The sequence below is a fragment of the Phascolarctos cinereus genome, unplaced genomic scaffold, assembly GCF_003287225.1.
Source record: "Phascolarctos cinereus isolate Bilbo 61053 unplaced genomic scaffold, phaCin_HiC Scaffold_4;HRSCAF=312, whole genome shotgun sequence".
Lineage (NCBI taxonomy): Eukaryota > Metazoa > Chordata > Mammalia > Diprotodontia > Phascolarctidae > Phascolarctos > Phascolarctos cinereus.
In genome coordinates this window covers 668,949,593-669,014,441 of record NW_027555847.1, presented here as the reverse complement: position 1 = coordinate 669,014,441, position 64,849 = coordinate 668,949,593, and the positions used below count along the sequence as shown (strand labels likewise).

The 64,849-nt window shown below is 45.1% G+C and overlaps 3 protein-coding genes and 1 long non-coding RNA gene across 4 annotated transcripts; 2 read left to right on the top strand and 2 right to left on the bottom strand.

Moving 5' to 3' along the window:
• Positions 1-4,361: 4,361 nt before the first annotated feature.
• On the top strand, positions 4,362-15,317 carry HACL2 (2-hydroxyacyl-CoA lyase 2). The gene is made up of 15 exons (XM_020969275.2): positions 4,362-4,560; positions 5,727-5,928; positions 6,181-6,308; positions 6,440-6,578; positions 6,717-6,828; positions 9,386-9,485; positions 9,701-9,798; positions 10,206-10,342; positions 11,796-11,930; positions 13,439-13,553; positions 13,750-13,919; positions 14,063-14,133; positions 14,213-14,284; positions 14,535-14,640; positions 14,841-15,317. Exons 1-15 carry the CDS (start codon positions 4,444-4,446, stop codon positions 15,017-15,019), a joined length of 1,881 nt encoding a protein of 626 aa, XP_020824934.1. The 5' UTR covers positions 4,362-4,443; the 3' UTR covers positions 15,020-15,317.
• Positions 15,295-21,605, bottom strand: SYDE1 (synapse defective Rho GTPase activating protein 1). The gene is made up of 8 exons (XM_020969274.2): positions 21,410-21,605; positions 20,545-20,886; positions 19,576-20,214; positions 19,082-19,296; positions 18,792-18,918; positions 18,313-18,473; positions 17,302-17,539; positions 15,295-16,950 (listed from the first exon to the last, which is right to left on the bottom strand). Exons 1-8 carry the CDS (start codon positions 21,495-21,497, stop codon positions 16,526-16,528), a joined length of 2,235 nt encoding a protein of 744 aa, XP_020824933.1. The 5' UTR covers positions 21,498-21,605; the 3' UTR covers positions 15,295-16,525.
• LOC144457092 (uncharacterized) lies at positions 20,664-33,748 on the top strand. Its single transcript, XR_013486424.1, has 3 exons — positions 20,664-20,752; positions 33,031-33,085; positions 33,402-33,748. It is a non-coding gene; the product is annotated as an uncharacterized LOC144457092 (long non-coding RNA).
• Positions 33,749-42,306: 8,558 nt separating this feature from the next.
• On the bottom strand, positions 42,307-43,248 carry OR1I1 (olfactory receptor family 1 subfamily I member 1). The gene has a single exon (XM_020969278.2). The coding sequence runs from the start codon at positions 43,243-43,245 to the stop codon at positions 42,307-42,309; it is 939 nt and encodes a 312-aa protein (XP_020824937.1). The 5' UTR covers positions 43,246-43,248.
• Positions 43,249-64,849: the final 21,601 nt, after the last annotated feature.

Below are 64,849 nucleotides of genomic sequence, written 5' to 3'. Positions count from 1 at the left end.
AGGAGGGAGTATCTAGGTGGCGCAGTGGATAGAGCACCAGCACTGGAGTAAGGAGGACCTGAGTTCAAATCTGACCTGAGACACATAACACTCACTAGCTGTGGGATTCTGGGCAAGTCACTTAACCCCAATTGCCTTACCAAAAAAAAAAAAGAGAGAGAGAAAGAGAGAGAGAAAGGCAGTGTTGGGTGGGCATAGGCAGATGCTCCATTTTAGGAGGTGCCTAGGTTGGCCCTGGTTCTTGCATGCAGCTGATTACTACTGCCAAGGATAGTCAGGTCAAGTCAACAAGGATTTATTAAGTGCCCGCTACGGGCCAGGCATGTTGTAGCTGGTGCAGTAGCCAAGAAGATGAGGCACTGAAATGTTGAAAAGACCTCATTTGGTGAGAGTGCCCCTCAGTGACATTCTCCCTCCTTGGGACATTGAGTCTTCAAGGAAGCTGCTATGTTAACTGCTTCTTCTACGGCTAAACAGGAAGATCTGTTTGCTGCCCCTGAAGTCAGAAGTGTTTAGCACCGGTTGCTAGGTTTCCAATGAACTGTTCTTGCCACCCCTTCCACCATGCTCCTCCCCTGGGGTTTTCTGTCCATCATTTTTGCAGCTGATTATCCCACTGTTAGAGAAAATAAATTAGGGTGCTAATCTTGGTCTGTGCAGGTTATTCTCTTATGGAAGCACGGCTGGAAAAGAGGGGAGCCTATTCCCATTCTGACCCTACCGCCCTTGCCTGTCCTGAGATTTCTTCCCCCGGGGAGTGGCCCCAGGCCTGCCAATCTTCATTTCCCTCCTGGCTGTTGTCATTTTCTGGACTTCAGCACTGTGCCCTGTGCTAAGCACATTTCCTGGCACAGAATAAGCTTTTAATCAATGCTTATTATTTGTTGCCTTGTCTTGAGTTTAAGCTGAGTTTTGAAGGAAACCAGGAAAAATTAGAGGGGATAAGAGGAGGAATAGAAAGGGCATTCTAAGCATGGAGGACAGCCAATGCAAAGGTGCAGAGTCAGGAGATGGGTTGCTGTGCCTGAGAAACATCAGATAGGCCAGCGTAGCTGAATGATAGAGTGTCCAGAGAGAAGTAACGTATAAGAAGACGGGAAAGGTAGCAAGGGGTCAAGTTGTGAAGAGTTTTAAATGTCAAACAGAGGGCTTTGGAGGTAATAGGGAGCCACTGGAATCTAATGAGTAGTTGGGTGAGATGATCAAACCTGCACTTTAGGAAAACCATTTTGGCAGTGGTGTGGAGGACAGACTGGAATAGGGAGAAACTTGAGGCAGGAGAGACTGATTATAAGGCTATTGCAACAGTCCAAGCAAGAGGTGATGAGGGCCCGACCTTTGGGTGGCAGCTATGTGAGTGGAGAATTTCTATGCTAGAAATAATGTGAGTTGATGAACTGAATTTGGGGGATGAGAGTGAGGAGTGAAATGCGACACTAAGGTTGGCATGCTGGGTGAATGGGAGGGACAGTGGTGCCCTTGAATGTAATAGAGAATGTTCAGAAGAGCGGAGGATTTTTGCAGAAAGATAAAAGAGTTCTGTTTTGGACATACTGAATTTGAGATTCCTCCCGGACATCTAGTTCTTTATAAAATTTTATTTATTTTATTTTCTCAATTATATGTAACATTTTTTGTAAACATTTAAAAAAATTTTTGATTTCCAATTTCTTTCCCTCCCTTTCTCTCTCCTCATTGAGAAGATAAACAATTTGATATCGGTTATACATGTGCAGCCATGCAAAACATATTTCCTTATTAGCCACATTGCAGAAGAAAACACAGACCAAAAAAAAAATCAAGAAAAATAAAGAAGGTAAAAAAGAATATGCTTCAATCTGCATTCAGATTTCACCAGTTCTTTCTCTGGAAGTGGATAGCATTTTTCATCACAAGTCCTTTGGATCATTGTACTGGTGAGAATAACTAAGTCATCCATAGCTGATTATCATACAATATTGCTGTTACTGGGTACAATGTTCTCCCAGTTCTGCTCATTTCGGTTTGCATCAGTTTATATGAGTTTTTTTCAGGTTTTTCTGAGCCCATCCTGCTTGTCATTTCTTATGGCACAGTAGTATTCCATCAAGATCATATACCACAACTTCTTTAGCCATTCCCCAATTGATGGGCATCCCTTCGATTTCCAATTCTTTGCCACCACAAAAAGAGCTTTTATAAATGTTTTTTGCACACATTAGTCATTTTCCTTTTTCTTTGATCTCTTTGGGATACAGATACAATATCACTACTAATGGTATCGCTGGCTCAAAGGGTATGCTCAGTTTTATAGCCCTTTGGGCATAGTTTCAAATTGTTCTCCAGAATGGTTGGATCGGTCCACAAGTCTATCAACAATGCATTAATATCCCAATATTTCCACATCCCCTCCAACATTTATCATTTTACTATCCAATATTATCTAATCGATAGGTATGAGGTGATACCTCAGAGTTGTTTTAATTTGCATTTCTCTAATCAAGAGTAATTTAGAGCATTCATTCATATGACTATAGATAGCTTTAATTTCTTCTTCTGAAAACTGCCTGTTCACATTCTTTGTTGTTGTTATGCAGTCATTTCAGTCATGTCTGAATCTGACCCTTCATGACTCCATTTGGTGTTTTCTTGGCAAAGATACTGGAGCGGTTTGCCATTTCCTTCTCTAGCTCATCTTACAGCTGAGGAAACTGAGGTAAGCAGGGTTGAGTGACTTGCCCAGGGTCACACAGTTAGTGTCTGAGGCCACATTTGAACTCAGAAAGATGAGTCTTCCTCACTTTAGGCCTAGCACTCAATCCAGGGCACTACCTGGATTGCTTTCATATCCTTTGACCATTTCAGTTGGGGAATGATTCCTATAATAAATTTGACTCAGTTTTCTATAGATTTGAGAAATGAGGGCTTTATCAGAGAAACTGGCTGTAAAAAAAACCCCAAACAAACAAAAAACCTTCCCCAGTTTCCTGCTTTCCTTTAATCTTGGCAGCATTGGTTTTGTTTGGGCAAAACCTTAATTCAGTGTAATCAAAATTATTCATTTTATATCCTGCAATGCTCTCTATCTCTTGCTTGGTCATAAATTCTTCCCTTATCCATAAATCTGACAGGTAAAATTTTCCATGCTCCCCTAATTTGCTTATGATATCACCCTTTCAGGACCAGAGCCCAGGAAAGAGAGAGAATAAGGCTGGAAATTGAATTGAGAATCTTTCACATAGAGATAATTGAACCTGGAGCCAGGGCAGAACCTTGGCATGGAGAATGGGAAACCAATATGGTTCCCTACCAATTCTGACCTCCTGAAGAAAGGAGCAGAGCAGAGGATGAATAATCATAATAACGAGTATTTATATAACACTGTGAGGTTTGCAAAACACCTTACAAATGTCATCTCATTTTGTCCTCATGTGCTGTTATCATTCCCATTGAACAGATTAGGAAACAGAGGTTAAGTCGCTTGCCCAGGGTCACACTGCTAGGAAGTATCTGACGCTGGATTTGAACTCTGTTCTTCATGACTTCCAGTCCAGGGTTCACTCCTTTGTACCACCTAGCTGCCCCAAATGAATGTGAATGATATTTGCTTAGAGTTGTTGAAGGAAAGCAGGGGGTGGCCTTGGGAATGCGCAGTGGGGTGTAGGTGGGAAGAGAGATTTATGGGGTGGGGGCCCCGAAAAAAGTGTTTGGGGCAGGGCAGGTGAGGGAGGGGACGTAACTGGGGCTGTAAGTACTCAGGTGAAGCTTGTAACCTAGAGGCGAAGAACATGACGTCATGGGGCGTGGCCTCCAAGTTTTTGACTTAGGGGGGTTTCTGCGAGGTTATGGGGGCCATGATAGGGCAGAGCCTGTGAGGAGGTGGGGAGGGTTATGGGACCCCTTTTCCCCTCCTCCCTCTTCCCCTCTTTCGAAGAGATAGGAGCCATGATGCAGGCGGGGCCTGTGAAGAGCTGGGATTATGGAGCCTGTGAGAGGCAAAAGTTGTCTGTGAGCAGAGTTTCTGAACAACTGGTTTCTTTTTTCCTTCTCCTCCTCTTCCCTCCGAAGGCGGGAACCTGGAGTAAGGACCCGGATGTCCTCAATGTCCTTAATGTCCAGCGGAAGACTTAGAATTCAGGGGCCTTTTCCCTCCACTTGACTGGGAGCCGCCAGTCACGTGAAGATAAGGGCCCGCCAAACCGCAGAGCGACCTCTGCTCCTGCCGGGGAGACTGAGGAGAGCGGGAGGGGCGGAGGAGCCGAGGAGCCACCAATCCCTGGAGGCGAGGGGCGTGGCTCGGGCGCAGTGGGGAAGTGAGCCCACGCAGGATGGGGCGGGGCTTATCTCTAGTTTGCGAAGCCCCGCCCACTTGGGTGGGCCGGGGAGGCGATGGGGCGTGGTGCGGCCGGGGCATAGGCCGGGCCGGAGCCGAGCGGGGTCGGTGTCTGCAAGTTTAGCTTGGACATGGAGGCGAGCTGGGCCTCGGTCCCCTGCTGCGTCCTCTTGGTCTGCGGGACCCTGGCGGCCATCCTGCTCGGAGTCGCGCATCGCCTGGGCCTCTTCTACCAGCTCCTGCATCAGGTGCCCGGGGCAGGGGAGGGAGGCGGCACTGCCCCCGGGCCGGAATCGGGCTTAGCTAAGACTCGGGCCCTGTACCCAGGAGCTCCAGGGCATTCGGGGTGTGTGGGCGTGCGTGTAACACACAGAGATCACCGATACCCTACAGTGCAAGCTCAGAGAGGGCCAGACTGCTGTGTGCCTCCGGAGGGACTGCTGGGCATAGGGACCAGGGCAGGCTTCCTGGTGGAGGGCGTATTTAAAATCCTTCCTCCAGCTTCCACCTTCCTCTCCCCTCCCTCCTTCCCTCTCTCTCCTCCCTTCCCTCATTTCTCCCCCTTCCCCTATCCCCATTGCCTCATTTTCCCCGGTCTTCTTGCTCAGGCCCTTCCTTGAACTGCGCAGTTGTACCTTGCCTGCCTGGGATGGGAGTGGTGGGAGTGGTGGTGATGAAGAGGAAGAACTCCAGGTGCTAGAGATTGTGCTGGGCCTCTGCATCTAACCACACAAGCCACCCTTTGTTCCTTACCAGCTCCACTGACTTCTCCATGAGTTCTGAAGTTATCACCATGCTGTCTGATCTAAGGATCCCAAAATACTTTACACAGCTCACTGTTCTCTTGAACCTTTTATAGTAGGGAGGGGTGGGAATGAGAACAGAAGCTGAAGTCTAGCTGAAGTGGGCACGGAAGATAGGAGTCTCCCTGAGCTGAGGCGCCCTACTGAACGGGCTCTGCCCCAGGACTCTGAGGGCATTGACCAAGTTGTGAGATGCTTCAGGGTACAGTCATGAAATGAAGCCATCTAGTTCTCTAGGCCTTTCCTCTGACTGGGATATACTGCCTTCCGGCTGAGCAGGAGTCCAGGACATACTATAGCAACGGGGAGGAGGGAGAGATAGGTTAGGGAGATTCTGTGCTATGCTTTGGAATCCTCTGCAGTTCTCCTTTGGGACAAGACCCTACTCAGAGCCCTGACCCCTTTTGCTCAGTTGTAAATGGATCCTTGTAAAAGCCTTATAAACATCAGTGCTTGGTTCTTGCCCCAAGGTCTCCAATATTTCAAGTGAATGAGCGAGCACACCCACCAAGCTAGGGTACTGGATGAATTGTGCCAACACTCTACTGCCCTTCTGCCATGCCCTCCTTAGATTCTTCCTGCTCCCTTACTCCTTACCTCTCGTGTTCTAGGTCGACAAATCTAGTTCACGGCATGGTGGGGAGAGTGTGGCCGCAGTGCTGAGGGCCCATGGCGTGCGATTCATATTTACGTTGGTGGGTGGACACATTTCTCCACTGCTGGTGGCGGCTGAGAAGCTAGGCATCCGGGTGGTCGATACACGTCAGGAGGCCACGGCTGTCTTTGCCGCTGATGCTGTGGCCCGGCTCTCAGGTGGGACCTTGATCCCTAGGTCCCTACCCTAAGTAAGGGAGAGTGAAGGAGGATGGGTATTACTGTGGTTACTGAGGAGGACTCTGGGGAGATGTGGGTGTCCTTTTGAGTAGGTCTGTGCAATTGCTGCCATGGTGGGTATTGAGTGATTGGAGATGGATCTGTGGTGCTTATGCACATTAGAACCTCCGTGAATACTTGTTGAATAAGTGAATGTTGACTTTGCTGATAAAGAGGATTTGTCTGTGGCAGGGACTGTGGGTGTTGCTGCAGTGACAGCTGGGCCTGGCCTTACCAACACAGTGACTGCTGTGAAGAATGCCCAGATGGCCCAGTCACCTGTGCTGCTTTTGGGAGGGGCAGCCAGTACATTGCTGCAGGTGAGGTGGGGGCTGGCCTTCAAGCGTGGGTATTACTATGATAAACCAAGCCTAGTTTGCTCTAGGCTAGGTGGTAGCAGGAGGGGAAGGTGTGTAGTGGGACCTGTAGTGGCAATCTTTCCTTGTGTCAGGGCCGGGGGCCGCTTCAGGGCATCGACCAGATGTCTCTGTTCCTGCCACTCTGCAAGTTCTGTGCCTCTGTCCGCCGGGTCCGTGACATCATCCCCACTCTTCGGGCTGCGTTTGCTGCTGCCCAGTCTGGTACCCCAGGTAGGCAGGAGATGGGGTTGGGGATGGGGGTGGCCAATGAAAGAGGGGTTATGCTGAGGGGTGGGATGTGTCAGAGGGAGAATGGGGTCTTGAGGAGGATGGAACAGATGAGGTAGCCTCCTGTGCCCCCATTCCCAGGCCCTGTATTTGTGGAGCTCCCCATCGATGTGCTCTACCCTTACTTCTTGGTGCAGAAGGAGGTGATGCCCTCCAAAGCCCCCAAGAGCCTCATGGGAAGACTTGTCTCCTGGTGAGCACCCCCCTGCTTTTCCCTCCCCCTCTTGCTTCCTCCTTCATCCATCTTGTCCTTTTCCCCAGTCTTCCCTTTCAGTATATCAGCGGTCACTTATGAAGCCAGCTTTCCCCTGACCTATAGCAGAGAGAAGAGGAGGAGACTTGGAGACTTGGTGCTTGTCCTCACTGAGCTAGCTCATTGTTTCATTGGGGATCTAGACTCACATTGATGAAACAGTCAGAGAATCAGGGCATATGTGCTGTAGGTGTTCAGGAAATCAATTTAACAGACATTTATTAAGCTTCTACTGTGAGTAAGGTGGTTGGGATGTGCAGAGATAAAAGTACAAACTGGATCTTCCCTTGAGGACCTTTCATTCTGTTACTGAGTTGGCTGTGCTGTGTAGATAGACTGGTAGAGATGAGGAGGGAAGGGCCATGCAGACCCAGAGAACTACCTGCCCAAAGCCACGGTATCTTCTGTATTTGAGAAAGAGGGTGTGTAGAGGGGAGATAAGGTTAGAGCTTAAAGGTGGGACTGACTGTGATGAGACTTGATAGCCAGATGGGACAGTGGTTAAGTTGGATAAAGCAAATAATGGGGAGCCATTGTAAGTTTTTGAGCCACGTACAGTGCGTTGGAAAGGAGAGACTGGGGCAGGAGTCCTTAATCTTTTTTGTTCTTTTAGAGGCAGCTAGGTGGTACCATAGTGCACAGAGCACCAGGCAGGAGTCTGGAAGACCTGACTTCAAATCCACTGTCAGATAACTTTGTAGATCTGTGATCCTAGGCAAATCACTTAACTGCTGTTTGCCTCAGTTTCCTCCTCTGTAAAATGGAGATAATAATAGCACCTACCTTCCAGAGTGTTGTGAGGCTAAAATGAGACATTTGCAAAGTGCTTTGCAAATTTTAAAGAGATACATAAATCTTACTTATCTATCAATCCATTCATTTGTTTTCTCTATTCAACTGTTTATTTACTTAATCGATTACCTATTTATTTATTTGTTTGTGTTATGGACCCCTTTGGCATTCTGGTGAAGCCTTTTCAGAATAATGTTTTTAAATGTATAAAATATATATAATATATAAAATATATAATGTATAAAATAAAGTACATAGAATTATAAGGAAACTAATCATTTTGAAATACAGTTATAATACACACACACACACACACACACACACACACACACTCCAACAAGTTCACAGACCCTAGGTTAAGAACCCCTGGAGGGAAACTAGGTAGGAGGCCCTTGCAGTAATTCAGGTATGAGGTAGTGAGGATCTGGACTAGAGTGGTAGCATCAGAACAAAAAAGGACGAACATATGAGAGACAAAGAAGGTTGCTAGTACTTGGGGTCAGAGTGGACCCAGGAGGCAGAAGGTGGAAGAGGAGGAAGATCCAAAGTGTCTCTTGACATTCCTAGCCTGGGTGGAATGACTGACTCAGATGGGAAAAAGGGGTTGGTTTGAGGGTGAAGAGGGGTGCTCTAGATAGAACTGAGTTTAAGATGACGCTTGAGTATCCACCTGGAGATTTTTTAGGAGCAGTTACGAATACAAGAGAATGTCCTGGAGTTAGAAGTGCATCCTACATGTTTGTTGAATTGCATTGGTATACCAGGTAAGAGGCTGGGGCTCTGTGTAGATACGAAAGCCAGAGAATCATAGAATATTAGGTCGAGAAGGACTCGGAGGAAGGGGGCATCTCATGTGACCTCCTCATCAGTAGGTTGAGGCTCAGTTTTCTTAAGAGGCTGTGACTTTTCAAAGGTCACACTGAGTTAGTGGCAGAATCAGGACCGGTGTCCAAGTCACTTCTCAGTCTAGTGGGGATAGTTGAAATTATGTCAGTGAATGATCTCTTTGAAGGAGTGAGGAGAGAAAGGGAGAGCCCAGAAAAGATGCTTCGTTACTGTTGACCTTGGAGAAGAAAAAGAACTATTGAAGGAGACAAGATTAGAGGGAAATAGAAGACCTAGGAGTGCCAGGTGAGGACAGAGAGGGTGGACAGAAGTGTCAAATGATACCAAGAAGGCACGGAAGATGAGGGTGAGAAAAGACCATGGGAGATGGGGAGAAGGGTAGTATGATGCGAAGAGGATCATCCTCACAGAGCTGGAAGGCACCTGAGAAGCCTCCTAATCCGACTCCTAATTTTGTAGTTGAGGATACTGAGGCCTAAGGAACTTGAAATGACTTATCTCAGGTCACATGCATTGGTAAGTGGCAGAGAGGGCATTTCAACCCAGCCCCAGACTTAGGGTTAAAAATCCTGGCTTCGAGACCCAGTTCTGATTTTTACTAGCTCTGTGTGACCTTGGGCAAGTCATGTTATCTTGCTGAGCCTGTTTACTCATCTGTAAAATGAAGGGGTTGGCTAAATGACCCCCCCAAGACCCTTACAAGTTCTCATATTTCATTATTCTGTGTTAATTTGCTTTTTCCTGTGGCTTTCTCCCTTTCCTATCCCTTGTGCTTTCTCTGCCCTCTCTCTTTTTTTTCCTCCTTAGCTCCTGTTTCTCCAATTTAACCCAGTCTGATTTTCCCTGCCTTGTCCACTAGGTACCTGCAGAACCACTTGGCCAATCTGTTTGCAGGGGCCTGGGAGCCCCAGCCTGAGGGCCCCCTGCCCCTGGACATTCCTCAGGCCTCTTCCCAGCAAGTAAGCTGACCATGCTTCCCTGGGCCTGGGTTGTCCTCCTTTGAGGTTCCCTGGGCATCAGAGAGAGAGAGAGAGAGAGAGAGAGAGAGAGAGAGAGAGAGAGAGAGAATATGAGTAGGAGTATGAGTGTGTGTGTGCACGTGTGTGTGTGTTTGAGATCTATCAACAAGCAGAAGAACTTTCTCTTTTACACTGTCCTGGGAACCCCTTGACAGGTTCAGCGCTGTGTGGAGCTTGTGAGTCGAGCCAAGAAGCCCCTCTTGTTGCTGGGCAGCCAGGCCTTGCTGCCCCCAACCCCAGCGGAGAGACTCCGGTGAGGAGACCTTCTGTATTCCTCCTGGCCAGAGCTTCTGCTGAAGAGATCTTCCTTCTGACCACTGTCTGCCCCCTCCCCCTCTGCCCCAATCTCCCTGGCTTCTGGGGAGGAGACCTTGCTTGTGTGCCTCCTTTGAGGCATCCCCTGCATCTAATTCAGAGAAGCTCTGGCTGCCCTCTTCCTCCAGGGTGTTAGGGGAGAAGAATCTGCACTGTCTTCCCCCTGTGTGGCTCCCTTCTCTTCAGCTCCCCTCATCCTGACCTAAGGCAGACTTGGGCTTTTTCTGGCAGGGGTCAAGGTGGAGGTATTGTGGGGATTGAAGCTGGCAAGAGGAACTGACATTGATGAAATTGGTGACCAGGAGGAGTTACTCCAGGCTCCTCTGATTTTTCTTTTCTTATTAGAGCTGCAGTCGAGTCTCTGGGTATCCCTTGCTTCCTAGGAGGAATGGCAAGGGGACTTTTGGGCCGGGACAGTCCCCTTCACATCAGGCAAAACCGCCGTGATGCACTTAAGGAGGCTGATGTTGTCATCTTAGCAGGTAAATGGGATAATCTGTGGAGGCAAGAGTGGAGGTGGTGGTTGTCAACAGTTCATTTTAGCACGTCTCCTTAGGTGTAGGACCCTGACTGGCATTCCCCAGCACTTCCTGCTGGTTTCTTTGGGTCTTTGTAACCTCCTTCCCATACCTTCCTCCTTGAGAGAAATTTAGTCATGCCCCTACATTCCCATTCTTTTTCTCAAAATCATGTTTAAAAGGTGAACTTTGTTCACCTTTCCACAGAATTGAAGATGGAGTTTAGGTATGTGGTCACTAGGTGGCTGCTGTGTTAGAAGCCCATTGTAGGAGGTATGTGTTTAGCTAAGATGGGATGGAGGTGCCTTCCCCATCCTCTTTGATTAGACAAAATATATGTTTGGATTGGATTTATTAAAACAGTTAAGTTTGAAAACAAGCATAACCAGTTAAGCAGGTAATTATTTTAGAGACAGTTTCTTAAAGAAAAAAGAAAATGCCACCTAAATAATAATAGCTCTCATTTATTTAGTCCTTTAAGGTTTGCAAAACACTGTATGTACTTTCTTGTGTAATCCTTACACCAACCTTAATAGGGAGGCATTACAGATGTAATCACCATTTTACCTCCGTGGCCTAATAGTTACTGATCTTGAATTAGTCAAGAGAATGTTCTCACTAAGAAGCCCCCTACACCGATAAAATCACAGGTGTGGATCAAAATGAAAAATTATTCTCATTTTATAGGCTGAGGAAACTGAGGCCCAAAAAGCCAAACCAATAACATGGTATAGTGGATAGAGTGCTGGATTTGGAGTCGGGGATACTTGGATTCAAATCCTGCCTCTGATACTTATTAACTATGTGACTATGAGCAAGCAGCTTAACATCTCTGTGCCTCAATTTCTTTAGCTGTAAAATAGGATAATAATACCTGTAGACATTCTGTTTCCCATGCCTTGGGTTTTGGAATCAATCATGGAGAATAAGAATAACAACTTATATTTCTGTAGATAGATCAAGCATTTACCTTATGCCAGGGGATATAGATACAAGCAAACAAAATAGTCTCTGCTCTCAAAGAGCTTATATTCTACTAGGGCCTTTATCCTTCCATTCATTTATTCATCTAACAGATCTTTACTCTGGACTGTTACTTCAGCTGGTGCTGACTGGCTGCTTGTTCTAGGGAAAAGGCAGTGGTGCCCACAGCCTACCATGGGAACCCACTTTGGGTGCTGGGGCTGGTGGAGAGGCCCTGCCAGGTGACTCAATGCTGGTGATGGCAGAGATGAGTGAGGCAGGGTCTGGAGCTTGCAGTCCATTCAGTTATAAGAATGCTTTTGCAACAAACTGGAACTGTGAATTAAATGAAGTTGCACAGGTTTCATTATCCTCCCATGAGCACTGACCACCTTTCACCCCCTTTAAACACCCTGCTGTGTTCAAGTTTGTGATGCCCTCCCCAAACCCCCAGGTGCCGTGTGTGACTTCCGTCTATCTTATGGCCGTGTCTTAAGCCACAGCAGCAAAATTATTGCTGTCAATCGTGACCGAGAACAGTTGCTGCTCAACTCTGATCTCTTCTGGAAGCCTCAGGAGGCCGTGCAAGGTGAGCAGGGTAACAACGAGGATCTCATAGGATTCATTGATTTGTTTTTAGACTGTAGAGTTTAGATCTGGGTGGGATCTTAGAGATGATCTAGTCCAGTGCCCACATTTTACAGAGGAAGAAACAGAACCAGAGAGGAAAATTACTTTCTCAAGGTCAGAAGATAATAAACAGCAGAACTGGGATTTCTATGTAAGTTCTTACTTTTTAAATTCCAGTGCTTTATGCACTATACCACACTAGATCTCTAACAATCCTTTAATATGAATAATGGCAGAGCGATTGTGGTGCTGAGCTTAGAATCAGGAAGAGTTGAGTTCAGATCTCATTCTTCACGCTAGCTGTATGACCCCAAACTTCCCAGAACAAATCCCCTTAATAAAAGGATTTGTTCCTTAAAACTCAGACTTGGTCCAAAGGCCACATCCAAGAACCTTGAAGGCCACATGTGACCTGGAGGCCTCAGGTTCCCAACCCCTGCTCCAGACAAATCACTTAATCTCTAGGTCTCAGGCCACTCCTAAGGATTAAGCTACTAGGTTTTAGATGGATTGCCATTTGCCTTCTCTACATTGCTTGAGGGTACTCCCATGCCTGTGCTGATGAGCAATCATATTGGTAGGAGGTTTGTGTATGCTTCCACTGTTGTGGAACACTTTATATCCATTTTCTTATTTGATCTTGTCCACACTTCTGTGAAGTAAGTGGGACAGGTCATCCTTATTTTACAGATGAAGAAATGGAAGCTCAGAGAGAATGATAAATAATAAGGGCAGAGTTGGGACTTGAACTGAGGTCTAGGACTCTTTCTTTTATGACATGTGCTCTGCCTGGGCTTATTGTACCATGTCTGATTACCCCACTATGGTGTTCCTTGTCTCTTTTTTCTCACCAGGGGTGATAGTAGGAAGGGGATAGAAAGGGAATAGAGAATAAACATTTATATAGTATCTACTATGTACTAAGCACTGTACAAATATCTCATTTGGTCCTCAGAAGAATCCTGCAAGGTAGGGACACACAGCTAGTAGGTGTCTGAAAGCCAGATTTAAACTCAGGTCTTCCTAACTACTGACTAGGAGCAGCTAGGTGGTACAGTGGATAAAGTGCTGGGCCTGGAGTTAGGAAGACTCATCTTCCTGACTTCAAATCTGCCCTCAAACACTTTACTAGCTCTGTGACCCTGGGCAATTCACTTAACCCCATTTCCTCAGTTTTTTCATCTAAAGAATGAGCTAGAGAAGGAAATGACAAACATTCCAGTATCTTTTCCAAGAAAACCCCAAATGGGGTCATGAAGAGTTGAACATGACTGAAAACAACTGAACAGTTTCCTGACTCCAGGCCTAGCCTTCTGTCCACTGTGCCACATTACTGCCTCAAAAGGCTTTATCTGTCTGCCCTTCCTTTTGAGCCTTTTTCTTGCCTATTAGGTTCTTCCTGGCCTATTGGGGCAGAGAAGACCATCTTAGCATGTAACCCCAACCCCACCAATGTTTTCCTCCCAGGGGATGTAGGCTCCTTTCTGCTAAGGCTAGTGGAAGGACTTCGGGGCCAGACGTGGAACCAGGACTGGATTGAGCAGCTTCAAGAGGCTGACCGAAAGAAGGAACAGGCCAATCGGTGGGTGTTGCAGGGGGTTTGTCATTGGGCTTAGGAGGCTGGAGTGGTAGGGGGAATGGGCTAAAGTGTGTATGGGGGAGGAAATGGGGAGGGTTTTGCAAAGGCCAAGGAAGCTTCCTTTGGTCCTTGAAAATGGGTAGACTAGAGTGGTAGGAGAAGTGTTTCTTTCAGGTTGCTAACAGGCTGCCTATTCTAGAGAAAAGGCATCAGTGCCCACAACCCACCACTTGAACCCACTTTGGGTGTTGGACCTGGTTGAGAAGACCCTGCCAGATAACTCGGTGCTGGTGGCAGATGGTGGAGATTTCGTGGGCAGTGCTGCTTATCTGGTTCGGGCCCGAGGCCCTTTGAGCTGGCTTGATCCTGGTGAGTAGGGAGCAGCAACAACTGTGCCCTCTCCTCATGTTTCTTTTTGGGAGAGGGCCCTAGATCTAAAGAATCTTGGGGGGCCTGGAGTATTTGGACATGTTATCTTCTTTCCTCTTTTTCCTCTGCCTGTTTCTTCATAGGAGCCTTTGGGACTTTGGGAGTAGGAGGAGGATTTGCACTTGGCGCCAAGCTGTGCCGGCCAGATGCAGAGGTGAGTTATGCACTAAGGGTGAGGGGTGCCAGCCCACGGGTTACTGCTTTCCTATGTTACTTACTTCCCCTTTCCTTAGGTCTGGGTCCTCTTTGGAGATGGTGCCCTGGGCTACAGCATCATTGAGTTTGATACCTTTGTCAGACACAAGGTATGTGGGCACTATAGGGTGTTCTTGCTGTTCCCTGATAGCAAATATTGGACCTGTGGGAGAACTGCTTATCTAAGGGGAGGGAGAAATATTGGGAGAGATTTCTGCTTGTCCCTTACCCCAATTGTCTTTTTCCCTTTTTCCTTGGGGGGCCCCACCCCTTTCCTCTCTAGCTTCCATTTTCTTAGCTTGGGGCAAAGGGTAGGTTTGGGGGTTAGGATTCCTACCTCATGTTTTTTTTTTCTTTCAGATTCCTGTTATCGCTGTGGTGGGGAATGATGCATGTTGGACCCAGATCTCTAGGGAGCAGGTGCCCATTCTTGGCAGTAATGTGGCCTGTGGTCTAGTTTACACTGGTGAGGAAACTTTGGGGGAGGGTGGGAGCATGGTCTGTGCTGCAGTGGGGTGTGTAACCAGGGTGGGTTTTTTGTTTCCTCTTTCTCCACCTGCTACTTCTTTAAGTCCTAGAGGTAGATAAGTCACCTGCAGCTTTATTCCAAGACCTGGCTTTGTGCTAAAGCTATATCCTGATTGTCTTCTCATGTTGTTTCTGCAGATTATCATGTGGTGGCAGAAGGGCTGGGGTCTCAGGGCTTCCTGCTGTCAAGGGAGAATGAGGAGAAGGCTGCAGAGGTGCTGCAAACTGCTCAGAAGCGGTGTCGTGAGGGCCGGCCTGTCCTTATTAATGTTCTCATTGGAAAGTCGGACTTCCGGGATGGTTCCATCTCTGTGTAGGGAGACCTGTTAATCCATCATCTTGTGCCCTGACCTCCCTATGCCACTTGTTAGATGAAGTGGCCATCTTGCCCTTCCCCCTTCCTCAGAGGATACTGTTTCAGACAGTGTCAAGAGTGGGAAGGGAACAGGACACCTGAGAATGAGACCCATTCTTAGAGGTTTACCTTGGGTGGCAAGTTCAACCTTTTTCACTAGGCTGGGTTGAAGCATCCCTGGATGTGATAATGACCTCTTTTCCCATGAACCTTTGGTTCAATAAACATCCCATCTAGGCCTTTGGTGGCCCAAGGACTCAGCCTTGGTACCTGTGCATAATGATTTATTGTTCACACAGTGAGGACAGGGTTGAGGGAGGATAGTAGGTGATGGTGGAAAGGACCCTAACTTTCCCACCAATAATGGCTCCTCACAAGTGAGGGATTTGGAGTGGGGTGGGGTTCCACAGTGGTGCCTACTGGTTATGGCCTCAGAAAGTATATATCCACTGCTGACTCCTCATCCCCATGTTTTCCCTGACCTAGAGCCCCAGACATCTTTATAAACATATTTATACAACATTTTCTCTTATTCTCAACACACACATATGCACATACACATAAACACACACATTCTCACAGCTGGAGGCAATAAATAAGAGCCTGTTCGTACCAAAGTATACCAGCCTGGCTCTTGGGGGAAGGGGGAGAGAAGAATGGGCAGAGAGCCATCCTTCAGAAGGATGGAGGGGTAAGTGCTTAGTTTGGTGGGCCTGAGAGGGTTAGGACCTGTACTCTGCTACCCCTACTTGTTCTGAGGCAGTGATTGACTTTCCCTATCCTTCTTTGGGAGTCAAGGGGCATATACTGTTGGAGGTAGGGCAATAGTCAATACCAGTTGCCTTGTCCAGATAGCCCTGACCTGGGGTCAGCTCATGGACTCCTAAAATGACACTGCTGATTTCAGTGCTTAAGGGAGTAGGGGGTGGCAGAGCTGTGTCCAAAGCTAATACTGATTTGGCTGGCAGCAGCAAGGGAGGGTGTGTTGGGGTACCCCCCCTTAGGGAGGTGGGTGATCACAGCAAGATAATAAATCATAAGATTTTAGAGCTGGAAGATACCGTAGAGATCATCTAGTCCAACCCTCCTCATTTTTACAAATGAGGAGACTGAGGCCTGGAGAGCTGAAGTGACCTGCCCCAGCTGACATGGTAGCAAGTAGCTGAGCAGATTGGAGCACAGGTCTTTCTGAATGGGATTTTTGGCTCTTTCCACTCCAGTCTACTCTCTGGCACTTTCACCTGCAAAAGTGGCTGCAGTAGATTGACTCCTACAGAGGGCACCAATCTGGCCTCAGGAAAAGTGGTCCCTGGTTTCAGGGGGAAAGGTCCATGGCAAGAGTGCTACTTATCCCCGTCAAGGACATCTCCTTAGTAACAAGGAGATGGTCCTTGGCAACGGAAGGCTGGTCCCTAGCACAAGGAAATAGATGGTCCCCAGCAACGGGAGGCAGACTCCCAGCCAGGACTCAGAGGCACACGTTGATCTGCTTGGACAGCTCCCTCTCCAGGTCCAAGATCAGGGTGTCAAAGTCCTTGAGGTTGAGGCGGGTGTTGAAGGGAGCCTCGGGGTCATCATTCATGAGGGCAAAATCGCTCACGAAGTCACTGGTCCCCTCTCGCCCTCTGTCTTCATCCTCGTCATCGTCCTCGCTGCTACCCGCTACCTGGTCGTAGTCGGGGCCGGACAGGAAGTCCCGCCCATAAGACAGGAAGTCCCGCCCGCAGATGCTCCAGTCGCCAGCGTAGCGGTTGCTAGGGGGGCTCTCGGGCCCACCTCGGTCTCGGGGCCGTGTCACCACTTCGGGCTCCCCCAGCGGCAGTTCCAGCAGGGGCTGCCGCTTCGGGCGGAGGTAGGGGACGGTGTCTGGAGGATCTGGGGGGCGGCGGGGGTCTGGGGGAAGAGGGGAAGGGAATGACCTAGAGCTGGCTCTGAGCCTACATCTGACCCGGAGTCGGCCTTGGGAGCGTGCTACTAGCGCGTTCTCGGATTGCCTGGTTGATGGGTGGGCTCACTGAGTTTGGGCCTCTGATTGGCTGGATGGTAGGCATGGCTTTTGTGTGGCTCGGGCCCATCTTTGGCTAGGTAGAGGCGTAGCCTCGAAGGTGATTTGGCTTCTGATTGGCCGTAATACAGGCATGGTTACAGGGGATTGGCCTGCCGGATGGCTGATTGATGGACACGGCCTCTGGGGGATTGGGCTTCTGCTTGGGATGGGCGGGGCCTGCTGGAGGCGGAGCTTACCTGGCCAGGCCTGCAGCAGATAGTGCAACACCTCGATGTGACGTTTGAAATCCACGGCGCTGGCGAGGCTGGAGCCGGAGCCTGGGGCAGGGCAGCCGCCTCGGAGCCGGGTGGGCGCTTGGCGTGGGGGCAGCAGCACAGGCCCGAAGCAGACAGCTAGGTTCTGGGGGGTCATGCGGTTGTGGGCGTGGAAGGAGGAGACCAGGCGCAGGTGATCCAGGAGCAGAGTCAGCGTGGCCTGCGGGGGTGGGGCGCAGCTTAAATGAGCTGGCGGGAGCCGGGGGTGTGGTCGGGCTTAGAGTTGGGCCGCGCCCCTTGACTACCTTTCCCAGTTCCCTTGCTCCCTCTGACCCGTGGGCTCCTGCTCCTCTTCCAGTCCCTGACTCCTGTCCCCTACCCTCACTCTACTTTCTTCCTTGCCATTCTTCTCTCCCGGTATCTTGCCCTTTGAACTTCCCGCTTAGTCCACCTTTCTACCATTCCATCCTCCTGCCCTCTTCCCTACCCACCTTATCACCTCATCCTCCCTGTCCCCATTTCCTTATCATCCCTGTTTCTGACTCTAGCTCTAGTCCATACTGTCGTTCCCCACTCTTCTCCTTTCTTTGTCACTCTTCTTCCAGCTTTCTTCCACTAGCCTGTCCTTTGACTTCATCCACACCACCCCTTGCTCTCTTTATTTCCCTCTCCCCACCCCCAGCTTTCTTCCTGTTCCCTGTGCCCTAGGCAAGATATCAGTAATGTGTACTATTGTCCACTGGAGGCTTTGGGTTATCACTGTAACATATGTCAACACAAAATAAATGATCACAGGCCATGGCCTTTATATGTGCATTTGTGAAAAGAAATATTATAAAGGGTCTGTGCTGTGGCCCAAGTGGGTGACTGCCTTCCTGCTTTAGCCCACTTCATTTCCTGTTTCCCCTTCCCTCACCTTTTGTACCCATTACTTATCACCAATGTTCTCTTTCCCTTTTTTCCCATCCTTCTACCCCTCCCAAGTCCACTTACCCTCTCAACTTCAGGCAGACATTGGAGGAGTTCTCTGGTACCTTGTGGGTTGACCCTGCCTCCGCCAGGTGGCCCCTGCCTCATGGCCTCCAGGACCACTTGGTAAAGTGGTGGGGTGATGAGGGGTGTGGGTAGCTCTCTTAGGTAGTCCTTGAGGATCCCTACAGAGGTGAGCCCCAGCAGGTTAGGACTTCTTTGTCTCTTTCTGTGATTGTGCCTTATTCATACTCATGGCCCCGGAGTTGGAAGAGAGGTAGGATGTGGGGGAGGGGAATGTTGTAGTAGAAAAGTGAGATTCCCCAGAGGAACCCCAGTCAGAGAGAAAAGGGGAGGCTGGGCTAATAGAATGGTTGAGTGCTTTATGGAGGAGAAGGCAGAGGTCATGTTAGGGGGACTTTGATTTGGGAGTGGGATTAGAGGAGCCAAAGAGAGGGGTTGGTGGGGCAGAAAGAGACATGGGTTGAGGGGAAAGTTCATACCTGTGATAACATTGATGTCTGGATACAGTTCCTCTGAGAGACTGACTGCTGCACTGTCTCGCTCAAAGGCATCCCGAAGTTCCTTCTTTACAGCTGCTGAGCCACACAGACGGTATAGCCCCACCACCTGGGAAGGGAAGAGGAGCCTTTGATATGGCTACCTGGGACCTAGACCATCGAGTGGACAGCCCATGTCAACACAGAATCCAGGAGGGTAGGGTGAGGGGTGAGAAAATGGGGATGTGGTATAGAAGGGAGAGTGTGGCCAGGCCAGGGTTCCAGGGCCTCACCCGGAGCCCCCTTCTCTCGATCTGCCCAATGCACTTCTGGATGATGAGGGGCACGTGACCTGGAGCTTGTTCCCGCTCTACAAGCAGTGGCAGAGGTAACCCAAAGACTCTGGGTTCCTGGCTTCCTGGGGCTTCCTGCTGTTCCCAGAGTGTCAGCTTTGCATATAGCAGGCCTTGGGGTTCTAGCCTCACTGCTAGCTGCTGGGCCCGGCACCCTGGGAGCAAGATAGAACAGTATAATATAGGGACTCGTTACAGGCTCCGTAGCCTTTATGAACCAGTCCTGCTCCACATGATCAGTTCCTTGTATCCCTTGCCCATTCCCTGGCCACCCATTCTCCCCATTATCTTCAGTTCCCATTCCTTGCTGGTCTGAGCACTTACTTGTTCCCTCACCAGGGAGCCCCCAGGCTTGACTCCCTGATTCTGCTCTGAAGACCTTACTTGATCCACCCCAGGTTTGCTCCCTGATCTGTCCCCAAACTCCCATGCACCTCGGAAAAGAGAGGGCAGCAGCACGGTGCCATGAGCACAGGGCCGGTGGCGCTGAATACAGGGGTCCCAGACCAGGATTAGGGCCCGGAGCAGATGGGCAGCCTCCAGCTCTAGGTGGAAGGTGTGGTCAAGCCTCAGGAAATCAGTACCGCTCCCTCGAAGTGGTCCCGTTCTGGCTTTCGGGGCACCATCCACTTGCAGCAGGCAGCAGAGATTTGGTGAGGTGGGTCCTGGTGGCAGGCGCAGGCCCCCCAGCCCATATAGGTGCAGACTGAGGCGCCCCCAGAGGGCAGGGGGTGAGGCACGGGGTGGTGGGGCTGCTTCATAGGGCCGGAAGGCATCGGGAGATGGGTGAGGAGGCCTTTCAGGGGAGTCACCGTCGCTGAGGTAGCCGGCCTGGCCCCCCTGGGCTCCCACACTGCTGTCCAGGTGGTATCGACTTATGACTGAGCCAGCTGGGGCTGCCCGTTCCCGTTCGCCCTCACGGTCTCGCCCACCTCTGGGTCCTCTGAGGCTCAGTCGACGCCTTAGTTCAGGCAATTTTTTCATCTTCATTGAGAGGCGTCTTGCAGGGCCTGGAGATTTGGTTCGTGATGGTTTAGCTGGGGGATTGCTGGGGGCAGCCTCTGGGGCTGTTCCTGTGTAGAGGCAGAGGAGAAGTTAGGCTTCGAGAACAGAGACTAGACTTAGGGACCTAGGGCTGGAGAATGAATGGGGGTGGGGCAGAGACTGGCATGGGGAGAACTGGGGGAAGGGATCTGAGAATAGAGAGCAGGGGTCAGGAGTGTGGGCATGAGAATGAGCACTCTGGACGGACTGGGTTGGAAGAAAGGCTGGAGGGCAGGGCTGGGGTTAGAGTGATGGAAAGAGTAAGAGATACAGACTGAGGAGAAGAGTAGGTCGTGGGGCCTGGAAGCAGCTGAGTGGAGGGGCTTAGGAAGGAGATTAGGTTCCAATTGTTTCATTACCCCCAGGGGCTTCACTCTCCTGGCTGGCTTGAGTGACCTGGGGTGTGGTCCCCCCAGATGTCTGGCTTCCTGGCTCCTCTTCAGGGATAGGATTGTACCATATCTCTCCAACCAGTTCAGTGGGCCCCCCAGGTCCCAGCACTGTTTCTTCAGGAGCCTTGCTGCCTCCCAGCACCCAGCGCCGGCTGCTGGACTCCAGGCTCTGCAGGTAGGCCCCCCTGGCCGGGTTTCTTGATACTTCAGGGCTAGGAGGTTCCTCTTCCCCAGGCCCTGCCACCTCTGTCTTAGGGACTTCGGGTGCTGGCTCTGGGACACTGGGTTCTGGGATTGGGGCTGGGCGGCCTATGGGAACAGGGGGGAAGTGAGACTGTCCCCTTCCAGTTTGCCCAGAGGAGAGGAGGGGCGCAGTTCTGAAATCCCGGCTCTCCCCTTTCTCTCATGCCTGACATCAGTAGAGGTGTCCCTTCCCTGCCATCTCTACTTCCTCCCTTAGTATTCCCCCAGGGTTCTGCTCCCCACACCCTACTGACCCAACTAAAGGGTCCCCTCCTCACTGTTCTCACCACCCCTTAGCTCCCTGTCCTTGGTCTGCCCCAAGGAGCAGCAGCCTCTCTAGAACTCCCCTGGGACAGTCAGCTGTTCCAACTGCATAACGGTTTAGAGTCCTGCCCCATCCCATCCCACCTCCTGGTCCCCCCTCCATCCTTCCACCCCTTGCTCCCAGATCACCACCCCCATTCCATTCCCTGAGGCACCAACTCCTCCTTCCTCCAGGTCCCTCCAAGAGGGGCATCTGGTAGGACTGTGTATGGAAGAGATGTCAGTGGTAGGAGCTCTGGCCCTGGGAACTCCCCTTGGACCTCACCTCTATCCTTCACATCCGACTTTTTCCGGGGAAGTTTCTCCCGGCCCCGAAGGCGGGAGAAGGTTTTCCTGAGTAGCGGCTCGGCCATGCTGGGGGCTGGGGTTGGGGGCTGGGCCAGGGTCCTGCCAGGCCAGGCAGAGCCCCTTGCCCCTGGCCGCCCCCTCCCCTCTTCTCCTTGCCTGCCCACCCTGCTTGATTTCTCCCTCCCTCCCTCCCTCCCTCAGGCAGGAAACAAATTCCAGGAATGCTTTGGCCCAAACTTTTTTTTCTTCCCTTGGCCAGAGCAGGTGCTGCTGGGAGATGTAGTTCTTGCCTGGGGGAGGGGACAGATAGGATGGGAAGCTGGGGAGAGTGGATGGAGAGAGACTTTAGGGAGCTGGGGTTGTAAGGCGGTGGAACCCCAGAAGATGGGAATTGTGGGAGGTGTGGGACAGTGGCTGAAGCATTTTTGTCTTGGCAAACGATTGCGTTTTGGTTGGGCTTGGGTCAGGCTGCTAGATCTTGTGTGGAGGGTCCTGGATCTCCAGGGAAGTAAGGTATGTTGAGGGGAGGGATCTGGATGAATCAGTGGCAGTGGCATGGAGCGTGGTGATGTGATGAGGAGGATAGGCAAGACAAGATCTCCCCAAGAAGAAACTAGAGAGAAGGTGTTGGGGGAAAGCCTTAGTTTAGCAGATGCTCTGGCCATTGTGTTGAGAGCAGAGTGAGAGTGATCAGGTCTGTCCATCCCAGGTTCAGGGCAGGAAGTTTAGACAGGGGTTGGAACTCCTAGTCCCATCTAGATAAGAGTAGGGGTGTGCTGAAAAGTGTTTAACAACCAGCTCTCCTAAAAAAATATATGCAGGACACACTTTTAAGTTTCATTGACATTATTAACATTTTCTTGATCGCTTTCTTAAGTGTAGACAATCAACAAAACAATAAACCAAGCCCTTATTATGGCATATTATAGCATTTATTTGCCAGTTTCTGAGGTGTAAAAATGCTCACGCTGAAAATTAACTATGACTTTCTAGAGTAGTTTTGAGCTGACTTCTGCACACTCTTGGAGGACCACACAGGAATTGGAAATAGATTAAGTGAGGAAATTGAATTGGGATTGGTGTGGTGGAAGGTCGGGGATAGGAAATAAACAGGCAGATGGAGGGAGATCTGCAGTTCTAGGCCTGCTTTTGCCTCAAACTCATTAAATGTTAGATGTACGATTGGAAAGAACCTCAAAGGTCATCTAGTCCAATGCCCTTCACATTTTCCAGAAACTGAGGCCACAGTCACATCTGTAATAGGTGATAGAGCCAGAATCTGAGCTGGTTCTCTTGACTCCAAAGCCAGCATGATTTCCACTGAACCTCACTTCCTGCCCTCCTGTGTGTCCAAGGTGGTCCTTGACTCCTAGGCTTCCTGACTGCTAGGCTGGCCTCCAGTCCAATACTCTGTGCTGGTTTGGGTAGGCTACTCTTTGGGCCTGTTTTTTCATTTGGAAAATGCAGATTTAACCTCTGCTGTCCTTACCTTAAAAAGACACAGTTGAGGTAATGATTGAGAAGTAGCTTTGGGAAATTATAAATGCTACTCTTTGCCTGTCAGGTTATTGTTATTAAAGTCATGGAAATGAATGTGACACCAAAAGTGTTTCAGTCCAGCTTCTCTCTGAATCACAAACCTCAGAGTTCACCAACTCTGTTAGAAGGGTAGTATTGTACTAGGCCAAAGAACTTTGGATTTGGAGTCAGAGCCAGAGCTCCCATCCCAGCTCTGCTGCTCACCCCGTGTGCACCCTTGGGCAGGTGGTTAACTCTTTTGGGCCTCTGTCCTGTGTAAAACGAGGTGGTGGGATGAGATGGCCTCTGAGTGCCTTCTCAGCTCCAGCCTCCACTTGACTATCTCCAGTAAAGCAGAGCTTACTGTATCACACCAAGATGGCCTCTTCTATTTTGGGATGACTCCAATTGTTAAGGTATTTTTCATTACTTTAGATAATATCTGCCTGATGGAACCCTCTACCTGTTGCTCATAGTTCTGCCATCTTCACATCAAGCACAACAAATAGAATCTGCCTTCCTGGGTCGAATATTTGAATACAAATGCATATTCTGGGAGTAGTGCTTAGCAGCTGAGAAGGGGAAGCTATGGAGATTCTACCATTTAACCAGGATCTTTGGGGCCCGGTGCTGTGTTCAGCTACCTAAAAGGGATGTCCCCAGTGCCTTAGTCATGATGGTCTAAGGGAAGGGGGGAGGTTTGGGGGAGGGGGCTCAAAGCAGTCTCCACTTCTTCCCCCAGCACAATCCCAGGCCCAGTCTCCCTCCCCACCCTCACCCCAGGCACACCTGGGTACTCTCAAAGATGAGGTATTGAGTGTCCAGCCTGGCTCAGATTGTCTCCTTAGGGGCCCAGGCATCTAGCAAATTGAATAGGGAACAGTGACCTCCCAGGAGTATTCAGCTTATTTTAGGGGAGGAGTCAAAAGATGAGAGAGTTGCTCTTGACTTGGGTACTTAGACAATATTAGAGCCTAGTTTTAAAATCATTGACAAGGGAAACCCATTGGAAAAACTTACAGGTTAGTGAACAGATAACCAACAGGCAAGGGGAGTTGGGAGTCTGGGTCTTAAGGAGGCAAGATGGCAGTGGTAGAATATAGTGGTCATGAGCTTCCCCCAAACCTACCCATCATCCTGCCTGGCCTGGTTTTGCTGAGGGTACCCCGCTCATCCCTGATCCTCACTCTCCCCCATCCTTCATATCCGATCAGTTGGTAAGTCTGGACAGTTCCCTACCTCTACAGCTCCTCTTGCTTCATTGACGTTTTTCCCACTCACACAGCCACCAGCCTGATGCAGGCTCTCTTCATTTCTGCCCTAGACTCTTTACTAGCCTCTCTGCCATTCTTCCTCAAACCCATCTTCCACATACAGCTGCCTAGTTGATATTCCTAAAGTATAGGTCCTACCTGGCATTCCACTACTCAGAAAACTCCCATGGCTCCAAATTGCCTCTATGATAAAATAACAACTCCCTTACTTGGCATTTAAAGCCCTTCCTACTCTGGCACCAGTTTACTTTTCCTGGCTTATTTCTCATTGCTTCCCTCCCCAAACTCTTACATTCCAAGCAACCCAATCTGCATGATGTTATTTATATTCAGTATTCCATTTCTTATGCTTTTGCATGAGCATCTCCCATACCCAGAATACTCTCCTGGCTCCTGGATCTCACCTCTTAGACTCCTAGCTGCCTTCAAAGCTTTGTTTAAGTGCCACCTCCTACAGGAAACCTGTCCTGATCCCTCCAGCTGCTGATCCCCCTTCTATCACTTTGAATTTATATTGTATATATTTTGTATTTACACACACACACACACAGAGACGTTATTTTACCAGATAGAACATAAGTTCTATGGGGACACAAATAGTCGGTACTTAATAAATGCTTGTTGATTGGTTTTCAGGAACTTCTAGTGTCACTGGAGGAGCTTGGGGACAGTGGGGAGCACAGCGTGTGTACTGGGGTCTTTTGGGGTCATTGAGACTTTTTGGATTTCGGGGTTGGAGGATTGGAGGCAGTAGAAAGCTTGGGTGCTGTGGGGGAGGTTCATAGTCTAGAACTAGCTAGAGGGGGACTTGAGAAATTGTGAAGCCCAGAGTTGGTGGTAGGACTTTGAGTAAGTCACTTAAGTAGTAAGTAACAAAGCCTAGATACAAATGCAGGTTGCCTGACTGCCAAGTCAACTAATCTTCCCATTATGTGTCTTTTTCAGCACCTAAAACCTTATGGGGGTAGGGGTTGGGGGCAAAGAGTATGGGTAATTGGAGCTTGTTGGAACTGAGGATTATGGGCTGTTGAGTATAGTAGGCTAAAGAGGTCTGTGGGCAGGAGAAATATTAGGAACTGGGGGGCTGGGAGAAGTTGGGACTAGGGGTATACTGGGGCATGGAGTCTCACTTTTGGTGTCAGTTAGCAAAATATATAGTTCTGTTTGCCCACCTATAGCTAGATGGCAGTGCTTCCCACTGGTGCAGGCCTTAGGGTAGGCCAGCTTTCTAGGAAACATGTTACCAAAGCTGAAGTGTAGAGGCAAGCTCCCACCAAAGCCAGCAGCTAGCCATGTCTCACTGCCCTGCTAGCCTATGCCCTCTGCTCCCTGTGGCCATAGATCCGTATTTGGGCCTGAGGCTGACCGGCTTCTAACCTTATGACATAGAGCTCACAGGGCACTGCCATCAGGGTGGTCCATACCCCCATGCCCAAGGCTTTTCTTGTACCCTTGGCAAGATAACACAGCCCCATTGTACAGGACAAAGAGGTCACAGTGGGAGCAGGAGTTAGGGTTAGGGTTAGTCAGTGGATGAGGAAGACTTTGGGGGGTGGGTTCTAGGTTTTCAGGCAAGCCAAAGGAAGGAATCTGTCCCCTAGATACTTCCCCTTTCTCCTTGTAAACATTCGATTCTCTGCTTTCTGAGGCTGCTGTGAGGAGCAGCATAGACAGCTGACCAGGGGCTGATTCCCGTAAATGATAGCGTGAGCCTTAGCTCTCTGAGTCCCAGCCTGATCTTTAGGGAAAGAAGGGAGATGGGGGTGGTTGCGGAGCCAGTTTATGCTCTTCCCCTGTCCATGTGTACCCCACCCTTGCCTATCTGACATCCCCTCATGGTTCAGGCCTGGTGTAGCTGGCCCCCAGAGGCAGGTTAAGAGCACCTCACCTTTTGGTCTGTGTCCCAGCTCTCAGATCTGACTTCCTCTCTCCTTCCTAGTCCAATCTGGCCAGAAGATTCTGAAGACAGAATGATAGGATCATAGCTTTAAGAACTGGAAGGGACCTGAGAGGTTATTTAGTTCACCACACCCTCCCCCCCCCCATTTTACAGACAAGGAAACTGAATCTTTATCAGGATCTTGGCTGTAGAAGAGTAGGGGTTGTCTCCTATTCTAAGAGGCCTATGGGAGTAGGGGTGAAATGAGAGGAGTGGAATTTAAGAGGTCCCACTGAGAGAGAGAGAGAGAGAGAGAGTGTGTGTGTGTGTGTGTGTGTGTGTGTGTGATTCAGGGTATAGCAAATTTAGCCCTTTTTTGTCTGAAGCATTGAGTTAAAGAAGGGGAGCAGCAGGTAATGCTTCAACGAATGTTTATAAGTGCCTACTATGTGCAAAGCAGTAAAACGGGTTCTGGGGTTACAGCACAGTGCCTGGCACATAATAAGTGCTATCAGAATGTTAGTGATGATGATGATGATGTCACCACTTGTTTGGGATATTGTAGAAAGGGATTGCGATTCAGGTATAGATTGAACTAGATGGTCTCGAAAGTCTAGCTGTGAATTTTCCAAATCATCCTTTCAATTTGCCAAAAGATCTTCCAAAGGTGTAGTGCTGACTAGGCAATTTCCATGCTCAAAAACTGCCCATAACATAGTCCACATTTTTAAGGAGTTCACCATGTGTTTACAGTGTGGGTATGACATCTGCCAAAAAATAAAATGTAAGCTAGATAGTGTGATAAGGTCAAAGGCAGAGCCAGACAAAGTACTCAAGGAAAATTTGTGGATGGGCCTTTAATTGGGAGGACTAGAGAAGGCTTTGAGAAAGAGGTGGCTGTGGAGCTATACCTTGAAAAGGATTTCAGGAGGCAAAGCTAATAATAATTGCTAGTGTTTGTATAGTGCTTTGAGGTTTGCAGAGTATTTTATATAAGTTAGCTTATTTGATCTTCACGATAACCCTGCAAAGTGGGAACTATTATTATCCTCATTTTGAAGTTGGGGAGACAGGCTAAGAAAGTTTGTGACAGCTATAAAGTAGGTGATGAAGTCATCACCCTGTCCACTACAAAGTTGAGAAAGGGGTGCATTCTGGTCATGTGTGAACTCACAAGATTTAAGAGGGCCAGACAAAATCTGAGAATAGCTGGTTGTCCAGTTTGACTCAGAGTTTATAAAGAAGGCTGGACAAGCACTTGTCAGGAGTGTGCTTGTGGGGGTTGTGACCACTGAGATGGTCTGTGTTGGGAGCTGAGACGTAGAAGTTTAACTGGAAAAGGAGACATATTTGAAAGATGCCATGGAGTCTGGAAGAGTGGGTGAGAGACCAGTGAAATGTCTCAGAGGCTCCCTTTGAAGAGCGCCATTCAGATCAGAACAATAACTCACATTTCTATAGGGCTTTTCTCACCACCCCTTGCTCCTATTCTCCAAGTGCATCATACCTGCTCAGGCCTCAATTACCTTCCTTTACAGTCCTGACCTTGTGGAGTTCAACTGTGCATAGTGACCAGCTACCCTTCATTCCCTTGTCTCTTGACAGTCATACCTTGCCTAGCACAAGCCTCACTTACCCCTTTGCTGCTGAACACAGCTGGAGAAAGTGGTGAAGACATTCTGCTGAGTGGGTTTACTACACTTACATTATCTAATCTCAGCTGGGCCTTTTCCCATCTGGAGGAGTAATCCTTTTATTCTTCTCTGACTCTTTTTTTTTGTTTTCTTTGCAATTGGGGTCACACAGCTGTTAAGTGTATGAGGCTGGATTTGATCTCAGGTCCTCCTGACTCCAGCGGTAGTGCTCTATCCACTGTGCCACCTAGCTGCCCCTCTCTGATTGTCTCTTGCATGGTCTCCACAGTAGAGGATGTTGTCTCCTGCTTTCCTGGGAAGTCAGAGGCTCCCTCCTTTCCCCTGCTCCATGCCTTACAAGTCCTCTTCAGCATCCTCTTCCATTCTGTCCTCCAGTCTCTGTTGAAGAGGAGACCCTTCTGGCCAAGCCCAGCTTGTCCACATGCATTGATTCTTGTTGACTTCTCCCAGATTTTGCGCCTTGGCACACTCCCCCTCTTTCTTTATCTACAGTCTCTCCTTATCCGCTGTCTTCTTTCCCGTTGCCTAAAAACATTTAGGGTTTCCCCATCTTTAAAAAGCTTCACTTGACCCTATCTCCCCTCAAACTTTGCTCCTCCATCTCTTCTTCCTTTCACAGCCAAACTCTTGGAAAGGATGAGCTAAACTTCTTGCCTCCATTTTCTCTTCTCTCACTCATTTGCTTTCAGCCCCACCACTGTAGCTACTGAAACTGCTTTCTCCAAGGCTACTAATATCTCAGCTGCTAATCCTGTCGCCTCTTTTTAGTCCTCATTCTACTCGACCCCTGTGTAGTTTCTGAGATCGCCCATCCCCCCCTACTACTTTAAGTGCTCCCAAGACCTGGAGAACTCGGGAAAGGGCCTCGACGGGCACAGGCATCCTTGAGGTGTTGCTTTTTCCTCTCTACTTTATAATCGTTGGAAGAAAGGCTGGAAGCTCATTTTAATGTGATGAAAAAGGAACTGATGAGAGGAGTCAGGAAAATAGATTCACTCCTAAAGTCCCACAGCTGCATTTCATCCACAGGCTGTGGCAGGAGATGGGGCTCTAGAACCGTATGTGTCACCCAGGTCAGAGGAAACAGTGCCTTGTGGGAGGTTCCAACTCCCCGGTGAAAAGGGAGTTGGTTCTAGAGTTACAAAAGACAACAATAACAGCTCAGATGTATATGGCAATTTAAAGTTGGCAAATCGCATTGCATAAATGATTCCATCCTCACAACAACCCTGGAGGGGGAGATGTTGTGAAATTCTGAAGCCTAATGTAAATAGTACATCCTACAAAGAAGACTGGATTTGACCTTCAGATGACTTGGGTTTGAGGCCCAACTTAGCAGCTTTGCCAGCTTGAGCAAGGTCTGAGCCCCAGTTTCTCATGTATAAAATGGGGATAGTATTACTTGTATTGTCTAGTTGTCAGTCAGCAACTTGTATTAAGTGACTGCTATGTGCCAGCATAGTGCTAAGAGCTGGAGATAGGAAGAATGGCAAAAACAGTTCTCATTCTTATGAAGCTCACATTTTAATGGGGGAAATAACATGTGAGTAAGTAGGCATCTACAAGATCTATCTGTTTCTCTATATACATATCTATCTTTGTGTGTGTGTGTGTGTGTGTGTGTGTGTGTGTGTGTGTGTGTGGTGGAAGGTAATCCCACAGGGAAGGTACTATCAGCCCCCCTGGTCTACCTCCTAGAGTTTTCCCAAATATTATAGAATTATAGGTACTCAGTATTGGAAGGGATCTAGGACAGACAATATAAGGGGGATAAGAGCAAGGCCCAGATTTATAGATTGTAATGCGCATATCTGTGTGAGTGTGTATGTGTGATGAAGGAGCCCTACTTCATATCTTGGTCTGAAAAGTAGATATTCATAGTTTTCACTGTGTGGATACATCATGGGTCACAGTCTTTGGAGCAGTTACAAGGTCAAGATCTAGATAGAAGGAGATGGGCATTATGTCAGAGGATCAGCAGAATTACAGGCAAACATCAAATTACTGTCTTAAGGAAGAAGGGAAGGAGAAAATTTGGAACTCAAAATTTATTTAAAATGTTTAAAATTGTCTTTACACGGAATTGGAAAAAATAAAATACTGTTACAAGAGTGAAGTAGAGTCAAAGCTAAATTACCACACAGGAAAAGGAAGATGGAAATGGGACTAAGATGAGCAGGAAGATTTGAGGACAAGCCAGGATCGGAAGAAGCTAGAGAGAGCAGGTTCTGAGCCGAGTTCCATCCATAAAGACAATTTGCTGAGTTTAGTGTGCACGTCATGGTAGCATCCTTTTAAAGGCAGGCCACAGCAGGCTGTCATGTCTTCTTCCACTCTTAAAGGAGCAAACCTGTCAGAGGTTAGGTCTGTCTGCCCCCAGAGACTCCATGCCAGTGGCCCAGAGGAAGCCAAGTGCAGAGCAAGGTGGCCTTAGCAGATCGAGGAGAGCCAGCATACATGGATACACTGTTAGCAAATAACTCTCCTCTTCCCGTTAGACCTCGAGCTGCTTCTCAGCTTCTTGTTGACCTCTTTCTGAACCATGACCATGACCTTGTTCCATGTTTCTGAATCTCGGTTCTTGATGGGGTTTGCCTTCCCTCAATCTTTGGTCTTCATGATCCATAGACAGCTTCAGGTCCTTTGACTTTGAACATGAGATGGTATTGCCCATTTTCCTGACAGTCCCATAACCACCACCACCACCACCACCACCACTGGACTGGAGCTCATGGCCCCTAAAGATCTCTGAGTTAACCCCTGCTTGCCCAAATGATAGCTTCAAGGCAAAATTGTGGTGCTTTTAGGCTATGACAAAGTCCATGGTGATTTCAGGATATGAGCAACTCTATAGTGACAAAATAAGCAAAATTAATTTATTCTACTGATCGTCTGTTAAGCAAGTATTAAGCACCTGCTGTGTGCAAAGCTTTTTGCCAAAAGGGGAAGATGGAAAATTTAGATGAGAAATAGTCTCTACTTCTGGTAAGGAACTTACAGTGCAAGAAAGAACCAATGTAAATAGTTATAGTACACAATATATACTGTCAATCCTCAACTTTTGTGGGGGTAACATTCCTAGAAAATGTTGTGAAAGTAATAAACATGAATGTTGATAACACTGAACCTATAGGAAGTAGGGGGTTAAGCTTCCATGACCACCAAAAACTGTAATCTTTCACTAGTGATTGCTGAAAATACACTTTTATGCATGCAAGTCTTAACAAAACATTACTTCTGATAATATGTATTTTTCCTGACACAGTAATCGTGAAGTAACCCATAAAATGCAGCACACAGAATAAAGTTGGTAACATGTAAAACATTTTTCTCACTAGTAATTGCCTAGAATTTTGTGGCCTTTTGTACTAACATCTCAAAAAAAAACCCCAAAACACTGATTTCAGACACTATTCACTTATTTTTTTGCTAACACATGAAATCTATAGTACCATAAATACTGCACAGCAATTAAAATTCTTAAAAACAGAACCTTTATCTTGCCTTCTGCTGTGTCTGACGGTGGTGTGAGGGTATTTTCTGATATATCACTGATAGAAACCTCTCTACCTTGGCCACCCTCTGAAAACCAAGGGAGAGGTTGCTGGAACTTTAGTTGCTGCTGTCAAAGGATTCCAATGCTGGCAAAGTCTTGACACCACCTTCAAGCCCGAAGGATTTGCACTACAATTTGGGGGCATAATTGCAACACAAAATGAGTTGTAAAGGCAAAACAATGAAAACATGCAAAGAATGTATGGGAGCTCTTTTCAAGGGTAGGTAAACAAGACCAGGGAAGCACTTAGTAGGATACCAGCCACTCCACAAACTTGCATGTGTTGAGCCTCTTATTTTTTTCCTCTACTATTCATAGCCCTGATTGTATATGGTTGCCATCAGGAAAGTGAAAATGAAGTTCCTAGTAAAACCATGGGAATGCTTGAAGTTGTGAAAGTTAAACACAAAAAGTTAAAGGCCATGTGAGTCTGAGGAGGATGGTTACAAACTGGAGGGGTCAGAGAAAGCAGGTAGAAGGTGATGATTGAGTTGGGCTTTATACGATTATCAGCAGACAGAGATGGGGAGCAGGGGTAGCTTGGAAACAGGAAGTGGCCTGAACCAAGGTGTGGAGGCATGAGGACTCAGGGCATGTTTCTGGGTCAGATAGTTGTCCAGCTTGTCCAGAGGGGTAGAGTGAATGGAGGGGAATAACATGAGAGGAGACTGTAAAGGAGGTGTGCCTTCAGGTTATGAAGAGAGTGGCCTTGAACTCCAGGCAGAGGAGTTTAGACTTTGCTTGGTAGACAATAAGAAGCCGCTGGTTTTGTTTTAAGCCCAAGAGTTTCATAACTAGATCTGTGCTTAATAACGTTTATCCTGGTAGCAGCAGTGTGAAGGTTGGCTTGGTGGGGGAAATACCCATAAAGAGTCCGTCCAGGTGGAAGGTCATGAGGGCTGCTATTAGGGTAGTGAAAGAGAGACTAGAGAGAAAGGGATGAAGGAGAGACTGTGGTGCGAGTAGAATCAACAGGTCTTGCTGTCTCGATGTGAAGGCAGAGTCAATGCTACACCTAAGGGTAGGAACGGGAGAGGCTTACTGCTTTTGCTCCTAAAAAGGTAAAGTGTAAAATTCTCTCCGTCTGTGTTTTGGAAAATAAATGTCAACTGAGAGGGTGAAATGTCTGTGGGAGCATGTGCCCCTTCATGACCAACTCAGGGAAAACAGAGAACAAAGAAAAGAGGAAGAAATGGGAAGTGGGAGCCAGAGACCCTTGGCCAGCCCAGCCATTTGGGGCAGATTACAAGGGGAAACTTTAAAACCAGTCCAGGGATGGTAGATGGGGGCTGGAGTTAGGGTACTGGTGGGACAGGGAGAAGTAAATTACTGAAGTTAAAACTACCTGTAAGTGGGAGAGATTTATTTTCATTTTTAGTTGTTTTGAAGGGCTGCTTCATTTAGGTTTTTATTAAGGAAGAGCTTTGGTGTTGAAGCCTAGAGACTCAGTACCAATCCCAGCCTCATCATTCAGTGTATGTGTGACTTTGGGCAAGTGACTTCCTGTCCCTGAGTCTCAGTTTTCCTTTTTGTAAAATGGGAATAATACTTGCATTATTTCCCTTATAAAGCTGTCATGAGGGAAGTACTTTGTAAACCTTGTATAGTAATAACTTTAAGGTTTGCAAAGCACTTTATAAATATTATCTCATATGATCTCATATGATCCTTATAAAAGCCCAGGGAAGTAAGTGCTAATTTTACCCCGTTTTACAGATGGAGGAACTGAGGCCAACAGAAGTTAACTGAGTTGCCGAGGATCACGCAGCTAGTAAGTGTCTGAGATTGGATTTGAACTCAGGTCTTCCTGACTCCAGGCGCAGTGCTCTATCCATTGCATCACCAGCAGACCATGAGTAAAGATGGTCATTAACTGAGTATTTATGATAATTTATTAAGCACTTCAAGTTATTAAGGAGAGGTCACTTGGGCAAAAAATACTCAGTCTTTGGCTGTATCGGGTAACTCGTGGAAAGAGAGAAGATGCCTGGTCTGTTCTGTGACTGTCTTGTGCACTGCTGGGGTCAGGGACGGGTATCCAGAAGGAAAAATTCAAACCCAGCCAAGCTGCAGTGGCATATCCCCAGGTGACGCAGGGTGAAGCTGCCTGGATGGAGGGAAGCCAGTGGTGGGAGAAGATGCAGCAACGTTTCCGGGCCCTTTCCTGGACATCAGGATCTAATCTCACCTCAAGATCTACCGGGTATTGTTCCTGCCTTTCAGCTGAGGATGATGGGGCTAGGCTGTGGCCTTGGAGCCCCCTTGTGGCCGACGCCTGTGTCTAACTTCATCTTTCCTTGCCTTCTTGGCATGTCTGAGTGTTGCATGCAGAAGACCCATCGTAAGTATTTGTTGAGTTCACTTGAATGGCCCAGGTAACTAAATTTCCCATAGGTGGAGTTAATTGAATTAAAGACCATTGTGTTCTCTTCCACTAGGTTTTTTAAAAGTAAAAGAATTTTTTATATATAGATAATATAGCATATGTTTATGCTAATTAAATAGGTTTAATATAAATTTATCCTAATTAAATGCTAATATAGCATTTACTAATTACCATTTTGAAAGTTACATAATGAGAACAAATCAAAGTAATATAAACATCTAGGTATCTTTCTCCTTAATCTTAATTATTCTAAGTCAGTATTCAGTTCAGTTCTGGCCTTCCTCCAAGGTAAATGATATGTAAAACATAATTTTATACTTGAGTTGAAAGCTATTCCTAGGCACACATACAACTCCTGCTTTGCTTCCTTGGGACTTCAGGGCATCTTGGCATCAAAATGTATATTTGTATCAAATACTTAGGCATCAAATGTCAAAACCGAAACATTGAAGCAATACCTTGGTATAAAAGTTCAGCCTAACTTTTCAGATAGGCTCCTTCCAACTCACTGGGAAAACAGCCCGATTTGCCCTCCCTTGAACAATCTGGTTGTTGATGTTTTTTTTTAATTGATTCATCTGTGCTTCTCTCTTCCTCCTGGTAGGACAGAGGAGGGAAAGGAATAAGATAAAAACCAAGCTGTGTTTTTATCTGTCAGCTTCTCACATTGGGAAGGAGGAGGAACTTAGGTGCCCTCTCTGGTCCCTTCCAAATATGTAAGAGTCTGTTCCAATTTTCCTATCAGTCTTTTTTCCCTAGCAGTTAGTTTTAGAGTCACTCTAGGTTATCCATCTCTCATCAAATCTCTAGAAATTACCACGCCCCTTATAATGACTATAGATCTCCAGTGGTTCTCGTGATCTGGCTCCTGATTAAGGTCTTGTTTCAAGTTGCTACAAAATCACATTCAACAAACATTTGTTTGGCAACTTGTGTGCTAGGCATTGGGGAAGCTGTAAGGTTTAGCTCCTGCCTTCATGGAGTTTACACTTTTATGGGGGGATTTGACACATACATAAATAACTGAAATTTAGGTGATCACATTCATCAGAGTGGTACAAAACCAGGTGTTACATAGGATTTAAGGCCTTTACCAGACGGAGGAGGGAAGAATAAGGAGAGGTTTTGGAGTTCAGATTTAAATGATGGGGAGGAATTCAAGAGAGAGAGATTCAGGTCAGAGGACATTCCAGGCAGAGGGAAACAGGGTGAGCAAAGGAGCAATGATGGGAAAACAGCATCTGTGCACGGGGAAACGAGCAATGTGGTTTGACTACAACACAGAATTCATGGTAGACTACCATGAAATGTCAGACTCAAAGGATAGGGTGGTAGGAGATTGGGGAGGGCCTTGAATGCAGGGAAAAGGATTTTAAACTTTTTTGGTTGGGAGTACTGAGCCATGGAAGGATTTTGAGCAAGGGAGGGTCAAGATCAGGTCTGAGTATTAAGGATGATTGGTCTAGTAGCTGTGAAAAATGGATCAGAGTGGGGAGAGAATGTAGGCAGGAAGATCTAGTAGATGATGGCAAAAATTCAAGTGGATGATACTAGAGTCCTGAGGGTGGAAATAGGAAGCAGAGAAATAGACTGAAGAAATGGATGTTCTGCACAAGAGTTGGTCCCTGACTAACTGATATCGCCTTTTACAAAGGCATATGCCTTTTGTAGTCTGGGGGATATGAAACCTGAGTGCATCCTCCAGCCCTTCTTGGAGAAGAGGGTGAGCCCTGACAGGTCCTACCAAGCTGGAACAGCTTCAGGTATGAAGCCAGTATCAGGGATCAAGCCAGGGCTAAGGAGGCATGTTGCCAGAAGGCTGGCCACTCACAACTTGCAAAGACCACATCTTAAGAGATGGAAGGGTTGCTGTCTGCAGCAGTAAGGGGAGTATATGCACCAATGAACCAAGAATAATGATAATATGAGTAAAGCACTTTACAAACATCTCATATTTGTCCTCATCACAACCACGGAAGGTGGGTGCTGTCATTATCCCCATTTTGCAGATGAGCAACCTGAAGTTGAGAAAGTGTGAGTGACTGCCAAAGGTGTAAATGTCTGAGGCGGGATTTGAACTCATTTTTCTGACTCTGTGAAATATTAAATAAGTTATCGATGATGATGGATTCTTCTTGAAGCTATGAAAAGTGAGGCACAGAAAAATTAAGGAACTTGCCCAAGGTCTCAAACCCAGAATGGGACAGAGTCAAGGCTCAAACCAAGGTCTTTTGACTCCAGGTCCAAAGCTTTTCCCACAAAAGCCTGATATTTCCATTGCTTGCGCGAGAGGCACTTTGTTAAGACAATAGGATTGTGTGCCAGCATCTGTCACAGACTGTGTCGGGGGTTGAGAAATTGGTAGTTGGAGGGTGGGGAGCCTAAAAGGTGGCTTCCTAAAACGGAATCTCAGGGTCTAGACCTTGGGAGAAGGAGTGGATATTATATATATGCAGATTTCAGCTCAATAGAAAGGAAAAAAGCATTCTTCCCCATCAGATTCATCCTGACGTGGAGGGCTCTGCCTTCTTCATTATCACCGCTGGTCTTTGAGTAGAAGCTAGGTAGAGACCTTGGAGATGTTGTATAGGGGAGTCCTGCCCGGATCTGATTTGAATTATGTGATTTCTGAGGTGCCTTCTAAATGAGCTCCAGGATAATGGGTATTACCTAAGACAGAGCATTGCTCAAATTGTTCGTAATTATTCATACGTTGTTATTATTGCCAATGTTGCATAGTTTCCAGGCTCACTCTTTCAGCCCCGACTCACACTAGCAGATCAGGTAGTGCTGAAGAGCTGGGGAAGAGGGGGGAGGAATTCCTCTAGTGCTCTTCCTTACAAGCCCCCATTCATCGTGTTCCCGCGTGTGATTATCAGTTGATCCGTTAAAGGTCTCCCCAATATCAACAGACCAATTGACATCAACTGGCATTTACCAAGTGATTATTTACTTAAGTAATGGTAGGGCGGGGATCAAAATGTAAAAACAACACAAAGGAGGATATATTCTTCCCCCTACACACCGATTTGCTCCCTTGTGAGAGTGAACTCCAACTTAAAAGTGGTTGTTACAAAACATGACCTTCCCCCGGTTCACTTCTGAATGTGGTCTAGCTGGTGGACAAGGTATTCGCGCCCAGTTGTACTGCCTCCACCCCGCCTGAGCCAGGTAGGTAGCTTGGAGGCTTGTGGTCTGCTAACTGGACCCCTCACTAGGCATAGCTACTGTGGTCATTATCAGACTCCATTATTACCTCCACTTGCTGGACTCGTGATGGCCATTTTGAATTTTAAAAGTTCACAGGTTGCAACTTGGTCCATTCCATCTCTGATACTGATACTCAGATCAGGACAGAGGAAACAGAGGTACCATGCATGCATCGACAAGAGGTGGCCCCATCCAGCAATTCACAGCAGTTCTTGCCTGCTCCCTGGAATGAGGGGTGACAAACAATGAGATAAGCATTTATATAGCACCTGCTATGTGCCAGGCATCCTTGAAGGGGGAGTGACCTGAGTCCCAGCTGAGGCTGAAGAAGGGAATAAATGCTTATGTGCCTTCTATGTGCCAGGGGCTGTGCTAAGTACTTTGCAGATATTAAACTTGGGAGACAGGTGCTATTGTTATGCCCATTTTACAGTTGAAAAACTGAGGTAAACAGAGGTTAAATGATTTGCCCAGGGTCACACAACTAGTAAGTGAATGAGGCTGGCTTTGAATTCAGATCTTCCTGACTGTAGCCCAGAGCTCTATCATCAGCTACCTGCCCAAGGAGAGACATTGGGATCCTTTGCTTGAACCTTTTGTATACATACTTGGTTCAGGCTCAGTAGCCATCTAAAAAGCCTTTTTGGTCACCACCACAGTAAACCCAGGAAACAAGATACCTGTGCGTGTGCTCAATTGGGGAGAGTACTCCCATGTCGGGCATTTCCAGAAGCGGGCTCACCAAACCTCCAAATGGATTGGCAGCAGATCGAGCACCTTCACATACTCTAAAGACTGGGCCTTCATTGGTCAGTCCCCTCATTACGTGGACAATAGAGCAGTTCCTACTCTGTGACAGGCTTTTCCTTTCCTCTCTTGGAAATTCCCTCAATAGACCCAACCACTCTTCTCCAGCTGCTATGGGTCTCCACCCCCTGCTCTGTTCTAGGCCCTCTTCTCTTTTCCTTTTAGACCAGAGGTTCCCAAACTTATTTGGCCCACCACCCCCTTTAAAAAAAATTACTCAGTGCCCCTCTGGAAATCTGCTTTTTTTTTAACCCATTAACAATTTATTTTGAAATTTGCATCATTTCAATATACATATATACACATATATAACATTTTTTTAAAAAAAATGACACAACTTGGGGGCAGCGAGGTGGCGCAGTGGATAGAGCACTGGCCCTGAGGTCAGGAGGACCCGAGTTCAAATCTGGCTTCAGACCAAACACTTGACACTTACTAGCTGTGTGACCCTGGGCAAGTCACTTAATCCCAATTGCCTTAAAAAAAATGACACAACTTAATTTATTGTAAATGTGTGGGTTTTCCCCCCCACAGTTTTGATGATGCAATATTGTATCATGTAACCATATAGTATCATACTGTAAACAAGTCATTACATACACATATTTCTGTCAATGCATGCCAGACTTCCCTCACTTGCTTGCCAACACTTGCTTGTTAAGACCTGTCAGTGGACTTGACCACTGATTGGTTATAACTAATATTTTGTGTTTATTTGGAGAATAATGTAATCACTATGACTTCAACTCTTACACAACAGATGAAACATGTATGAATGGTTTTTCAAAATTCTCTTCTTATGCTTCCACTACCCCCTTGTTTTTATTCAATGCCCCCCAATTGCACCTGAGGCTACTACCAACCCCCCTCCCCCAATCATTCCAGCACCCCCCAGGGGGTGGTCTGGGCCACTTTGGAAACCTGTGTTTAGACTTTTACCTGGTGATCTCATGGGCTCCCATGGATGACCAACTCTTTGTTGATTATTCTCAAATTTACTTATTCTGCCTTATCGTCTCTGCTGACCTCTAGACTCAAATCTCCAGCTGCCTGTTGGGCATCTTGAACTGGCTGTCCTGTAGACATCTTAAATTCAACATGTCCCAAATAAGCTTATCTTTCCCCTCTAAACTCCTCCTTCTAACTTCCCAATTATTGCAAAGTCACCCAGGCTATCATCCAGAGTCCTTGCTCTCTCAACTTCCCCTCCCCCATGGATAAATGTTGCAGAGGCCTTTGATTTGACCTTAGTAACATATCTGAATATGCCCCCACCTCTCCTCTGCCACTACTCTGGTGTAGGCACTTATCACCTTACACCTGAAAAAATTATTAATGTTTTCTGTTTCTTATATTACCATGCATCCCATCTGTGCCTCCCCTTCCTCCTTCAATTTTTTTTAAAAGAGGAACAAAAATCAACACAACTGATTTATATATTGAGAAAGTCTGAAAATGTGCAATATGTGATACCTGTGGACTTCCCACTTCCACCAAGCTGTAAGTTGGGAGTGTCTTCTCATATCTCTTCGAATCCCACTTGATCTTTATAATTTTGTTTTATTTACTTTTTTTTTGGTGTTTGTTCTTTCCATTTAATTTAATAATGATTTAAATGGTTGTAGTTACTATGTGTATTGTTTTCTTGGTTCTGTTTTCTTCACTTCGCATCAGTTCATATAGATTTTTCCATGCTTCTTTGTATTCATCATACATCATTTCTTATAGCACAGTAGTATTCCATCCTGTTCACATACCACAATTTGTTTAGCCATTCCCCAATCGATGGGCACCAGCTTTGTTTCTAATTCTTAGCAATTAAAAGTGCTACTTTAAATATTTTGGAGTGTATGGAGACTTTTTTCTTATCAATTTATTAACTGCTTTCTATTTGCAGACATATTATGAAGAACTAGATAGAGTCAGAGATAGAAATTAAATTAAATTAAATTGCAAGTCTCTGCTTGTAAGGAATTTATATTCTATCAAGGGAGAGTACACACACACACATATATATATATATATATATATATATATATATATATATATATATATACACAAAATAGCTATGAAGTAAATACAAGGTCATTTGAGAGCTGGAGGAAATAGGAGTAGGAGGTGGGGGAGGAAAGGTTTCATGTAGGAGGTGATGTTTGAGCTGACCTTTGATGGAAAGTAGTTGTCCTAAGATTTGGATGTGAGGAGATAGTGCATTCCAGGTTGGAGAGCGGTCAGTTTTTGCAAAAGCATGAAAGCATGAAATTGGATATCATGCATTAGGAATAGCAGGCCAATTTGGCTGCCGTAAAGCATGTAAAGGAGAGATGTGTATGTGGCTTACAAAAGGCTTTAAATGTTAAGCAGAGGAGTTTGAATGTGATTATCGAGCTGACAACCACAAGAGTTGATTGAGTAGGAGAGTGACCTGATGGGGCCTGTGCTTTAGGAAGATCGCTCCCAGATGTGTAGAGTATGAACTGGCTAGGGGAGAGACTTGAGATAGGACAGATAAGGCCAGGTGAGAGATAGGAAAGGCCTGAGCCAAGGTGATTATGGTGAGAATAGAAAGAAGGGGACAAAAGGGAGAGACCTTGTGGAGGTGCAATTGGTTGAGGGATTAGACCCAAAGGAGAGTAATTCTTTGATGCCATGCTAGAGCAGTGTTCTTAATCTGGGGTCTGTGAATTAAAAAAAAAAGTGTTTGACAACTGCATCTCAGTATAATTGTTTTCCTTTTGTAATTCTTTGATATGTCTACCAGGAAAGATACATGAAATGGAAATAATCAGGAACTTTGTTAATATTATAATAAATAACAATAGCTCATATTATGTATTATGAAGCCCTTTACATGTGTTATCTCATTGAATATTCATATTGAACAAAGACATTTGTATTTTATTTTATTCATCAAATACATTATTCTGAGAAGGGGTCCATAGGCTTCACCACGCTGCCAAAGGGATCCACAACAGAAGGTTAAGAAGCCCTACCCTGGAGGGAGGTTTCTGGTAGAGTGTCTCAGGGATCTTTCCTTGGGCCTGTGCTGTTTATTAACCTTTTTGTCAGTGATTTAGATAAGAGCACAGATGACATACTCATCAACTCTTGGAATAACACAGAGCTGGGAGGGGTCACTAGAACATGTTGGGGAACAGAGTCAATATTTCAAAAGATCTCCCAGGCCAGAATGATGGGCTGGCTCTAATTAGATGAAAATTAAAAGGGATCACTGGATTAAACAAAACTTCAGAAGTACAGGATGGGGGAAGTGTGATTGGAACAGAATTTACATCCAAAAAGCATCTGGGGTTTTGGTGGACGGCATGGTCAGTGAACTCAGAATGTGATATGGCTGCCCACAACAGGTCGCTTTCTTAGGTGATAACAGGGGACTGGTATCTAGAACCAGGGAGATGGTCGTTCCACTGTACTCTGCACTAAATAGATACATCCTGCACTGTTGTGTCTTGTTCTAGTGATTCATTTTCTGAAGGTCATTGGCAAATGGGATACATCCCAAGGAGGGCAACCAGAATGGTTAGGATTGAAGATTGGGCCACATAAAGATTGTTTGTAAACACACAAGGGGATGTTTAGCTTGGAGAAGACTTGAGGATGGGGTGGGGGACACAGATGGACGTGTAATTGTCTCCAAGTATTCGAAGAGAGTTTAGACTTCTTACCTCCAGAGGGGCAGAGCTGGAAACAATGGGAGGAAATTGCAAGGAGATAGACTCCTTCCTTGATGTAAGAAACAACTTGCTAATAATTAGAGCTGTCCAAAAGTGGAATGGATGGCCTCAGGAGACCATGAGCTCTCCATCACTGGAGCTCTTCAGGTAGGTGTCTAAGGCATCCTAGAGGGATTTTTTGTCAAAATTTTTTAAAAAAAGACCCAGAGCTTGGCTTATGGAACTCCCTGTGAAGAAATGCTCTCTACCAATACAGATGAACAATGTCTCTGCAACTTTGTGGCTCAGCAAGTTCTTGTTGTTGTGGAAGTGTAAGGTGGTGTTACCTAGTGGATTGAGTACTAGGCTTGGAGTAGGAAGATCAAAATCCTGCCTCTGATGCTTATTAACTGCGTAAGGGTGTGCAGATCACGGACTCTTTAGATAACTTGCTGAGGACTTGCCTACGAGGCAGAGGTGGATTTCAGTTCCCAGCCTTTAGCTCCCCCAGGCTGATGACATCGCAGATGCTTCTTGCATTTACAGATAGTTTGGATTAAATAACCTTTGAAGTTCCATCTAACCTTGAGAGCCTGGGATACTGACTCCAGTAATCCTTTTTCAACCTGAGTCCCTTAGACACTCAAAACTCAGCTCTCATGTCAACACTAGATCTTTCTTCTCCCGGTTAAGCATCCTTAGTCCCTTCATCTGATCTCAGCTGTCCTTTCTTAGATGCTCTTCAACTTGCCAATGTCACTCTTAAAATGTGGTACTCCCTACTGTGATCCTCAAGGCACAACTGAAGTGGAATACCTTAAGACCTTGGGTTGTAGCAACATAAGTGACCAGGAAGTGGCCTGCCTTGGGTGCTTCCAGGTGCTTGTCTCATGTCCCCCCAAGGCCTGTGCTCCATTACTGTGAGGGTGGTATTCTGCTGATCAGTTTCCTTAAAGCCCCCTTCATGTCCCTATTTCTCAGGCTGTAAATGAAGGGATTCAGCATGGGTATGACCACTGCACACATCACAGCAGCTGCCTTGTCCTTCTCTGGAGAAGTGGGTCCTGAGGGCTGCAGGTACACAGCAAAAATGGTCCCATAAAACAGTAAGACCACAGTGAGGTGAGAGCCGCAGGTGGAGAAGGCTTTGCGTTTTCCCTCAGCAGAGGGGACCTGCAGAACGGCACAGAAAATGCAGATATAGGAGAGAAGAATGCACACTAGGGGACTTATGCCCATGAAGATGCCAAAGACTAAAACCACCAGCTCATTGATGTGGGTGTCAGAGCAGGAGAGCTTCAGCAAGGGCATGAGGTCACAAAAGAAGTGGGGGATTTTGTTGTCTGCGCAAAAGGTTAACTTTGCCATCAGGGAGGTGTGTACCACCGACTGGAGGTTGGTGGTACCCCAAGGTCCTCCTACGAGCAGGATGCAGAGCCGAGGGCTCATGATGGTCGCATAACGCAGTGGGTGGCAGATGGCCACAAAACGGTCATAGGCCATCACGGCAAGGAGAAAGCTGTCCATGGTTCCAAACAAATGGAAAGAATACATTTGGATGAGGCAGCCAGCATAAGGGATGGCCTTGCTGTGTGTCAGGATATTTATCAGCATCTTAGGCATTGTGGTGGATGCCTGACACAGATCCACAAAGGACAGGTTGGAAAGGAAGAAGTACATGGGGGTGTGGAGGTGGGAGTCAGAATAAATGGCCAGAATGATGAGCAGGTTCCCAACTATGGTTACCATGTACATGCTCAGGAAGAGTCCAAAGAGGGGCCACTGTTGGTCTGGTCTCTCTGAAAGTCCCATAAGGAGGAATTCTGATACACTTGTGTGATTGTCTCGTCCCATGTAGCTGATGTGTCTGCCAAGAAGGATACACAAAGTCAAAATACAGGTACCTCTAAGGAATCAGAAACTTTGCTAATAATAAAATGGTGGTAACCACTCATTTCTGTATTGCAAAGCACTTTATATCATTGATCATGGTCCACACTTTTTTTTTTTTAGTGAGGCAGTCGGGGTTAAGTGACTTGCCCAAGGTCACACAGCTAGTACATGTCAAGTGTTTGGTCTGAGGCCAGATTTGAACTCAGGTCCATCTGACTTCAGGGCCGGTGCTCTATCCACTGCACCACTTAGCTGCCCCCATGGTCCATATATTTATTAAGCACCTACTATTTATTCCCAGTGTACAATCCTTCCACAAAAATAAATATGACAATAGACCATACCCTCAATGTGTGGTCTAATCTAATAGATGAGAAATACATAAATATTATACAAAGTAGTATGGAAGTCCAGCAAGAAGGCTTTCCATCACCTTCTTAGCATGAAACAGCTTTCACACATTATAATGGGAACAAAATTGAGTTTGTGCTGAATTCCTCTCCACGGAATTGGAAAGAGTTCTCATGATTTCATGCTTAGTTTTACAGATCCTTGTATCCTGCTGTTGATTTGGGAAAGGAAATTGGAATCTTGGAACACTCTCAGAATTGAGTAATTTTAAGTCAGATTGACATTGAGTTTGATAGATTAATTAAGCATGATTATTATCCTGCCTTTTGCATAGTAATTGATGGACAACAGTGACATTAAAACTGATCAATACCTTGTTGCTGACTTTTGAATGCAAAACAGCAAAGAATGTCAAAATTGGGAAATAGATACATGAAGTTTTTTTTCCATGTAGATAATTTGGAGGTGTATTCAACTGAACTGTTATTGAACTCGTGTCACTATGTTTATTTGTTTGTAAGATTATTTCATGTTAATGCTATGTTTATAAATTTCCAGCATTATAATTTTGAAAAAGACTATAAGACTGTACTGTTAAGTTTTTGGATTGATGCCTGTTGTGTGATGCATATGTAGCTTTAAGGGGATGAGTCCTCTTTGATGTATTGTGATCGCTTTATAAGAACTACCACATAGTGGAAGCATTAGTCTGGGGGACATGGCACTCCCTCTGAGTAATGATTGTGTAAATTTGTGTGTGTAGCATATCAATAATTAATTTGTTTTTGGTAAATAATACAAATGACCTTGAGAAATAGAAAAAAAAAAGTAAAAGTACAATTAAGTGTGAAACAAGTAGTGATCATGATCCCAAACCAGTGGCTTTGATTTCTGGTTGTCTAAAGCAGGGAGAACAAATGTCACTTTATAGCTGGTATCCTCACAGTACAGAAAAGGCAGTTTAAGTGGCTGAAAGTCTTGCTGAATTTTAAGCCTAAAAACTGAAATCAGAAGTGAATGGACGTTTGAAGGGCCTCTGAACATGATAATTAGAAAACTGTATTTGGGCCTTAAAACTTCAGATTGCCTTTCATGAAAGACAAGATGGATTTTTATTAATTTACAACCTGGATATTAGCTTGCTTTTACAGATTACCTAAACACATTTGAATCCTGTCTCTTCCCTCCCTACATGGGAATATGATACTTTGGCAAATATGTATGCAAATTATTAAAATTTTTAAATGGCAGTTAATTAAAGATTTTGTCTGATAGTGTGAGAAGGCAGTTCCAGTTGAACAACCCAAGGAGACAGTGAAGTTCACAAGACCCAAGAATATTTGGAATGTTATGGATATGGCAAATTAGCTTCCTACACTGTATTTAAATAGTGAATTTGGGGATTTTCCCCATGGCATTTTGAGCCTTACTGAGTAAACTCTAATGCTTGTCATATATTATGCAACAGCTGTGAACAAATCCCAATACCTGTTGGTATTAATGTTGATTTCAAGACAATTACATCTTGCTTTAATTGCAAGTATTGACACTTATTGGGTGAGGTGGAATCTCTTGGGGCTGTCACTTTGATCCTGATAAAAGTGTTTGTTGACAAATCAAGCTATTTCCCATGGCTGCTGACTAGTGAGTACAAAATAGAATATCCCTAAACCAGAAGCAGGCAAATGAAGATCATGAGGAAGGTCAAGATGACTGTCTTGCAAGCATAATGACAGAGTCTCCCAGATTCCTTTCCTCTGGTAGGAATGGGTAGCTTTCTACCAGTCAGTCAGTAAGGCTAGCTCTTATAGCCCTTGAATAGGGTGAAATTAGGAGAGGGAGAGGCTGGGGGTGGGGGGACTATGAATCCACTGGCATGGGGAACACTTTCTACCAATGCAGGTTGTCTCCTCTACAGTTTAAAGAGTTGCCTAGAAGTTAAATGACTTGCCCAGGGTCACACAAACAGGATGTGTCAGAAATAGGACTTAAGCCCAGGCTTTGGTGGGAGTAGAGAAAGACAAGGGAATAAGCATTTATGTAGCACCTACTATGTGCTAGGCACATAGTAGCTAAGTGCCTTTTACAAATATGTCATTTGATAATATATTTTTGAGGCTCCTCTCTGTCTACTAATGTATAAATCAGCTGTTCCAAAAAGATATTTTACCTTTACCTGAGATCAGAGTTAAGGGATTCTTGTCTCTACATACCTAAGCAAGGTCGTCTGTGTCTTTTAGACCAAGATGTGATAGAACATTTTAACGTACAACAACTTACATTTTGCCCCTCTTAAGGACGATTAAGTTCAGTGAACTTATGCGTCCCCGATGCTATAAGTGATACTAATACAGGGAGAGAATTGATTCTCTCCTGCCAGCCCCACTGTCACTTACCTAATGAGATGAGAACATCAGGGTGTGGAATAGCTCTTTCTGCACCTCTGCCCACACCTTTGCCTCTTCCCCTAAGGACCAACTGCCACCTTTAGGTGACTTTTGAGGATGTTGCTCTTCTTTAAGATCAAGGCCCCAGAAACTGGGGTGGAGGGAGGGGGCAAACCTTGGAGCATGGCAGAATATCTTTCATACCCTGAGCCTGTATGGTATGGGGTTGTGCTCATATGCCTTGCTGCTGTAATCCACAGTATGGCAAATGGCACTCGTGTACAAAGAGCCCAAAGTAGGAGGATGGCCACAGTGGTCCAAAGAGATGAGTCTGTCCCTCCTTTATCCTCCTTTGTACAGCAGTATAGCAGTACTTACCCAAACTGCTTGTCTCACAACACTGGCCAGCAGGTGAAGACCACCCATGCTGCCCACCCCTTACCTTGGAGACCCTTTGTAAGCTAAGTATTATTCCTCTAAAGGTGTTCTCATTATTGACGTGTGCCTTGGACAGGTGGGAACCACCCTTAGGTTCACAGAGACTCCACCACTGTTACTAAAAAAAACTCCATAATATTCCCAGACTTGGATTACCCCTTACACTAGACAACGATAGACTCACATTTTACATTAATAATAACTAGCATTCATGTAGCTCTTCAGGGTTTGCAAAGTATTTGACAAACTATATCTCATTTGATCCTCACAGTAACCCTGGGAGGTAAGTGTTATTATTATTTCAGTTTTTCAGATGAGGAAACTGAGGCAGACAGAGGTTAAGTAACTTGCTTAGGGTCAAACAGCTAGTAAGCATCTGAGGCCAGATTTGAATAGAGGTCTTTCTGACTCCAGGTCTAACCACTGTACCACCTAATACATATACATATACATATACATATACATATACATATACATATACATATACATATACATATACATATACATATACATATACACATACACATACACATACACATATACACATACACATACACATACATATACACATACATATACATATACATATACATATACATATACATATATACATATATATACACATATATATGGAACATTTAAAATAGAGCAACACCTGATCTACAGTTACTACCCAGAATTGACACAGAACACAAAAAAATTCTGTCATAAAAACATGTATAGTCCAAGTTGGCAGGAAACTGGCCCTAAGTAGCCTAACATTCCTCCTATAACTGTCATGTACATTAGGGACACTGTGAATAGAAAGCATAACCTAACACTATATAAGATTCTCATGGCATACCCTCTGTAAGTGCCATCTAGGCTTCCAGTCTCTCCATACCAAACAGATCTCCAATAATAGATGAGATTCTTCTGTATCACTATAAATGCTAATGAAATTTGGTAGATCTCTTTACCAACAGCTATTAGAAGTCTTGCCTTGATTGCTTGGTTCTCTCTGCCTCAAGCTTTGGCCAAGAGAATGAGTCTACATAAAGGCCTATCAGGAGGGAAATGCCCTTCACCCCTCACTGGAAGGATCCACTCCAGGTCCTGCTGACCAGCAGCACCGCTGCCTGCTGTCAGAAGCATCAGGACTCATCTATCACACTTCAGATCTGGACCCTTGTGCAGGGAAAGTCCCTCTTGTCACCAAGGAAAAAGAAACCCAGAACAAACCCACCAACTTGCCCCTCCTCCCTCCCACTCTCAACCTCCAACCTGATTAGAGAATACATGTGCACAGTAGGGAGAGCAGGAGACTTCCATTATCACTGACTGCACTGTTGTCATTCACCAAAGTATTCTCAGCAATCTCCAGACTAAACCCAGACTGATGTGTGATCCTACCTGGCTTTTGGGAATTCTGTATTTACTTGTACAACATCAGACTCAACCCTAGTCAATTTGTTTTCTCTTTTATGCTGGTCTGCTTATTTCATTACCTGATCTATGGTTACTTCTAAGGAATGGATGGGTAGCATTTTCTTGAACCTGATCCAGGGGCATACCTCTGAAATGAACCTCACGTCTTGTTGGGTGTGCTTGCATACACCAGGCACCATGGCAACGAGCTCCTATTGATTAAAATACTGCCAAATGTCCAGCTCTTCCAGGTGGCCAACAATGCTTCTCATTTCATGGATGTGGGCTGTACACGTCCTGGTGACCCCTGGAGTCTTACACGACTCATCTCTTTTCCATTTACTTGACATACTATGCTGCAGTTGGGTATGTGGACTTTTCCTCCCAGATCACTATGATACCCTGATTTTCTAACAAACACCCCTATTCAAGAGAGCTCATTAACATGCCTTGGTGACTGTTCTGGAGTGTAACTTCACTTTAATTTCCATTTCCTCCCTGGCAGTCTGTGACATGTTCAGTTCATCCCTCTTAAATTGCTTTGCACTATGCTTTGGGAACATGACACACAGTAAAGGCAAAATTGCTTGAGGAGAATTCACACCCTAACTGCACATATCTTTCCTCTGGCCAAGCTCACCTTCCTTCAGTCCAGTTTTACTGCTTTCCTTCCCTCTCCTTCCATTCAGCCTTTTCCTGTCAGTCTGGCTTAATGCTACCCTCCTACAACCTATTCCATTTGGCCAAAGAGCACCTTTTTTTTTTGGATTGTAGATGAAGAGCACATAAGCATCTGTCCTGGGACTTCTCTGGTACCTGTATGGTGAGCAATCTCTCTCCTCACTTGTCCCTTCACACGACCTTTTGGTCTTCTCATATAACATCACACACAAACCACTCCTAACCACCAGTAGCATCACCTTCTGCCAGCTTGAGTGCTGATAACACCCCTTGGGGTTAGCAAGCATGAAAGGCTTAATCTCTCCAACCCCCTGTGAAGTGCTAATGGTACCATCAGTTCTGTAAGGACCCAGAACAGAAACAGAGCGGCCTTAGCAGCTCTTTGGTGACTTTCTTTTGCTTTACGAGGTGGAGTCTATTCCCTCATCAATGCCTCCTGCTGTCTGGAATTATAGAAACTGCTTCTCCACACTATCCAGGGCCTTCCGCCCTCTTTACACTGCTCGCCAACTGAAGACATGAGCTATTCCCTGGATTCCCTGACTTAAGCATCTTGTCTTAGGTCTGCAACCCAACCCAGCATGAATTTCTATTCATTATTCCTTTATTGTTTTTCCTCGTCTCAGACATGGAATTTCCACACGTGTGCCCATAGCTTTCTGGCATCCCAGGGCTGGCAACACTATTTAGCTGCTCTCCTGAGCTTCAAGGACTCCATGCTGATTCTCCATTTACTCAGGTATTAGAGATGGGCATAATTGAATGAAACTACTAATGTTTTTCTCAGAAGGTATAGAGAAGAGGGCCTTATGCCTCCTTTTTCTCGGCGTGAATCAGTGTCCACTCTAGCCAAAACAATCAATCACACACAGTTCTCAGAATCTGGGTTTACTCCAGCGTATCCCACAGAAAAAGTTTGTTGTACTCTGCTTCCAAGGGCAACCGCAAAGGGAAATGGGTTGCCCTGCTCAATTTTCCAGACTGGCTAACTGGATACAAAACAATTTGTTTTTCTTAGTGTATAAAAACCAACTGTAAGCTCAGGTCAGCAGGATTCCTCCATCTGATTCCTCCCATAATCATGTGTTTCTGAATACAATTTCCTCTGACCTGAATCCTAAATTGTGAGCTGTGGTTTTTACCACAACAGCAGAATATGACAAACTTTATGGCAAAGTGTTCTAGGGAAATCTGAGGAGGGAGAGAAGACTTTCAACTGGGCAGGGTCGGGAGTGGAGTCTGGGCTGAGAAATTGGGGAAGAGTTCATGGAGGAGGTGTCACCTGAGAATGCATGGAGTCAGGAGACAGCAGGATGGGACTAGAAAGTGTCTAGTAGTCCAGTTTGATTAGAGGATAGAGTACATGCAGGGAAGTAGTGAAACAAAACTGATAAGGTAAATTGGAGCCAGATCATGGAGACTTAAATGCTAGGCTGAGTGTGTATTTTGTTCCATAAGCAATAGGAAGCTAATGAAGGTTCCTCTACTTTAAGGAAGAGTAATTTGGCATTTGGTTGAGAGGCAGATTTGTGGGGGCAGGGAGGAGAGAAGTCATGTCAATCAGAATTCAAGGGATACATAAATGCCACAAATTTGTTTTAGGGATCAGTGTCCCTTGAACATGAAAATTTGGGGGAATCTAAAATAATGTTATTTACCTATTGTCACTAGTTAGAGAATCTGGTCCTCCCCACCTTATGGGTTAAGAAAACCACTTCATGTTGTTTGGCAACCAGAGGTTTGACAATTAGCCCTTTGGTAGGATCCAGTACCAACAGCCCCTAAAAAGGTTGGAAACCATCAGTTAAATAAATGAATTTTTATGTTAAGAAAGGAAAGGAATAAGCATTGATAAGTGCCTGCTATTTGCCAGGCTCTTTACAAATATCTTGTTTGATCCTCACAAGGACCCTGTGAGGTTGATGCAGTTACTATCCTCATTTTGCCATCGAGGAAACATGCAAACAGAGGTGCCCAGGGTCACACAGCTAAGTGGTGCCTGAGGCAACACCATCTTCCCCTACTTTTACAACCTGGGACTCATCCTGGATTACTCACTATCTCTCAGCCCCATTGTACAAGCTGTTGCCAAAGCCTGTCAATTTCACCTGTGCAACATCTCTTGAATTCGATCCCTGCTCTCCTCTGCCACTACCACCCCTCCGGTGCAGGCCTTCATCAGCTCACACCTGGGCTATTGTAATAGCTGCTGGTGGGTGCAACTGTCTCAAGTCTCTGCTCCAATTTAGCCTCCATTCAGCTCCCAAAGTGATTTTCCTAAAGTGCAATTAATCATGTTACCCCACCTCTTAGTAAACTCCAGTGGCTTCCTATTGTCCCTGGAATCAAATACAAATTCCTCTGTTTGGCATTCACAGCCCTTCATAACCTGGCCCTTCTTGCCTCTCTGGTCTTCTTATACCTCATTTCCTGACACGTACTCTTGAATCCAGTGACACTGGCCTCCTGGCTGTTTCCTGAACGAGACATTCCATCTCTCAGCCTGGGCATTTTCTCTGGCTGTCCCCTTGAATGTTCTCCCTCCTTCACCCCAACTACTGACCTCTCTGGTTTCCTTTAAGTCCCAACTAAAATTCCACCTTTTAATGGAAGCCTTCTCTTAAGTCTGGTGTGTTCTGTCTGTTAATTATTCCCTGCTTATCCTACATAAAGCTTCCTTTGCATATATCTGTTTGCTTGAGGTCTCCTCAATTCAATTATAAGTTCCTTGAGGGCAGAGACTATCTTTTTCCCCTTTTGTATCCCCATCACTTAGCACAGGTCCTGGCATATAGTGGAGACTTAATAAATATTTGCTGATTGATTGAACTCATTCCTGATTCCAAGCCCAGTGCTGTATTCACTGTACCACCTAGCTGTCAAATAATCAGACTGATTTTGTCACAGACATCAGATGTCCTTTCCAAGGAGATGTGTTCAACTCAAAAGCAATCTGAGTTCTAGTCCCATATCTGAAATCCACTGGTTACCTAATCTTAAACGAGTTATGTCACCTCTGTGGGCCTTTGATTCATCATCTATAAAATGAGACAGTTGTTTGATGCAGATGAGAGTTTGGCTATCTAGAACGTAAGCAAGAATGCATCAATACTCCAAAGAGATTGGGGATCTCTTTGATATGGTATTCCCTCCAAAGATTCTGCTTGCAATCCATCCCTGCCTGCCTGCCTGTACATTTACCATAGGCAGTCACCCTAATGACTCACATCCTGAGGATATTGATAGAACATGTGGGCTGTCCACTGAATATCCTTTATTCTCACTGTATGACCAGCCCGTCTTTTTTTCTCCCCCTAATCATAGGTGAAGACACCCTTTAACCATCTTTTCCTGGAGAATCCTTTGTTTTTAATGTGTTGCAAATAGCTCATTACCGTCATATGCCTCTCCATCATTCTTTTCTTTTTCTTTTTTTTTGGCTAGGCAGTGGGGTTAAGTGACTTGCCCAGGGTCACACAGCTAGTGAGTGTTATGTGTCTGAGGCGGGTTTGAACTCAGGTACTCTTGACTCCAGGACCATTGCTCTATCCACTGTGCCGCCTACCTACCCCCTCTCCGTTATTCTTTGGTCAATTCCCAACTTCAATTCTTCAGAGACTGGAGTGTTTTACGACTCAGGGTCCTGTAACTTTACTGGAAAAATATCAATATTGCTGCTCCCCCAGCCCCCTTTTTCAGGTAATAGCTTGAGGTCTTTGAAGTAACTTGGCAGTTTCCTAATACCTATCCAGCCCACTGTTCTTTTCCTGCTCAATTCTTGGCCCGGTTTATTGTCCATTTGCAAAGTCTGTCCTTCAGGGATGAGTTCAGTGGTATGCTGGTAAATGGTTAATTACTGGCTCTCCAGAAATGAAAAAAAAAATGTGCGCAACACACTTTGAAGTTTAGGCTACACTATTAACATTTTCTCCAAAACTTTCTTAAGTCTAGACAGTCAACAAAACAAAAAAGTCATGATTTATAGTGTTTGCCAAATTCCAAGATGTAAATGCTCACATTGAAAATTTAACAATCAGCTCTCTTGAGCTGGTATGAGCTAGCTCCAGCACACCCTTGGCATGAGCTCTACAAGCTGTCCATATAACTGCATGACAGTGGACATTCTTCATCCATTTAATTTTTTCTGTGTGAATAGTTAGGTGACACTCTTTGAAGTAATTTCATGGTCAAAATCTGGGTAAAAGAAGACAGAGGCATCATACCAAAGGGGAGCAGCCAAAGTAGAGTCAGTGCTGAGCCACCACAAATGAACAGGAAAATGGAAACAGGACTGAGCTGAGCAGGAAGATTTGAGGACAAACCAGGGTCACAAGCCACCAGGGGGGACAAACTCAGGACTATCCATTAAAAGATAATGTGCTGATTTCAATGTGTTCTCCCTTTTAGCATCCTTTTAATGGAAGGCTGGCTCATGATTGCATGTTACCTTCTGCTACTTAAAGGGAAAACCCGTCAGAAGCTAGGTCTGTTAGACCTGGAAATTCCATGTCAGTGGCCTCTTAAGAGAGAACAAAGAGCAGGGTGATGTGGCCTGAGCAGATCAAAGAGGGCCAATATACATAGATAAGCTGTGGGCAAACAACTCTCCTCTTCTCATTAGAGCCTAAGCTGCCTCTCAGAACTTTGTTGACCTCTCCCCTCTGAACCATGACCCTGACAACAAGTTCCACATTTTTTCGTCTCAGTGCTTGGTGTTCACCAATCTTTGGTTTTCATGATCCATGGACCTGGACCACTTTATGTCCTTTTACTTTGAATATGAGATGGCTCTATCCATTGCCCACCTTCCTGACAGCCCCATAACCACAACCTCAACTAGGCTGGAGCTCATGGACCCTGCAGATTTATGAGTTAACCTCTGCTTGCCCAAGTGATGGCTTCAAGGCAAGGCAGTGATCCTTACAGGGTGGGACAAACTCAATAGAGATTTCAGGGTGTGACAAGTTCCAGAGTGATTGCAAGGGTGTGACCACTCCTTTGGTGGCTACAGGTTGTGACAGATATACAGGGTGTAACAAAACAAATGAAAATCTGTTTCGTTCTTTGGTTTTCTCCTGAACAAGTATTAACCAACTACTGTTTGCAAAGTACTGTGGCAAATGTTGAGGGGAAGATGCAAAGCTGAGATAAGGTACAGCCCTAGGTAAGAAGCTTATAGTAGAGAGATAGCCAGCATAGATGCAATACATTATAGTCTTTTAATTGCCAAATCCTTTTTCCAGACTTTATCCTTCTCCACCCTTTCTTCCTGGAAACTCTGAGCTTTTGTGGCCCCAATCCCTCCTGGTTTTCCTCTTGCCTGTCTAACTTCCTTTTCTGTCTCCTTTGCTGGTTCATCATGTAGACTATGCCCTTTAGCGTTGGGGGGGGGTGTCCCCACAAAACTCTGAGTTAGGCACTCGATTCTTTGATCTCTACTTTTTCTCTCTCAGCAACCTCACCAGCTCCCAAAGGTTTAGTGATCATCTCTATGCTTGTGGCTCCAAGACCTATTTATTCCTGCCCCAGTCCTTTCTCTGAATTTTAATACTGTTGAGGGGCCAGTTAGTTTGCTCAGAGGGTCAAATGATATAATATTTTTAAACATTTGGCACAGTGCCTGGCACATCATGGACTGTGTGTCAACACAACTACCTGTGTGCCCAAAGAGATAAAGTATAAATTCTCTTCCCTCCATCTGGAATTTGGAAAATGGATGTCAGTTGGGAGGGGGAGAAGATTGTAAGGGTGTATGTTCTCAAGACCAACTCCAAGGGAGAACAGAAAACCAAGAAAAGAAGAGGAAAGAGCAACTGGTAACAGGGACTCTGGGCCAGGCTAGCCATTTGGGGCAGATTACAAGTGGAAACTTTAAAACCAATCCATGGACAGTAGATGGGGACTGACTGGAGTTAGAGCAGTGGTGAGACAGGGAGGAAAAGTAAATACATTAAAACAACCTGTAAGTAGGAAATATTTATTTTCTTTCTTAGCTGTTATTGTTTTCGGAGGGAGGCAATCAGGTTTAAATGACTTGCCCAGGGTTACACAGCTAGTAAGTGTCTGAGGTCAGATTAGAACTCAGGTACTCCTGACTCCTGGGCCAGTACTCTATTCACTGCACCACCTAGCTGCCTCCTATTGTCACTCTCAGTTGTTTTGAAGGACTATTTTATTTATTTATTCATTTTCGTTAAGGAAGAGCTTTGATGTTGAAGCCTAGAGACTTAGGTTTCAGTCCCAACCTCATCATTCCCCATCAATACCCCTATGACTTTGGGTAGATGACTTCCCATCCCTGGGTCTCAGTTTTTCTGTTTGTAAAATGGGAATAATACTCTCACTACTTCCTTTATACAAAATTGTTATGGGGAAAGTGCTTTATAAACCTTGGAGTACAATAATAATAGCTTTAAGGTTTGCAAAGCACTTTGCAGATATTATCACATTTTACAGATGAAGAAACTGAGTTAACAGAAAGGTTAAATGACTTGCTCAGCTCACACAGCTACTGTCTAAGGTCATATTTGCAGTTGGGTCTTCATGAGTTCAGGTCCAGTGCTTTGTCTCCTGCACCATCTAACTGCGTATAGCACATGGCAATAACATCGTGAGGTATGATCATTAACTGAGTACTTGTGGTAATTTATTAAGCACTTAAAGTTATTAGAGAGAGATTGCTTTGGCAGAAAAACCCAGTCTTTGGCTGAATTATATAACTCTTGGGGACAGAGAAGAGTGCCTGGTCTGTTCTGTGGCTGTCTTGTGCACTTCTGGGGTCAGTGGCAGGGATGGGCATCCAGAAGGAAAAATTCAAACCATGCCAAGCTGCAGTTGCATCTCCCCAGGTGATGCAGGGTGAAGCTGTCTGGATGGAGGGCAGCCAGTGGTGGGAGAAGATGCAGCAACGTTTCCAGGTTTAGCTTTGGCAGCTTAGATCTCCAGGGGATTTAAATTTCCTCTCAAGCACTGTTCCTGCTCTCCAGATGAAGATAGTGGGGCTAGACTGTGACCTTGGAGCCTCCTTGTGGCCAGGACCTATGTTTAACTTCATTCTTGCCTCCCCACCACCTCTCAGAGCATGTTGTATACAGAAAGCCTATTATAAATGTTTGTTAAATTCTCCTGAATGGCCCAGATAACTAACTTTCCCATAGATAAAATGAACTGAATTAAAGACCATCATGCTGTCTTACACTCTGGTTTTTTTTTTTAAATAAAAGAGGAACTTTTTTATTAAAACAATAAATCACTTAGTAATTACTCTTTTTAAAACTGTGCAATGAGAGTAATGCTTAAATAAATAGGAATATCTAGCTATCTTTCTCCCTAATTTCTAACTATTCTCAATCACTAGTTCTTCTAATGCTGGCTTCCCTGCTCAGGTTAAAGTAGACCACTGGTTTTTATCTCCCTTTGAAACTTTACTTAAAGTTGAAAGCAAATTCAGGGCATGTAAGCAACTCAACTCTTACTCCTCAAGGCATCAGGGTGCCTTGACATGTACACAAGTAAATGCAAAAGCATGCACAGTAAAGTTCATTAGAGATATGCTGAACAAAGTGCTACGTGACAGTCAAGGTCAGCACCTATGAGGGCAGGGGAGGAGTCTTGGAAGATGTGACATTCTGTTGAGATTTAAATGATGGGGAGGAATTCAAGAGACAGAGGTTCAGGTCAGAGGACATTCCAGGCAGGGAGAAAACAGGGTGAGCAAAGGAGCAATGATGGGAAAACAGAGTGTGTCCATGGGGACCCAAATAACAGTGTGGCTACAGCATAGCATACATGGAAAGGATGTATGAAATACCAGGCTCAAAGAGTGAGATGGCCTTGAATGCAGGGAAGAAGATTTTAAACTTTTCTCAGTTGGGAATACTGAGCCTCTAAAGGGTTTTATGAAAGGGAGAGCTGTGATCAGAACTAGACTTAAGGATGATTAGTCTGGTAGCCTGTGAAAGGTGAATCAGAGCTGGGAGAGAACATAGGCAGGAAGACTTATTAGAAGATGATTGCAATAATTTAAGTGGATGGTACTAGAGTCCTGAGGGTGGAAATAGGCTGAAGAAATGGTTGATCCACAGGGCTTGGTCCCTCCTGACTGATAGATTTCCCCATCTTATGGATATATTTTACTTCCTCATTCTAACTAATGTGAAACCCACAACCCTTCTGCTAGAGGTGAGTGAGTTCTGTCCTACTAAGCTGGAAGAGCTTCAAGTACAAGGCTAGTGACAGAGGGGCCAAGCTGAAGGTGAGGAGGCCCATTGCCAGGAGGCTGACCACCCACTGGGTGGTCACAACTCATGAAGACTACCTTTGAAGATGTGGAGAGGTTACTGTTAGGGAGGGGGGTGGCTACACTCATGAAATAATAATGATAATAATTAATAACAGTAACTAGAATTTACATAGTGCTTTAAAACTTGCAAAGCACTTTGTGTGTGTTATCTCATTTGTATCCTCACAACAAACCTGGGAGGTAGGAGCTATTATTATCCTCATTTTGCAGATGAAAAACTGAGATTGAGAGAGGCTGGGTGACTTGCCCAGAGGCAGCCAGCTAGTACATGTCCAGGCAGGATTTGAACTTAGATCTTCCTGACTCCATGAAATATTAAAGTAAATTGATGATGATGATGATGATTGATTTTTCTTGGAGCTGTGAAAAGTGAGTCTCAGAAAAGTTAAATGACTTCCCTAAAGTCCCAGACCTAGAATGTGACAGAGTCAAGCCTCAAACTAAGGTCTTTTGACTCAAAGTCCCATTTTTCTTTTTTCTTTTTTTCTTTTCTTTTCTTTTCTTTTCTTTTCTTTTCTTTTCTTTTCTTTTCTTTTCTTTTCTTTTCTTTTCTTTTCTTTTCTTTTCTTTTCTTTTCTTTTCTCTTCTTTTCTCTTCTTTTCTCTTCTTTTCTCTTCTTTTCTCTTCTTTTCTTTTCTTCCTACTACAGCCCTCTGGTTACATTACTTACAAAAGAGGCACTTTGTTAAGACAACAGGATTGTGTACCGAGGTCTATCACAAACTATGTAGGGGGTTGAGAAATTGGTAGTTAGTGGGTAGAGAGCCCTAAAGATGGATTAGTCTTATTTTGATTAGTGTATGTGAGCTATTATATTACAGTCCTGAACATTTCAGTTCCATAGAAGAAAACCTTTCCTAATTATTAGACCCATCCCAAAGTGGGATGCCCTGCCTTTCTCTGTAGATAGTGGAGTCCCCATCACTTCAGTCTTTGAGTAGAAAATGGATAAACACTCATGGAGGACAGTGTTACAGAGGGGCTTCCTGATCAGATATGGCATGGATTATGTGATTTCTGAGGCCCCTTCTTCTACCTGAGATTCTGTGACAAGTGGTATGTAAGCCACAAATTTGTACAAATAGGGAAATTCATAAAAATGACTATTTTTGGCAACAGAGCAATTCCCAGTCTCTCCAACAGACTTCTTCTTCTCTTCCCACCTGAGAATTCCATCCTAGCCCCAATTCCTCCTTCTTGCTCTGGGCTTTTTCACAGGTGGCTCTTGAATCTCCCTGCCCACGTTAAACTCTAGGAGGGGCTGCTCCTGTGTGTGGATGAGGTCTTCATGCTCAGTCCCACCACCAGCCTGTTGGTCATTGTGGCCTCAGAGGATGTGGCTGCTATATTGAGACCAACCCCAGATGTAGGTGGGATTTCTCCATCAATAGCAACAACAATAATGTAATTGAAGATGTTTTCAGTGAGGCAACAGAACATGATACTCATTACTCAATTAGAAAAACCAGTTCTTTTACCCGCCTCATCAATAACCCACAGTACATTAAATGTAAATGAGTCAGAGCAGGATAGTGACTTGTCCCATGACCATTTCTCTCTGAACTTCATCAGAAAAGATGAGAAGAAGGGCAGATTTGGCCTGCACCAAGCTGGTGTATTGGGCTGAGCTCTAAGCTTGATTCAGGCTTAGGCTCTGGCTGAGGATTACGTTGATGTTAAGAGCTAACGTGTGGGCTGAGCTCAAGGCTACACAAACTTGCTGGGGAGGAGCAGGGCTGAGATCTGAATTAGAATGATCTCAAGGCAATCCTGAGCTGAGGGACTGATGTCTTGGTAGAATTTTCTTGAGTATCTGTGGAGGAACAAAGTACTTCCCTTCTCTCAAAGCCCTCACTGGGCTACCCCTGCTCATGTAGACAGTATCACTAAAGGGACAGACTTACCTGGCTACCCTTCTTTCCTGAATGATGTGCAAGACAGCAACTCTGCCCCCCAAAAAGGTAGGGAGCCAGACTTGGGTGTGGGTCCCACAGTCTATACTGATGTCTCTGGGAGGCACAAATGAGTTCCCTCTTGATTTAGGACAGGTGAGATGAGGGGCTTGGGGTTAGGTGGAGGTCACAGAGGGAATAATTAGTTTCTAAGTCCTTGTGGACCCAATCCCTATAGTTCCTTATATTAAGGATGTGTTGCTGGTGATTAAGTTTCTACTGTGGTCTTTAGGGATTTGCTTTCTCGGGAATTTCCCACTTTTTTACTCTGAGAACCCTTAAACATCTCTGTGTTGCTTCTCTTCCCTCCTCCTCCTTCTGCCCCCTGAGCCCAGTGTACATTCAGAAGTGAGACAGCTCAGTGGTTAGGGCTATGAAGTGTGTTATCTGGAAGCCTGAGTCCTTTATATCTGTGGTGGAGTAGAAAGAATCTTATACTAGAAGGCAGGAGAACCTGGATTCTAATCCACCTTCTGCTACTAACAAGCTTGGGCAACCCACTTCATCTCCCCAGGTCTTAGTTTCACCCACTCTAAAGTGAGGGGAGGTCCGTTCAAGCCCTGAGACGTCTATGGATCTGAGTCCATTTTGAAGTCTTAGCAGTCTTCAGGTATCTAAAGGGCTCTTGTGCTGAAGAGGCATGAGACTTGGGGAACCAGAAGCAATGGATGAGGAGAAGTTTCCTAAGCCAAAGCCTTTCAGAAGTGGAATAGTCTGCCTTGGAAAGTAGTGGGTTCATCATTATTGGAGTCTTGTAAGAAAAGTCTGGATGGTCACTTTTTAGGGATGTTTGGGAAAGGGCTCATGATGTGGGTAGGAATTGACCTAGATGCTCTTTGAGATTCCTTTCCAGGACCTCCTTTGAGCTCCCTGTTAATGATTTTTTTTTTAAGCAATTAGGGTTAAATGACTTGCCCAGGTCACACAGCTAGTAAGTGTCAAGTGTTTGGTCTGAGAACAAATTTGAACTCAGGTCCTCCTGACTTCAGGGCCAGTGCTCTATCCACTGCACCACCTAGCTGCCCCCCGTTATGATTTTATAACTCTGTGACACACTCTGGGGTCCAGCCGTCATCCAAGATCCTGCCTCCATTTCTCAGGCAAACTCCCAGAAAAAGCTGTCTATACTCACTACTTCCATTTCTTCTCCTCTCATTCACTACTCAGTCCTTTGCAATTCGGCTTCTCATCTCATCATTCAACTGAAACACCTCTCTCTAGAGTTATCAATTATTTCTTTTTTGTTTTTACACTTAACAGATGTCAAATTAAATAAGCATTTCCACGTACGAAGCAGAAAAGAGAAAGAAAGCTGTGCATAAAACTGCAAATTTTGTCCAAATCTAGTTGGCTTTTCCCTTTATGTATATAATAACTTTAAAATGTAACTTTCAAAGTTGTTCTACTTGTCTTTGTTTTCTACTGGCTTTCATTCTGTTTTTTATTCTGTGCATTAAAAAAAATACTTCAATTTCCTTCCTTCCTTCCTTCCTTCCTTCCTTCCTTCCTTCCTTCCTTCCTTCCTTCCTTCCTTCCTTCCTTCCTTCCTCCTCCTGCCTTCCTTCCTGCCTTCCTTCCTTCCCAACTTATCACATAGTCCTGCTTTCCCCCCTACCCAATTAAAAAAAAAAGATAAAAGCAAATCCTTTGTGACAAATATTCATAGTCAAGAAAAATAATTTCCCACATTGATCGTCTTAAAAAAATGTCTTGAACTATCGAGTCTGAATGCAGATCGAAGCATACTATTTGTGCTCTCTCTCTCTCTTGTTTTGTTTTGTTTCTTCTTTCTTGTGGTTCCTTGCATTGGTTCTAATTCTTCTTTACAACATGACTAATGTGAAAATGTTTAATATGAATGTATATGTAGAGCCTATATCAGATGCACACTGTCTTGGGGAGGAGAGAGGGGAGCAGGGGGAGAAAATTTAGAACTTAAATTTATGGAAGTGAATGTTGAAAACTAAAAATAAATAAATTATTTTTAAAAAAATGTCTCATTTTGTACCTTGAGACCATTAGCTCTCTGTCAGGAGATAAGGAGCATGCTTTTTCATCATTCCTCAGGAGACATAGTTGGTCACTGATCAGAGATCCAAAGTCTTCCAAAGTTTTTTTTTTCTTTACAATGCTGTTTTTGTATTGCATATATTGTTCTCCTAGTGCTTCTCATTTCATTTTATATCAGTTCATACAAATTTTCCCAGGTTTCCCTGAAACCACCCTTTTATCATTTCTGGCAACACAGTAGAAATTCATCACACTCATATATCATAATTTGTTCAACCATTCCCTATTTGATAGTCACCCCTCAGTTTCCAGTTGTTTAGTATCACAAAAGAGCTGCTATAAATATTTTTGTGTGTATCAGTCCCTTTCCTGTTTCTTTGATCTCTTTGGGATATAGGTCTTTGGGGGTGTGGTTCCAACTTGCCTTCCCGGAATGGCTGACCCAATTCACTGTTCTACCATCAGTGCATTAATGTGCCTGTTTGCCCTCCAGCATTTGTCATTTTCCTTTTTGTGGTGAACTTTGCCAATCTGATGGGTGTGTGGTAGAATAGCAGAGTTGCTTTAATTTGCATTTCCATAATTATTACTGATCTAGGGGAAGAAAGCAAGCATTTTTTATGCACCTACTATGTGCCAGGTGGACACTGTGCTAAGTGTTTTTTACAGATATCTCATTTTATCCTCACAACTATCATGCAAAATAGGTGCTGTTATTATCTCCATTTATTTGAGGAAATTGAGGCAAAAAGAGTTTAAGTGACTTTCCCAGGATCACACAGCTAGTAAGTGTCTGAAGATATAGTCAAATTCAGATATTGTTGAATCCAGACCCAGCGCTCTAGTCACTGTTCCACCAGCAGCCTCCTTTGGAATATTTTTATATGGCTTTTCATAGCTCTGAAAAGTGCCTGTACTCCTTTGGCCATTTATTGGGTGGGGAATGGCTCTTATTCCTACAAATTTGCATCCATGTCTTCTGTATCTTAGAAATGAAAACTTTATCAGAGAAACTTGTTGCAAAGATTTTTTTCTAGCTCTATAAAGTAATCCTTTGGTAGTTTGGTACTGCATTTACTAACTAAATTAATTTGTAGTATGTAGTATGATCATTTTCATTGTATTGGCATGATGCAACCATAAGCAATTAATATTTCTCCAAATATTTATATTTGTTTTTGCTTCTTCAAAGAATGTTTTATAGCTGTATTCATATAATTCCTATGTATATATTTATAGGTAGACACTAAAATATTATATACATTTTCTAGTTACTTTTGTAATGAGGAAACTAATCAATGAGGTTATTTTGGAGGTAACTGCTTCTGATCTACTAACGACATGGTGAGGAGGAGCCTTTTTGATTATTTATAGAGCCAGACCTAGTAGCATTCAAAATGAACTAAAGCAGGTCACTTGGTCCAGCTTTCTTGGTTTAAGGAGGATGAACTACTGTGGGCTTATAGGTTGAGAAGGGATCTTGGTTTCTGTCTTTCATAGAACTGGCATAAAGCCAAGAGTGTCTGATAACTGCTGTTGCTTCTAGCTCTGTTGTGTTATTTCCCCCCCTAATTTTAGGTGAGGGTATATTGGAAATGGTTATGATTTCATGAGTGTCAATAGGTGAGGAGAGTGAGTCACCAGAAGTCTGGGAGCTGGAGTTGATGTTGGAATTTTCCAGGAGTCAGACTATGAGGTACAAAGTGTGGAGCAACCTGTTCAGCTTAGTCTAGCAGCATGGGAGAAGTGTCCTCATCCATCCACCAGCTATGTTGCATTTGGAAATGAACTTGGTGGGGCAAATGCAATGTAAACACTACTTTTAAGTTTGAAACCATTCTCCTTAGAGACTGAGTTGGTACAGGGGAGAATGTGTATTGAGAAGAGGAAAGCTAATACTTCTGTCCTTCTCTATCTTCAATGTAAATTTCCCTATGTAAAAGCTAATTGATACCAATAGGATAAATGACCTGTGGGGCTAATCACAGACAGTTAACAAAGGAAGGAATACCACAGAACCAGAGCTGATAGTTTTAGAGAAGAAACACCCAGGGGATGGGGAACTTTCCTCTCCCTGGGAGAGTGAATTCATTGTCTTTTGATGAAATTTTGATTTCTATCCCATCCTGATGGATTTGTTTTGGTAATATACAGAAATGCTGATTATTTATGTGTGTTTATTTTCTATGCTGCAAATTTGCTGAAGTTATTAATTGTTTCAGTTAGTTTTTTAGTTGATTCTTTAGAGTTCTCTAAGTAGACATCATATAATTGAGGACCCTCCCCCCAGCTTTGTTTCCTCTTTGCCTAAGAATGTACCCTTAATTAATACACTTCAGTCTGCAAGAATGTAAAAAAAAATGTGCTTCAATCTGCATTCGGATTCCATCAGTTCTCTCTCTGGAGGAGGATGGCATTTTTCATCATGAGTCTTTTGGAATTATCTTGGATCATTGTATTGATCAGAGTAGCTAAGTCTTCCCCAGTTGATCATCATTATGACATTGCTGTTACTGTGCACAATGTTCTCCTGGTTCTGCTCACTTTACTTTGCATCAGCTCATCTAAGTCTTCCCAGGTTTTTCTGCTGTAACCTCATGTATTTTTATTTGTGCATTTAAGAACATTAATTTGAGGAATCTTTCAGTTTTACCAGACTACTAAAGGGCACATGGTAGTTGAAAAGGTGGAGAGCTTTTGCACTAGAAAGAATCTTGGTTATCTTCTTTATTTGATAAATTTTATAACTGGCAAAGTCCTCTGTAAAATGTCTATATGAGTATTTCTAAGTCCCAAGATGACTATTTTAGGCATTCAGGTGATTTGTTTGCATGAAAAAAATAGCCTCTGCATAATTGACGGGCATTTTAAGTAGCCAAAGTCCCTGCTCAGCAGAATACCTTAATGCAGGGGTCTCAATACCCCAACTCCCTCTTCCTCCTCTCAGTTTGTCATCCCTGGTTTATGATCAATGGTTCTGTCATGGTGCAGAGAGCTTTAGGATGGTTGAAGAGAATCCTCTGCATGATTGGAAGCAGACATGAACCTTGGGACCTTTGGCAACTCTGTAAATACTAATGTCCCTAGTGATTAAAATTAGAAGAAAACTGTGCGGAGGCTTAACTGTGGTAGGAAGGGAAGGCCCAGCTGATCTTTGGTCACTAGGTACCACTAAGTACATCCTCAGAAGGCCCCTTCTTGGATTGGTGTGATAATTAGAAAGTCTCACCCTGTGTGATAGAAGATGTTAGGAGAGGATCATTGTCTGAGCTTTTCACTGATAATCACCTATATAAAAGAGGTGGCATGGTACAGTGGGCCCAAGATACTATTTGCAGAAAGAGGACTTGGGCAAATTCTGATTCTGCCTCATTCTTCAATTTCCTCCTCTCTAAAATGGACTTAGTCTCAGTGATTTCAAAGACCCAACTCAAATCTCTGATCCTCTAAGTAAAGAATGGGGATGGAAGAGAGGGAGATAAACAGTGAATATAAACTGTGAGCTTCAGTAGTAGTAAGTAGCAATCCTAAAAACCTTACATACTATTAGGCTACTCTTCAAGTGTTCAGAAAGAAGAGGGTATTCATGTCATGCTGTGACCTGTCTTGGGTAGACCATATCGGGAGGATAGGAAGTCTGGTGGAATTCCAGCCAACATGTGACGTCATCCCAGGTGAGGATCTGTTGAAATAGCTAAGAACGAGTAGGAGAGACATGTGGTCAAGTTCCACGTGGCTTTGGCAGCATCCCGTAGGATGGACAAGGGGGAGAAACTTGAGGCCAGGACAGGGGGTCAGCAGATATTTTCTCTGAAGAGCCAGATAGTCAGTATTTTAGGCTTTTGGGGCCAGGAGGCAAAATCAAAGATATTATGTAAGTAATAATAAGAGAAAACAGGTGATGGTCTGTAGAGTACCACGTTGACTACATGTACTGATGCGCATTTGTTTATTTTAGTTTCAACAGTATGGAAAGTTGGTTACCTGGAATGCCAGGAAAATCAATGTTTTCAATGTACTGATGCTTGTATTTATAC

Coding starts and splice junctions, on each gene's coding strand:
- HACL2 (XM_020969275.2), top strand. CDS start 4,444: ATGGAGGCGAGCTGGGCCTCGGTCCCCTGCTGCGTCCTCTTGGTCTGC. Junction 6,309..6,439: donor CAGCCAGTACATTGCTGCAG/GTGAGGTGGGGG, acceptor TCCTTGTGTCAG/GGCCGGGGGCCGCTTCAGGG. Junction 11,931..13,438: donor GCCTCAGGAGGCCGTGCAAG/GTGAGCAGGGTA, acceptor TTTTCCTCCCAG/GGGATGTAGGCTCCTTTCTG.
- SYDE1 (XM_020969274.2), bottom strand. CDS start 21,497: ATGGCCGAGCCGCTACTCAGGAAAACCTTCTCCCGCCTTCGGGGCCGG. Junction 20,887..21,409: donor GTCGGATGTGAAGGATAGAG/GTGAGGTCCAAG, acceptor CTGTTCCCATAG/GCCGCCCAGCCCCAATCCCA. Junction 17,540..18,312: donor GTCTGCCTGAAGTTGAGAGG/GTAAGTGGACTT, acceptor CCACCCCCGCAG/GCCACGCTGACTCTGCTCCT.
- OR1I1 (XM_020969278.2), bottom strand. CDS start 43,245: ATGGGACGAGACAATCACACAAGTGTATCAGAATTCCTCCTTATGGGA.